This window comes from Magallana gigas, chromosome 2, assembly GCF_963853765.1.
Source record: "Magallana gigas chromosome 2, xbMagGiga1.1, whole genome shotgun sequence".
NCBI classification, from domain to species: Eukaryota; Metazoa; Mollusca; class Bivalvia; order Ostreida; family Ostreidae; genus Magallana; species Magallana gigas.
In genome coordinates this window covers 16,656,909-16,713,584 of record NC_088854.1, presented here as the reverse complement: position 1 = coordinate 16,713,584, position 56,676 = coordinate 16,656,909, and the positions used below count along the sequence as shown (strand labels likewise).

Below are 56,676 nucleotides of genomic sequence, written 5' to 3'. Positions count from 1 at the left end.
GTATAGGAGGAGCTACTATCCTTGATGTCCAAATCCATATATTAAAATTACCTTGTGGACTTATTGGTGAAATAATCCCAAAGGTTGAACAAAACACACCAGATTCCATAAATAAAAATAAAATCATTGAAACAATGGTGTACATTTTCTCCATCTGTTGTTAATCTCTGAATGCCTGTCTTTGGTATTGGATTTACCAATCAAAGGTAAAATCACGTGATGAATATATTTTTAGATTGACAACAAAACATTCTAAAATAGATATGAATCATTACCTATCTATTGATTAGTAACGACAACTGCATGGTTAATTTGATGGCGTTGATTGATTGATTGAAGTGTAACATAGATCTTCTGACCCTTGGGGCATATTTCCATGTACTGTTTATCACAACAGCAAGTTCTGCTGCATATCTAGTAAAACTGAAACAGAACTCAGAACATTTCAAAATAATAAATGCATATACATTTTATGTAAAAATAGAGCCCTTCCCTAATAACAGTTTCCTGATCCTGGTGCTATAAATTTTACAACTCTATTACTTTCTTCATTTGTTGGATAGAGAAAATATCTTTAAGGAGAGGCATTACATGTTAATCCTTGACAGGGCTGAGGCAGGTCACAGATTTTCATGATCTTGGGAAGTTTTATTTTTCTTTTTCTTATTTTATTTTGCTTGTCAATATTTTTTCGATGAGCCCCCACCCCTCCCCACCTTTCAAAAACGATGCTGCGTGATTACTAAAATCCTAGGCGATTGGAACCAAGAATTAACTTTACCAATCTTCAATTTAATCGCTGGACGAGGGACGGTGACCAAAGTCAAAAAGTGTTACGAATGACTCATTATACCAAATAACCCTCACAACTTTTTAAATGTGCATTCCAATAACAAATTACAAAACAAGGCAAAAAAAAACAATAATAATAAAATTACCGGGGATTTTGCCTTCAAAACGACATAGTTCCCGAATAATAATGGTACAAAAATGTGCGAGGGTTTTTGTGAACTAGCAGCGACTTAGATCCGTCAAAGTGTATTTTTCATTCGGAAAATGGAAAAACACATTTTGACGGATCTAAGTCGCTGGTAGTTTGTATAAAAATGAAAAGTGGCAATGAGGAATCTAAATTCAGATTTTTAAGACAATAGTATAAATATAAAATTTAATAGTACGGTGCCCGAATTTTTCCATAGTTTTTTTTAGAATCACAATTAACCGGGTCTTCCATAGGAAATTACAATGTAGTACATGCTAATGTGCGACCCTCTTTTGATTGCTCACTTATTTGTTCTTCTTTGACTCTGTTGTTGTTACAGACAACATCTTTAGATATGCATGCCTGTTTTCTAAACCGATCTTCCATGTCTCTTGGCTTTGATACGCTAACCTCTAATTTATTTTGTTTATATATTACATGTTCTCCTCATACGCATCCTGATTTAGTCCAAGATTTGACAATGCATAAACATTCCATACAAAAAACCTACTTTTTAAAAACATCATATCCTGGAATGTAAGATGCATCAACTGACCAATCTTTTTATCATAAATCTAAAGATAGGAAAATAAAAACGTAGCAAAGCATTTATTAAACAGATTTTTCTTCTTCATTTTTTTTCATTTATTTCATATAAATTGACAACAGGTGATTATAAGAGCCCAAAGGAACCTTCGGTTTATGCGACCTAAAAAGTCAAAGTTCAATGGCGCTTTTCGGTCCACTTAAGACTAACGTAGTGAAGGGAAAATAAAAAAAACATGTACGTAAAAAACGTACTAGATTACGTTTTTAAACTACCCGACTCTCTCAGGTGACCGATTGCAATTGGTTTTCGTCCGTCGTCGTTAGTCAACAATTTTACATTGTCACCTCTATCTTGAAAACTTTCAGGTCAATTTAAACCATTTCGTCCGTGGTCGTCAGTCAACACCTCTATCTTAAAAATTTCTGGTCAATTTTAACCATTTTGGCTTAAAGCATCTCTATGATCAGAGAATACTTCTCCATTCATGGGGCCTCATGGGCTGGGCCAATTATGTTAAAAAAAGCCAGTTGAGCAGATCAATTTTAAAGGTAAAAACATTTTGATTCCGATTCTCAAAGTATACTGCGAGCCCGTAAAACTAAAAGAAAAAATGTTAGAAAGTTGACATCGCCACTCCGACGATTGGATTCAAAAGTCTTTTTGTATGTCCAGAAACATCTTGACTTGACATTCATGAAATATCTCTATGAATACTACTACTAGACAAGTTAAAACTTTGACCACATTTAACAACAGAAAAAACAGTATAAAATTTAAACAAAAACCAACAGAGCAAAGAAACACAAACACTTATAACAGGAGCATTAGGGACAACATTTGATTTTAATTGTGTTATCCCCCTTTCCCAATTAAAACAAATACACAAACTCTCATATTTAGTGATGTACTTTAAGAAGTGATAGCTTGTATTTAAACTACAATTAGTTAAAATGTAATTTGTAAGTTCAACACTGTTGAAACAATGTTTACGCTGAATGAAGCCTTGAAAATGAAAAATTGTCAAAACTGAACGAAAGTTTGTTACTTAATGTGTATATTATTGTAAAATTTAAGTACACAAGAGACAGTGGAAAGGAAATGCCATGCATGTTTAATGCGTTAGGCAAATTAACGAGAATCGAAGTTTGTAAAGAGGCCTTGAATAACAAATTTATCGAGTGATAAAGAATGATAAGAAACATAAAAAAACTCGAAAAAATGAGGAACTCGGTATATTATTTTAGAAATTTGCAATGTCAATGATAGTACAGTGGCAACGAAAAATTAAAAAAACTGAAATGTGTTGCGATAAAGCTGTTGATAAAAAAGAGAAACGGTTTCTTCTTGTTGAAAAAAGGAGAAGAATAACCTTTCTGAGAAAAATAAACAACTAAAGCGCATGTTGGATAGAGCAATGACTACTAAAGAAAAAGTTAAGCGATAATAGGTTGACCTTCGAAAATCCCCAAAACAAGCTAAAAATATTACAAACGTGAGTAAAACAGACAAAGGCTTGAAAAATTAAAAGGATAAAATCAAATGAACATTTCTTACAAGTATCGAGAAAGTTTGAAAATCCAGCAGGAAAAAGTAAAGGCTCTAGACATGAATAAAGATTTTATACAGACAGTACGGAATATTTTTCTGATCGGGGGTTAATATTTTTGTACTACTCCTGAATGTATAAACTTTCAGAAAATAACAAATTTCTGCATGAAATAAATCTTATAATTTCATTCAAATTAATAATTATGTATAACCCATGAATTTATACATCGCAACATGTTACGGGGTTTCGCCTTCAATATTATTACGCAAGCGTATTTGCTATAAACAAAACTCATACTCTTGCGTATTTGCTATAAACAAAACTCATACTGGGATCGCAAAGATTCTCCCAGACGGGTTTGTTGATAGAAATATGTCTTTTCTACTTCTCCTAGATAAATATATATTGTTTCAAGTTTTTAAAATAACCAGAATTATTATTTTGTAAGCATGTATTTTATGTTTTTATCACAGGGGTTGATACAACCTAAATTCATTTTGTGAGTGGGCGTCTTGCTTATTTGGCATAATTATGTCTGTTCATTTTAAAATGAACTGAAATTGGAAACCCATTCATAAATGATCGAGAAAGTGATGGTTGAAATTTATTGTGCAATACCTAGAAGATTTATAAGCTGATAGTAATGATAAGACGCTTCTTTATGATGAAAGAAAGAAGGAACATACAAAAGATCGAAGCAGTAAAATGCATCATGAATTTGACTTACTTGAAGGTAGCAAGGAATAAGGTTATTCATGAAGTAGCAACATTGTGTGGAAAAGAGCTAAATCAACTATCAACTCGTACTACCGTAGACGAAACAGTAGACAATAAATCATCACTTGCCAAAAAAACCCCAACAATCTACATGTGTAGATGTACATACAATATACAAATGTAAAAGAAAAATCGAACGCTACGCTTAATGCTGATGAAACACGTAAATATGGAAAAACAATGCAATCTTTCATCAATACATAATTACAGATGAGTATTGAATTCCTTGCGACAATTTAAATCATATGTTAGCCATATTTGTTTTGTCAGTCAGAAAAACTGATAGTCAGGAGTATGAACTCTTTGAGCTCCATAATCAGAAGCTTGGACAGAAAATTAGGTAAACAAAATGACATACACGCACTAAAGCCCAGCTCGTTGCAAGCAACGAGGAGGTCTTCTGTTACTTCAAGTCAAGAAAGGATAGTCAGTCAGTCTTAATAAAACCATCCCCCTTCTTCTTACACTTGTCAGGGTCTGACAGATATTGATAGGAGGTCATTTTCACACTACCTTAACTTCTGACCAATCAGGGCTTTAGAAAGTAAATTTGAACTCTTGAAAATTAGTTCATGCCTATTTTCTATGTATTAATGTAACCCCAGACTGCAGAGTATTGAAAGTTAGACCTCTCGTAAAACAAATCAAGGCACGTCTGGGAGCTATTCCCTATAAGCAAAATGAAAGCGGGTATGCATGTCTTCATGTGAAGTTTATCCAAACAATACTATATTACATATGTACAATTAGATTGATAAGATAACAACTTTTCCAACAATATCATTATCGTTGCATCTACGGTTTTTTGGTTATACAGCTAAGACTTTCCAGGCGCCTAGATCCTTTATTTAAGCCCCATTTTCTGGTCTCAAATGAAAGCCCTTTAATTTATGCACAGCTTTTGTTCAATATGCATTTAGAAAATATTTCAAACTAAAAAGTTACGAAGCAAAAACATAATAAATTTTTAAAACATAGATTTCGATAATATAATTCAAGTGGTACAATTGGAAAAATAACTAAAATACAGAAATCAGAGGACAACATTCAAAGTGTCAACTTTAAAGATTTTTAACTTTAAATTATTTGCTACCGACCATTTTGGAGCCTTTGTCCGGAAACGAAAGCCCCTAAAATATTACAAAAAGGGGAATAACTTGAACTCGGATGTTACAATTCTTTTTTTTAATGACTTAAAAACTAAATCTAATTTACAATACACCCTGAAAATTTAAATGAAATCGGACAACAAACAAAAAAGTTGTAAAGGTTTAAAAAACGTCTAGAAGAAGAATAACAACTAGACACGATCTCGTTGCGAGCAACGAGGAGGTCTTCCGTCTGATTTTAGAATTTGAGATATATGTTCGATCTTGATTTTGCTATTTAACAGCTAAACATGATTTAAAATAGAAAAACAGGGTCTACATTCTAAGGGCCAGATACTATTTTGTTTCAGGGATAAGAGCTTTGTTCAACAAATGTTTTGAAATTCGTCACCGTTCTTGAGATATCTGAGAAAAAAAAGTTTTAGGGGCCAGTCCATTATCTCCTTATTGGAGCCGCTGAACCAAATTTTGAAGGTTGCATTTTGTAAAGTACATCATTTTGAGCATCTTTTCTTCTATACTGCATTTCAAAAAATTTTACTTTTTGAGATTTAGGTGGTCATAGTTTATGGACTCTTGACCCCTAAAATATCATTATTACATAACACATGAATAAATCATTACATTACTTGGATACAGAACTGTAAAATAAACATATTTGCTTTTATAGCCTTTCATTTAATTTCCCTCAGTAAAGAGCTACAGATAAAAGATTTTAGAGCCCTTAAGTTCTCTAATTTGAGGGGCCAGCCCCCTTTTTTGATATCAAATAAAAGGTCATTTAAATCTGAACACATTTTGTTCAACAACTGTTTAGAAATTCGTTACCGTTCTTGAGATATATAGGAAAGAACATTTTAGGGGCTGATCCCTAAACTCCTTATAGGGACAGCTTAACGAAATTTTGGAAATTGTATATAATTTAATACATCATTTTGAGCATATTTTCTTCTATACTGCATTTCAAAATATTTTTCCTTTCTGAGATATATGTGATCAAAATTCTGGACTTTTGGCCCCTAAAAACCCCTAATTACGTAACACATGATAAAATCATTACATTGCTTGGATACATAACTGTGAGATAAACATATTTGCTTCTATAACCGTTCTCAAAATACCCCTCAGTAAAAGGCTACAAATAAAAGACTTTAGATCCCTTTGGACCCCTAATTTTAGGGGCCAGCCCCTTTTTCTTGATATTTAATAAAAGGTCATTTAAATCTGAACACATTTTGTTCAACAACTGTTTAGAAATTCGTTACCGTTCTTGAGATATATGGGAAAGAACATTTTAGGGGCCGATCCCTTAACTCCTTATAGGGGCCGTTTAACGAAATTTTGAAAATTACATATGATTTAATACATCATTTTGAGCATCTTTTCTTCTATACTGCATTTCAAAATAGTTTTCCTTTCTGAGATAAATGTAATCAAAATTCTGGACTTTTGGCCCCTAAAAACCCCTAATTACGTAACACATGATAAAATCATTACATTGCTTGGATACATAACTGTAAAATAAACATATTTGCTTCTATAACCGTTCACAAAATACCCCTCAGTAAAAGGCTACAAATAAAAGACTTTAGAGCCCTTTGGACCCCTAATTTTAGGGGCCAGCCCCTTTTTCTTGATATCTAATAAAAGGTCATTTAAATCTGAACACATTTTGTTCAACAACTGTTTAGAAATTCGTTACCGTTCTTGAGATATATGGGAAAGAACATTTTAGGGGCCGATCCCTTAACTCCTTATAGGGGCCGTTTAACGAAATTTTGAAAATTACATATGATTTAATACATCATTTTGAGCATCTTTTCTTCTATACTGCATTTCAAAATAGTTTTCCTTTCTGAGATAAATGTAATCAAAATTCTGGACTTTTGGCCCCTAAAAACCCCTAATTACGTAACACATGATAAAATCATTACATTGCTTGGATACATAACTGTAAAATAAACATATTTGCTTCTATAACTGCTCACAAAATATCCCTCAGTAAAGGGCTACAGATGAAAGACTTTAGAGCCCATTGGTCCCCTAATTTTAGGGGCCAGCCCCTTTTTCTCGATATCAAATGAAAGGTCTTGTAAATATAAACTTTTTTTGCATTACATGTGTTAACAAAATATTTTTCAGAAAAGAGATAAACCAAGAAAACCATGAAAAATTACGACGTTTTTTTAGTCTCAATTTTCGGGACCAGACGAGCTTTAACGCCTTTTGAGCATGACAAATTTGAATGCCAAATTGCACATCTACAATCTCTTGTCTACAATCCCTGAAAGTTTGAACTCAATATCTTTTACCGTTTAGGAGGAGATCCCTGGACAAGCCGACCCTCTGAAAATTACTAAAACGTCATTTTCTCAAGAACGGAAATGACGTCATCAAAATAAAAAAATGTATATTAAGTTCGGACTAATATCTATTAGATCTGAAAGTTTCACGAAAATCGGTTAAGCCATTTCCGAGAAATCGCCTGCACAAATTTTGTAAGAAAAAAAAAATAATAATAGGGAAAAAGAAACCGAACGAAAACAATAAGGTCTTCCGTTGGAAAACGGAAGACCTTAATAATGAAGAATTACCATCAGAATAATTAATGGACAATCGAGATGATGTTTTCCGTTTTACTTGTGATGCCCTAAAGCTGCATAAACAGGAGTGACTTAGCAGTCAGGAATTATGCAACAATGCACCTGCAACGCACCTAAATAATGTTACTAGTAGCTAACTTTACCTATCTCTTATAACAAGGAGTATTACATTTTGAACTGACAAGTGCTTATTCACACCTCACAGCCTACTCAATATTCAGGGTCATGAACCCTGGGGAGCATTCATTATTGTCCCCTAGAGAGACAACTCTTGAAAACGTGCATTAACTATAGTCCGTTTCTTAATCTTATTAAAATAAATAAATTGAGAAAAGTTTTTAAAGTATTTTAATTATAAATAATACATATAACCATGAGTAAAAGGCATGAAAAAGGCATGAAAGAAGTACATTTATTTATCAAATATAGTAGGCTGGTACATGTACCCGGTGAATATTAAATGTATATTGCTTGTAGGTACATGTATAAATCTACACAACTACATTCAATTAATACACTGTGTTATGTAAACTGAAATAAAAATACACAGGTTGTAAGAGATCTTTTTTTAAATGAATTTCTTAAAATGAAAAATAAATTAATGAAATTGCACATATCATTCCCAAAAAAATTATAATACTAATAGACACGAAGTTCAACATAAATAAAGTGATACATTAGATGGATAGGATATAATGGACCGCAATTTAAGATTGAGATGTCATTTTTCATATGAAAGGTAATTAAAACTCCATACCATTTAAACAATGAAAAGGTTGCAGAAGGCCTATTTGTATCTAGTTGAATATAATGAAAATAAATTAATGACCTTGTATTCATCATTTTAAGAAAAAAAAGTAATAAACATGCTGTTCAAGAAACTATATAAACGTAAGTGATATATTATAGGAATCAATAGGATTTACTGTACAGCAATTTTTATTATATATAGGATTTGTTTCCAAACATTGGAATAAAGGGAAAAAAACACTTTTATAACTTATTTAGATTAAATAATATTCTTAAAAAATATTAATATTTGTATTTCATGGCTAAAACTGAATATTTTTCTGTCAATTTCTTCTGTTCAAAAACAAGACCTATACTTTTATCAGACACTTATATATATATTATGTCTATTTCCCATTGTAACTAAGTATTTTTTGTTCTGTTTGTATACAAAAGAGTATATTCAAGGGACTTCGACACGATTTGAGCTTAAAATTCAAAATTTTATATTTCCATTTTCAATTGTGACAATCACTGTTCATATCGAACACACCCGATTTTATTTTTCCCATAATTCTTTGCAACGTGCTTGGCCGACCCTAACAATAGGCGCTAAGTTATACCCGGCCGAGCTGTCCAGCAATAAAGACGTGCTTAGTGTGTGAAGGGGGTATCGTGTTAGAAGCCTGTGTGGCATGTTTTAGTTTCACAAGTTCAGCATTTGACGCGGATACGGATAGCTGACCGTGGTAAGTATTTATTTAGTTTGGTGTAGTTTATTTGTAAATTTTTGCCTTTTTATTAGTATTACGCAGTCGTCCTATAAAGTCACCTTGACCATTGTTCACTGTAGAGTTACCTGTGTGTTCACTGATGTGTGACTTTAGCGAGAGTGTTTAAATGGAATTCGTCTTTTTCTATAGTACAGTTTTTGCTATTGCTGTATAAAGAAACGGTGATTTAAAGGGCTATTTTCTATGCGTTATTTTATTTTACAATTTATGGTCACTTTTTCCACTTAACTACTTGGGCGGAAGTGCGTCACCGGAAGTCTCAGACGCCATATTGTTTACTGTAAACAAATAACTTAGTTACCATATACTTACAATATTTTGAGATGTTGCCTTTAATATAATACTATTTATACATTATCATAGTTTGATACTATCAGTGAGATACTTATATGATGTATTATACAATATTGTTTTTATTATGGTGTTATGGTGTCACTTGTACACTTATTGTAGTGTCATATTGTAGATGATGGTCATGTCGATGATGATGGTGTAGATGATGTCGTTCATGGTGAAGTCGATGACGATGCGATGTTCATGTTGATGACGACGATGATGTTATGGTGATGACGACGATGATGATGGTCATGTCGGTGATGATTATGAAGTAGATGATTATGGTGATGACGATGATGTCTATTATGATTATGGTGTTGTAGGCGATGGTGTTGACGATAGTGTCGATGATTATGATGCGATGGTGATGATGATGATTGTGGTGACGAAACTACTCTAGTTGTGGTTGTCCGTAGTTGGTCCAGGACTACAGCCCCGGAGATTCGGACACTCTTCTAATTTATTTTTGGTCATTTGTATAAACATCATATTTTTTCTTGTTGAGTGAAAGTTGTGTGAGTGTTTGTGTGGTTTAGTGTTTATATTTCTATTTTTTCTTTCTTTCTCTTATTTTTTTTGTTATTAAATTTTGTTAAATTTAAGATGTCTTGTTGTTGTTTGGAGTAGCCTCCGCTCATCCCGTTACAATTGGTGGCAGCGGTGGGATGAGTTGACTCCTCCAGATACTACAAGATATCTTTATAAGTGAACAGTTGCCAAGGTTTATTTTATTTTTCATTTTTTGATCTTTTTTGTAGTACATGTAAGAGCAAGTGTAGGTCGTTGTTTCCTTTTCCCTTGGTGAGTACATTACGTTAGGCAGATTGTTTTGTTAAAAGTTGAGAAGTTAGTCCCTTTATGAGATAATTTTGAGGTAAGTTGGTCTGTCAGTCAATGCACCATGTCTACTGTCAAGGAGATGCTGGAGCTACTTGAAGTGGGGACCAAGATGGGGATGAAGGATGAAGACCTTCAACAATTCGTGAAGGACGAACAGGCCAGAATGCGGGACGAACGTGAGAAACATAGAGTCGAGAGACAGGAGGAGAGAGACCGCGACTTCAAACTACAGATGGAGAAAGAGCGCGCCGCAAGAGAACATGATGAGCGAGAGCACGCCCGATTGAGAGAACATGATGAGCGAGAGCACGCCCGATTGATAGAAGAAAAGAGACATCAGCAAAAACTAGAAGAACTGGAACTTGATCACAAACTGCAACTCGAGAGATCTCACATGAATCCGAGTGTTGTGACTAAAGAGGAGAAAGAAACTTCTCAAGTGATAAAAGGACCAAAACTTCCTCCGTTTGAGGATTCGAAAGACAACATTGACGCGTACATTCAAAGATTTGAGATATACGCAACAACGCAGAAATGGAATAAAGACACGTGGGGGACTCATCTTAGCGCATTACTCAAAGGAAAGGCACTGGATGTGTTCGCAAGACTCTCACCCGAAACAGCACTTGATTTCAACGAGTTGAAGAACGCCCTGTTGAAACGATTTGACATGACGGAGGACGGTTTCCGCAAGAAGTTCCGATTTTCAAAACCAGACGGAAGTGAAACTTTTATGCAATTTTCTACCAGACTGGACAGTTACCTTGAGCGGTGGATTCAGCTGTCTAAGACTAACAAGACATTCGATGATCTGAAGGACTTGTTCTTACGTGAACAGTTTTTATTGTGTTGCTCGAAAGAACTTGCCTTATTCCTAAAGGAGAGGATTCCTACTTCGATCCAAGACATGGCGCGATACGCGGACCAGTTTGCTGAGGCCAGAACAGTGACATCCTCTTCACTTACGCAAAAACCGCTCTTTGACAGACGACAGCAGTCCGATAGACAACCGCCGTACAAAGATTCCGTGCAACAAAACCAATCTGGAAATGCAGTGAAGTGTTATGAGTGCGGACGACAAGGACATAAAGCCTTTAACTGCAACTTCCGCAAAAGTCCGAATAACAGGCCGTTTAATTCGAGCGAGAAACAAGAAACAACACCGAAACATACTTACCCTAGCGATTTTCAACGTGGGTCGTACAATAATGGGAACCATGGATATCCAGGACGCGGTAGAGGTCGCCAAGGAGCCGCGAGTGTCGTCGAGAAACATGGAAACTTACCGTGTGTTGGTGATTCGGTTGCTTTCTGTGAAACGGAAATGCCAGTTGTGAAAGGATGTGTTGGCAATAAACTAGTGACTGTGCTAAGAGACACAGGTTGTAGTGGTGCCGTTATTCGTAGAGAACTGGTAAACGATGATCAACTAACAGGGACATCTCAACGATGCAAGTTAGCAGACGGTCGTATTATTGATTCAGATGTGGCTAGAATTGATGTCGATACTCCTTACTTTACCGGAAGTGTTGATGCTTGGTGCTTTGATTCGCCTTCGTACGATCTTATTCTTGGTAATATTCGTGGAGTAAGGAAACCACATGAACCAAATCCAGCCTGGATTCATTCCGTTGAAAACATAGCAGCTGTTGAAACGCGTGCGCAACTGAAAAAGAAACAGTCTCCATACAAACCATTGAAAGTACCGGAAGCAATACGGGATGTATCGCCGGAGGATATCTTACAAGAACAACGAAACGACGAGACACTGAAAAAGTTATGGAGCTTAGCTGAGAGTGGACAGCTTAAACATTTCAGTGACGGCGGATTTTCAAAAATGTGTGAACGGAAGCAAATGTTGTTCAGAGAATTTTGCAGTCCCAAAGTGTCCAGTGGAAAACTTTTCCGACAGTTAATCGTTCCTCGGAAATACAGAACTATCGTCATGAAGATAGCACATGAAACGCTGATGGGTGGTCATCTGGGATCAAAGAAAACAACCGACAGAGTAGTGTCCGAATTTTACTGGCCAGGAATTCAGTCAGACATTAGACGGTTTTGCAGATCATGTGACGTGTGTCAGCGGACTATTCCAAAAGGAAAAGTACCTGCAGTACCGTTAGGACAGATGGATTACAAGATCGATATGGGAGACAAGCTGAAAACTTTCCACGCAAATCTTCTTAAGAAGTATGTTGAACGAGATACATTGAACTGTGGTGTTTTGTCAACATGTGCAATTTCACTCATAGACTTTAGTGACCTAGATGATGATGAACAACAGGACTCTATTCTTATGCCACCTGTTACTCAAACCGAAACAGCAAAGGACATAAAGTTTGCAGACAGACTAACACCAGATCAGTTGGAAACTGCTAAATCACTGTGTGATTCGTTCTCAGATGTATTTACGGATATACCTGGAATGACGAACTAAGTGGAGCATAAGATTGTTGTGACGTCGTCTGAACCTGTGCGTGTGAAACCATATCCAATTCCGTTCAGTACAGAGAAAACAATTACAGAAGAAGTTCAGAAAATGCTACAGTTGAATGTGATTGAGCCATCATCTTCCCCTTATTCAGCTCCAGTTGTCATAGCTCGGAAGAAAGATGGAACGAATCGATTTTGCATTGATTATAGACGACTGAACTGTGCTACGGTATTTGATGCAGAACCAATGCCCAGTCCAGAAAGCATATTTTCCAAAATGACCGGAAAGAAGTTTGTGTCAAAGATAGACTTAAGCAAAGGATACTGGCAAGTACCGATGGCTGACGAGAGTAAGCCGCTTACAGCCTTTTCCACACCATCCGGATTGTACCAATTCAGGACAATGCCGTTTGGTCTTGTAAACGCGCCGGCAACATTTAGTCGTATGATGAGAAAACTACTTCAAGGTATGAACGGCGTAGAAAACTTTATCGATGATGTCATTGTTTTTACAGATACCTTTGAAGAACATCTACACATACTGAAGACTGTGTTCGAACGACTCAGAGATGCGGGACTTGCGGCCAGACCGACAAAATGTTTCATCGGATTTGACAAGATTGACTGTTTGGGACATATGGTGGGCAACAAGTGTCTAGAACCAGAACAGGACAATATTGATGCAGTCAGAAATGCGCCAATACCACAAACCAAGAAACAGGTTCGTGCCTTCCTAGGCTTAGCAGGATTCTACAGAAAGTTTATTCCGAATTTCTCTGCGATAGCCATTCCACTTTCTGATCTTACGAAGAAGGGCCAACCAAATAAAGTTATTTGGACTGAAAGTCAGCAACGAGCTTTTGATACATTGAAACACATGTTATCAGAAAGGCCAATATTGAAGTTGCCAGAATTTAATGAAACCTTCATTTTACGCACGGACGCTGCAGATGATGGGATAGGTGCTGTGCTGTTACAGATGGAGGATGACGAGAAACTACCCGTAGCGTACGCCAGTAGGAAACTTCAACCAAGAGAAAAGGCATACGCTGTTATCGAGAAGGAGTGTTTGGCGGTAGTGTGGGGAATACAGAAGTTCCACCAGTACCTTTATGGACGCGAGTTTCTACTTGAAACTGATCACCAACCCCTGACCTACCTTAACAAAGCAAAGACAGAGAACTCCAGACTGATGCGTTGGGCTTTGCAGCTTCAGCCATACCGCTTTAGGATCATTGCAATCAAAGGAAGCGACAATGTGGGTGCGGATTACCTGAGTCGTCAGTGAGATGTATAGTAGACAGTACAGGTATGTATATAGGTTTTATTGTAAATACGTGAGAATTTTCAAAATTCAGTGATTGTTTATTTGAAATTGCAGGACAATTTTTTAAGGGGGGAGGTGTGTGCCAATCACTGTTCATATCGAACACACCCGATTTTATTTTTCCCATAATTCTTTGCAACGTGCTTGGCCGACCCTAACAATAGGCGCTAAGTTATACCCGGCCGAGCTGTCCAGCAATAAAGACGTGCTTAGTGTGTGAAGGGGGTATCGTGTTAGAAGCCTGTGTGGCATGTTTTAGTTTCACAAGTTCAGCATTTGACGCGGACACGGATAGCTGACCGTGGTAAGTATTTATTTAGTTTGGTGTAGTTTATTTGTAAATTTTTGCCTTTTTATTAGTATTACGCAGTCGTCCTATAAAGTCACCTTGACCATTGTTCACTGTAGAGTTACCTGTGTGTTCACTGATGTGTGACTTTAGCGAGAGTGTTTAAATGGAATTCGTCTTTTTCTATAGTACAGTTTTTGCTATTGCTGTATAAAGAAACGGTGATTTAAAGGGCTATTTTCTATGCGTTATTTTATTTTACAATTTATGGTCACTTTTTCCACTTAACTACTTGGGCGGAAGTGCGTCACCGGAAGTCTCAGACGCCATATTGTTTACTGTAAACAAATAACTTAGTTACCATATACTTACAATATTTTGAGATGTTGCCTTTAATATAATACTATTTATACATTATCATAGTTTGATACTATCAGTGAGATACTTATATGATGTATTATACAATATTGTTTTTATTATGGTGTTATGGTGTCACTTGTACACTTATTGTAGTGTCATATTGTAGATGATGGTCATGTCGATGATGATGGTGTAGATGATGTCGTTCATGGTGAAGTCGATGACGATGCGATGTTCATGTTGATGACGACGATGATGTTATGGTGATGACGACGATGATGATGGTCATGTCGGTGATGATTATGAAGTAGATGATTATGGTGATGACGATGATGTCTATTATGATTATGGTGTTGTAGGCGATGGTGTTGACGATAGTGTCGATGATTATGATGCGATGGTGATGATGATGATTGTGGTGACGAAACTACTCTAGTTGTGGTTGTCCGTAGTTGGTCCAGGACTACAGCCCCGGAGATTCGGACACTCTTCTAATTTATTTTTGGTCATTTGTATAAACATCATATTTTTTCTTGTTGAGTGAAAGTTGTGTGAGTGTTTGTGTGGTTTAGTGTTTATATTTCTATTTTTTCTTTCTTTCTCTTATTTTTTTTGTTATTAAATTTTGTTAAATTTAAGATGTCTTGTTGTTGTTTGGAGTAGCCTCCGCTCATCCCGTTACATCAATATTGTTAGAATGGTTGATATGGGTATTTTTAATGCTTTGTCAAAATTTGAAAGTCAAATACTGAGTTAAAAGAAAGATAAAAAATTAAATATTCTTTGTTTTGTAAACAAAGCGTGAGTCTTGTTATTATTTACATATGTGTTTTATTGGTGTATGTTTAATTCAAATGTTGCTTTTTTCTATTAATAATATCATTTATGATCACATCGAATCAGTTTACCTTCATTTCTATGAATCATTTTCTCAAAGAATTGGTAATTTCATACTTTATATTATTTGTAAACAAACATAAGACCCGAGATTTGTTTACATAACAATAAATTCTTACCCCTGTATCTCTCTTATAACTTGACTTCTAACATTCAAATTATGGTCAATTATTCAAAATATGCAAGTAAATCATTTTATGCATAAAGAAATTAAAAACAAAATTTAGATCTAAAATCGTGTCCAAGTCCCTTTAAAAAAAACTTGTATAAAATAGTACCGGTAAGACTAAATTCCAAATTTAAAAAAAATAGCTGTTTTCAAAAATGTTACATGTATATGAATATGTTATATAAAAACATATGTTAGATGGATGGGTAGGAAAAATACAAATTAAGTGCACTCGATAAAAAGTTTGCTGGTATTCATTATGTGAACACAATTCATCCAGTAACATTTAAAGTTATGCAACATAAATAAGAATGTTATGAATGATGTGTATAGAACAAATTCTTCTGTGGTTGGCTCCATAAATCTTGAAAAGATGGTGTGAGTTGGTAAAAAGGCAGAATAAGGTTCCATTCTAATCCTCATGCATTCCCATTAATGTCATGGTCTGGAAACTAAAATAGAATAAACATAAAGTGTTAAGAGAATTACATGTAATTTTTGCAAACATTGTGCACTCATCAAATACTTACATGTATATATTCAATGAAGTTATTTACGGAATGTGCAATTACTTAACAATATAATCTTTTCTAATATTGTACATACATGTATTACCACTAATTTTAAACCCAGCTGACAGTTTCTTTTTGTTATAAATACAGCGTCAAAAGATAGTTGCATCATGTGCATGTACTTTGAGTAATTTTAAAAGCCATAAAAACATTTCAGTACTACAAAACACTTTAAATTTGTCAAATGATTTTACAAATGAAATATGTACTAATATACCAGTAAGTCACAAGTGATATATACTTTTTAAAGCAGTACAATGTATCACTTATATGACAACATCAGGAAACCTGGCTCAATCAATTCTGCACACACATGATAAACGTAATGAATGTGTAACTTCAAGGGTGTAACTTCAAAGATATTTAGATATCCAGTGGACAGAAAGATATTAAATATATTGAACAAAGATCAAAGTCATAAACACTTATGTAACACTTATGTAACATATGATTGTCTGTATGAGTTTCAACTATCAACATTCTATGTACACCAAAATATGATTGCGTCAATAACAAAAACTAATCTGAAAAACACATTTCAAGCATAAGAAATTCATGGGATTTCTGCAAATCCCATTTTCTCAGAGAGTGTAAAACACATCTCTTAAAGTTTATAATATTTTCAAACTCCTGGTATTCCTTTCAGAGGTTCCCACCCCTTAAAATACAGATAATTAAGCAGATTTGCAACAAGATGCCCATATAAACCTATCCCTTTTACACAAGACATTGTAGCTATTTAGATGACCTTGTTTGGCTTTCAATCAGCTTAAACCAAATATATCTACATATGGAAGACAAGTTGTAAGTTTATTACATGACAAAGAAGTACCTTCTGGGCTTCAGCAGACATGACTGGGACATTAGCGATATCAAATTGACAATATTTTCTATAATCCCGATCTTCAGATCATCTGGAAACCGCAGGTAAATCTGTAGATTAGAAGAAAAAAGATACACTAGCTATCATTACAAAGCTAAATGCTGTCATTATCAAAACAAAAGGGTGTGTCCTAGATTACACTTTTTTATGGGCACATGCAGTATCTGAGACATGGTCAAAACATTACCATGATAACAGCTATTAAACAACTCATTAAGCGGGAAATGACATATGTATTAACTATAAAATTTGTTATGGCTTTTCATACTCTCTCTCTCTCTCTCTCCATGATCTCTCTCAACATCTTTGTCAGCAATATTTCTAGTGCAATGTGGCATTATTGAAATATATATATGGTTCATGGAAGCAAGGCAATCAATAACAATTACAAGTACACTGTAATTACACTCTCTCTCTCTCTCTCTCTCTCTCTCTGAGTCTATCTCTCTCTCATACTCTCAATCGCATAATGTTCTATTTACATAACAAATGCAGGCCCTTGAATCATAAACACTCTCATCGTCAATAGATAAATAAGACATAAAGTTAACAGTTTGAATGAGATACAGATATCAAAACCACATGTACAGTGAACATTGTACGTGTCGAGGAAATTCTGTATGGAAATGACTGAAAGCATGATTGACACAAACTCAATATTCTAGGAAAAACATACAATATTTTTTTAACGTATGCTACGTAACAATATGTGTAAAAACTGACTATAATACACCTGCATACACATTTCATACTAAAACATGTCTTTCAAGTCACATTTCACAACGACCATTAATTATCGACATTTTTGTAACATTTGTACTAGACTTAATGCATTGTACGCTTTTAAAAGAGTTTTTGAGTAGTTTAACAATGTAAGTAAGTAAGTTCCTACCGACGAATGACTACTCCTTAGCACGTTTTAAATTGTTGACAAAATCGAGGATTGCTGGTCAGACTATTTCATGCTGAACAAAATTTAACGAGATAAGGCTAATCACCCCAAACTTCCACTTCACATTAATAAACAATTGTTCTGCAACTTTAAATAATTGATAAGGCGCAAATATGCTTTACAGATGTTGGATTTACCTTGAATTTTGAAATTGGCATCATTTCAAACCTCAACAAACAGCACTTCCCCTAACTGTACATTTTCTTTGAATATGGGCATGTTTCTGGGGTCAGGACTCGTGAAATAAACAAATCATTTCTCTCTCACTATGTTCAATTGTTAGCACAATGCAAGACGACGGACGACAACCAATTGCAAAAGGTCACCATATAATAAATGCATTATTTTCATTTCAGTCTCGAACGTCAAAATACTATAAATAACCAGCAAAAGGCAAAATCCTATCCTAACAAGTACCTCTCACTCATAATAGACGGAATGGATCAAAGTAAGACTCAACTCCCGAACGTTGTGCATGCCATTAAATTCACCTCCGCCATGTGGAAGTTGCGTGTGCACTTGGTAGGGGTGATAGTACATGGGATTGGGGTATACGGCTCTTTTGATTTATTTGATTACAGCCATTCCACCAATCTGACATCCGTATTATTAAGTGTCATATATATGCTAAGGGAGTCTCTTCCGGATGTACTCTCCAAAAAGACAACTGCACGAGGAAAAACACGAACAGGTAATGATTTGCAACATTCTTTGACTATAAAAATTCATCTCAGGTTTCCATATCTTTAAAAGTTTTTTTTTCTTAGTATAAAACATTATTTGCTTTTTTTCTTTAACAGGTACTTGTTAGCGTTCATGGCATATCTCGTGGAAAAGGGTGTATTCAGAAAGATGAAGGTTTCTTTCTTGATGGTGGGGCATACCCACGAGGTCGACATTGATCAGGTGTTCTAAAAGTACGAATAATGGTTTTATCTTTGGTTTTTTCTTCATTTAAAAGACCCCCCCCCCCACCCTTTAATTTTCCCGGGGGGGGGGGGGGGGTATTAGGTTATATACAGTAGAGTAATAAAAGCATGTATATAAAAACACTAATTAAGGAAGAAAAGTGTTCCAAATCACTGATTAAAATTGCAAGATAATGCAATAGCATTATTGTGGCAAAACAAACATACACAAACACACCAATGAAGCTGACATGTCCTAATGTTTCTTCTGTATTTCAGATTCCGCCACTGGTTGTGTAAGCAGGCAGCCATGACAATGGATAAGCTGAAAGAAGGATTTGAAAAATGCTACACTCCAACACCAACCAGCATCTGGACCTCCAAGGTGTTCAACATCAATGAGGGGCTTTTTCCACACCTGAATACCATAAAAACCACTCCAAGCCACACATCTTAAAAATCACAAAAGACGACAATGACAGGGCAAGAATTTATTGGAAAGAGCGGTCAACAGACAAAGTACGTACCGTAAAGTAAGAGATGTCAGCAAATGTTTCAAGGTTTTTTGTCAGTTCACTTTTTATGGCAACCCCCCCTCTCTCTCTCTCGCACGCACACACAGATAACTGAGATAAAACAAAAACTAGGGCATATTTTACTCGTATCCAAAAAATAAAATGTATATGTATCTTATTTTTTAGACTTTGAATGCTACTAGCGAGTGTCTCCTGAAGACTCATGTAGAGAACTCGCCAGACACGTTGTAGAGAGCGACTATTCAGAGATCGCCACTTACATCGAGAAGCCAGAGGGAGATATCAATACCAGTTTTAAATACTTAGTTAAAGAGGACGACAAAGAATGGTGGAGGTGGGTTGAATTTTACAGACAATATTTTTGTTGATACCAATCATTCTAATTATTATTCATGACATCAGTAATTCTTGTTGTTAAGGTACATACTCACAAACTGTTACATGTATTTCTAGGCAATGACACTAAGTGGTTCATTAAAAAAAAACCTCGACTCTAAAGCAGGTACTGTATGCTTCTTTTCTATGGATATCAATTTTATCGGTTGGCTCAGTCGATTTATGAATGTGTGTGTGTGTGTGTAATTTCGTGGAAACGTCAGTTTTCAGTTTCAGTAAGAAAACTAACTCTTTCTAAATATGTTTTCGTGGAGGATGTAAATTCGTGGGAGAGGGCTTTTCACGAATACCGCGAAAATTGAGCCACCATTAATTCTAATGATTCAACAATATGTTTATTGAATGAATTGCACAATCATATGACCACCCCTTGGTGTTTTATCTACCGCATGGGTTACATGTAAAAACAAGAAAACAGACAAAAATCTTGCAGTTGTTTATTAAAATTCTTTAAAATACTTAAGCGAAAAGTTAATTAACGTGAAATTTTGCCGCATGTTTATCAAGTTTAAGTCTCAGCGTATGGGGCTAGACGTTATAAAAAGACTCGTTTATTTTTAAAATTTACAAAAATAATGCATTTCGTTTAACATTGGCACAGTTGATGGACAAGTAAAGCAATACATCGCAGTTCCTGTCGTAGTTCTCGAAACTGTTGACAATACTCGCAGATTCCATGCATGGTTTTAAAACTTTGACACAAAGTTAAAAGAGATACACATATAAACAAAGACGGCGTGATTGAAAATAAATTTTTTTCATCTGAAATACAAAGGATTTGCACAAACTGTTATGAAGGAATATGACATCAAAACTGTACTTTATGTAGTTATAAAGTATCTTTTCAGAAAAGTTATTTCATTTTTCAAAGACGCTTTTACATCGAAGTTTGTGCTTATTTATATGACCTTTATTTTTGTATTTTTATATAATGATTGATAAAATACCATCGAACCATATAACTTATGTTAAAGCTGAAACTTAGCAATCCTTGAAAATTTTATTCACAATCTTTCCTTGTCAAATTCAAGGGGTTCAATTCATGAAAGTAACTTATTCTCGGTGAAGAAAGCAGTGCCCTTAAATATTCAATCTGCCCCGTTCATTTAGGTTTCTACATGCTGATTTGAACTGAACAGCTTTTAAAATAATAACAGATTTGACTAGTAACCGATCTTGAACTATCGACTTCCTGTTGTAGGAGGAACATTGGTGGAGGAAAAGGTGAAAAATTGCTCTGATGATTATAAGTATATCTGAAAGGTAACTAGAACACTCTTATTATCCGCTTTGTCTTCTAAGGTAGGGGTTGTAGTTCTTTTGTTTCAGAACTAATATATTCGATATTCACAGGACTAGTCCTAAAAATCACAATCATGTCAAAATTTCGTGCAACTCGTGAAGGAACATAAAATTTGATTGTCAAAAGGGTCATTAAGATGTGACCTTCATTACGTTTCATTAAATTCCTGTGTAGCGATAGGTGAGGGATCGAAGAATACTAAGATCTTAATCCGATTCCTTAAAAAAAGTGAATATTCTTAAAACATAATAAAAATAATAAAACTTTTTTTCACATTTTTTCTTGTAGCTTGTTTAATATTCAAATGAGATTATTAGATATGGCATTTTGTTAGTAAAATAAATAAAGAATATTTAGTATTTCATAAAGGGAAAAAAACAAAGCCAAATAATATCACAAAACGATACTGCATATAGTTGATTAACTTTTATTGTACACGAATTATTCGAATGTGTATGTATATATTGTCAGGCATTCGAACAGTGCTTCTTTATACAATCACTCCTGATTGGATCTTGATATTTTTGGCAAAAGGCACAGATGCTATCAGCAATGATTATAGATGGTTTTTCTAAAATGAAAAATTAAAAAAATTAAAAGATAAGACAAAAAAATTTCGATGACGATATTTATAAATTGAAAGTAAATGAAAAATAAAAATTCGTATGCAGTCATACTTGTGGTTTGTGCAATCTGCAGCTGTGCACATTCGGGGCAATAAGTACTTGAGTTTATCCGGGAATTCAACGATGACCTTTTTGCCTTAACTTCTGCATTCGTTCCTTTTTTAGCTATTGGTTTGTCTGAAAATGAAACAAAATTATTGAAACGCCGAATGGAACTTGAATTTTAAACAAGTGATACTTTCTTAAATATGTCACCCATCCATATAAGTCATTTTATTAATGTATTGAATGCAAACATTCAGGAAGGAGTCTTCTTGTAATTAGACACACCTTTTTATAGTAAGAAATTCATGAAATTTTGAAACAGTTAAACAGATCGTATAACCTTATGATTCTATCAGTTGAATCAAATTTTACCTCCTTGTTTTTGCATAAAGGTCAGGTCAATGTCACTACCATTTCCGTCAACTTAAAGGATGATAAAAATAAATGTAACTATCTGAAGTTATGAAGACGCCTGTTTAAGATACGAATTTTCTTTTTCTATTCTTCAAAGAAATAATAGAATATTGAAATGTCTATATTAGCTTAAAATACTAAGCTGCAATTAATATCTGAACTTTAATTGAAATTGCTTATCCCGCATTTCTTCTAATTTTCTTAAGTTTTGAAGATATGTTGATGATATTTTTTATGCTTCCAATATCAAAATATTTCTGATTTTTACATATTATGAAGACTTAATATAAAGATATAATTTGACAAAAAAGCTCATATATTGACCATTTGAAAAGAGAGAAAATCCAATTTTAGTGATTTTTTCACATAAATCTTTTTATAGAATGAGCGCTTAAAAAGTTAATAAAAATGTAATATGATAGGCAAATCATACTTTAAAAACATATTCTGAAACAAAAGTATCTTATCATTAGTTCACAGAAGTTGAAAAAATCCAACAGTAAAGTCAATGTTTTAAAAATGAAATAGACTCATGAGTCTACAGCAATTCTGAATTGCAAAAACGTGATATTTTTCTACGTCAACGTTCAGCCAAAATATAGTCCTTGTTAGATTCTAAACTTTCATTACTATATCTATGCCAAGTTGTATGATAGTATAAAAAAGAAAAGAAAGAAAATATAGTATTTTAATTTCCTTTCATCTTGGTTTAATTAACATTTAATCAAATTTACTTTTGACAAGTCGTAAACCAGAAAACACCCCTTCCTTAACATAAAACAGATGTTATTTCTTTTCAGTATATACTCTCGCACGTTGATGCCGGATGTCAAAACTCTATTGCACACGATCATTTTGATGCTTTTACTTGCACACCTTGAACCATTTTACAATTGGCTGCAATATATTTATTTTTTGTCGCACTTTTAGAATGTAAACGGTTGATATTAGACAAAAGTATTTGCATTCAATTTTCTATCGAACGATGCATAAATATACTGTTGTTTTTTATGGCAATGTTAAAATATTGGACAAATGAAATGAAAATCTGACCTTTTATTTTCAGCGAAATTGGTTTTCCTTTCATAATGTATTTATTTGTTTCTTTGTGTCATATAAATTTTGTTTCGTTAATCAAGGTACATGTAGTTTAAAAAATAAACTAAATAAGGTATTCTGCATTAGTACTTTAAGCATAACATCATATTTTATTTTCTGCATATATTTCGCAAAAAATAATTACTATATTTTAAACTGAGTCAGTTATTGTAATAACAGAATAAAAACACCATCATTTAAATTCCAAACAATTCACAAAAAAATCATCAAAACCTTTAAAAAAATATCGATTTTTGTGCATACTGCATAAATCTATCTAATGTATATCAATTTCATAAAAGTGTTACCTGCGGAAACTCTAGCAATCTTTCGTTCTGGTTTTCCTGTTGCTTTTTCAAACACAGTCAGAAACACGAAAAATAACAAGAGGAATGTTAGGCAAAGCTTCATTTTTCTTCTTGATTTGCTTTTGCTTTAAAATAAAGTCCTGCAACACACTATCTATTGTCGGCTTTTTCTCTTTTTATATACCTTTATGTGCACCGGTAGAACACAACGCGGTGTAATATATAACGATTAATTAGCAACTTAAATCCCCCTTTAATATATTTTCGTGCATGTCCATTAAGATGTTCATGACAAAAAGTTGTTAGATAATCAAATAAACCCTGTTTCGAAATAAGGTTTCGATAGAAGAGCAACACGTATTCGAGTCACACGCATTGATTTCTTATTACATGCAATATACAAATAACTAATTCAACAACTAAACTTTCTCGAATGTAGATTTAAATGAAATTCTTTTTGTTCGAGTTTAAACAACATTTTTGAAGCGACACATTTATGAACGTAAAAGAAAAACCTGTTTAAATTCTATACTTCATTTGTAAAATTACTGTATTGAATATTGTGCAGAGTACAACAGTTAATGACGAAACACATAACATTCTGTTACCTAAATGAAAATATCTGACGTTTTTCTGGCTATTTTAACGATTTCGATATATACTTGCCAAGAAAACCTCCAAGCCCATTACGAAAAATGGAGGCGGCGGCTTTCTCCGCTCAATCTTAAAAAAAAATGTGAGTCGAATAAAATGTTTAAATCGAAACTAATTAATAGTACGAAGTAACTTACAATAACGCTTTTTTAGGGTTCTACATGTAACATACCATAAACACACATGTTGATAGTTGAACACAATTTAAGAACTTTCTGATTTGTTTTTATTTCAATCACTTTTAAATATCGCGAGAGTATACGGTATACTGCAATTACTTATCGGTGTGCTTATCAATATATGAGAAGAATTTTATTTTAAGCGACACTTTGGTGAGTTTTAATATATATTGGTTAAAATTGAGACTTGAACGCCGCTTTTAGACAGAAACGCCGACTTTCCAGTTTTTGTTATGGCGTCGGTTCTGACGGTTTACCTGGCAAATAAAATGTCAACATCGTTATATCAGCCAGGAAATCATCAAATATGCCGGTCTACATAACAGGAACAAATAAAGCACAATCTAAAAATAATGAGAAAAAATATATTTCTCAATGCCGTTAGACATGTTTGTAATTTGTCATGCCTGATTATACAACGCAAGTTTCACGTGAATTTTTGTTCGTGAACTCATCGGGAGAGAATCACATGACATGTCTCATCTGTAGATGCACAAAACCCTTTTCAAGCAATTAATCAAAAGTCATGACAAATGCATGTATTCCTGATATGGTCTCTTAAGAAAAAATTTGATATTACTGAGTTGTAGACAGTGTCCAGAAAAAATATTAAATTAGAATGAAAATAGGATGAAATGTTTGCGAAGGGAATTTGAATGAAGGGGCCTACTGCATATTGCAGTGTGTAATTTCCATGTGGATATGATGCGTGGTATACACATATTTTATACATGTCTTTGATACGTCTCTTCATGGAATAAATTTCCTCCGAGACTAACCATTTGAAATTAAATAATACTTGTCACTGCGCTTGTTATACGCGAACATGCCAATGAAATTAAACAGATACTTTAATTACAGATGGTTTAAGACAATTCCAGTGATATTTTGAGATTTAATTTATTATTTCTTTAAACATTGTTGTTATTTTATTGCCAAACGGAATGTACTGAGAAGGGTATGAAATATAAATTAATGAAATTACAGATTCTCATCAATGTATTTGAAGTTTAAGCAGAGAAATCGTTATTTTAATGCGGTGTGCTCTTTTTGAAAACGACATTAATAATGACGCCATGTTGCTGGACGAAGCAGCGAAAATTCATTAGATTTTGTGTTGCGCTCAAAACATCGCCAGCTAACACTAGTACAATGTGAAATGCTTGTCAAAACGGGTATAAAACTAACTAAAAGACTCTTGTCTACAAATGGCAATTTTTTTTCAGGACAGGACAGGAGCTCTGTGAAAGGCGATTCTGGGAGAGAAAGAAAAAGATTGGTTGATGAAAATCTTATCAAAACCGTTCAATACGTTAATGACAGACCAACGCAAAAGATACCAAAATTAGCTGCAATTGTTAGGGTTAGCACTGGGCATGTACATACAATTTTGAATGGACATGGTCAGAGTTAGGGCTCGGAGGATTCCTAGATTCTTGTCTGAAAATTATAAAGTCAAGCACATTCAACTTTCAAGGAGTGTTCTTAGACGTCACGAACATAGTGAAGATGCTTTCATCAGCAGGGTCAGCATGGCCGATAAACGTGGCTTTTCTACTTCGATCCCGAGACTAAACAGCCTTTGACATTAAGACTTCAAACTTGAAACATTGATAGATGTTATTGAATAGGAGTGCTCGCCACTAAAACTGTCGACCTATATTAGTGGCCTTATTCTATCTTGTATCTCAAGATCAATCATTTTCTAAAAAATATTGTCCGGACCATATTAGCATGAGATTCTTTAAACATACAGACTTTTAATTTCTATCATAAACGGATAGTATATTATATCAACCTAGCAAAACCTTACCAAAGTATTAGACATTTATTTAATATTTTTTTCAAGGTCGGATTTGAAATAAACATTGTCATTCTTTGAATATACTTTGACTGAAGGACTTCAAACTTGAATCAAATAATAATGATATACACGTAGAATTACTGTTGTTAAACTCGAGTCAAATTAAGAAACAAGAGGCCCATGGGCCACATCGCTCACCTGAGGAACAATAGGTATAATAAAATCAGCTTAATGGAGTCATAATACAAACTATCTGGACAATGTACAATAATACATGTTGATCCTGTATAAATAAAATCCATTTTCCCCTGGATATTCTTATGTTTATAATCATTAGTCCCTTTTCTAACAGGACGATTTTATAGTCATATCATATGTTGAGTATTGCAGTTCTCAAAAAGATCCTTAACAATTGTTTATATATGGGATATAAACGTACATAAACTCTGAACCTTCTTGTGAGGCCAAAGAATTGTCCTGGGGCCAAAGTCTTAACAATTATAAAGAATCATCTGGCTGATTAGTTTCTGAGAAGAAGATTTTTAAAGATTTACCATATATATTCCTTTGTTAAACTTTGACCCCCCATTGTGGCCCCATCCTACCCCTGGGGATCATGATTTTCACAACTATGAATTTATACTAACTGAGGATGCTTCCACACAAGTTTCAGCTTTCCTAGCTGATTAGTTTCTGAAAGGAAGATTTTTAAAGATTAACTTTATATATTCCTATGTTAAAATTCGACACCCCATTGTGGCCCCACCCTACCCCCTGGGGTCATGATTTTCACAACTTTGAATCTACACTACCTGAGGATGCTTCCACATAAGTTTCAGCTTTACTGGCTGATTAGTTTCTGAGAGGAAGATTTTTAAAGATTTACTCTATATATTCCTATGTAAAACTTCGATCCCCCATTGTGGCCCCACCCTGCCCCCGGGGGTCATGATTTTCACAACTTTGAATCTACACTACCTGAGGATGCTTTCACACAGGTTTCAGCTTTCCTGGCTGATTAGTTTCTGAGAGGAAGATTTTAAAAGATTTACTCTATATATTCCTATGTAAAACTTCGACCACCCATTGTGGCCCCACCCTACCCCCGGGGATCATGATTTTCACAACTTTGAATCTACACTACCTGAGGATGCTTCCACACAAGTTTCAGCTTTCCTGGTCTTATGGTTCATGAGAAGAAGATTTTCAAAGATTTACTCTGTATATTCCTATGTAAAACTTCGACACCCCATTGTGGCCCCATCCTACCCCCGGGGGTCATGATTTTCACAACTTTGAATCTACACTACCTAAGGATGCTTACATACAAGTTTCAGCTTTACTGGTCTTATGGTTCATGAGAAGAAGATTTTTAAAGATTTACTCTATATATTCCTATGTTAAATTTCGACCCTCCATTGTGGCCCCACCCTACCCTCGGGGGTCATGATTTTCACAAATTAGAATCTACACTACCTGAGGATGCTTCCACACAAGTTTCAGCTTTCCTGGTCTTATGGTTCATGAGAAGAAGATTTTCAAAGATTTACTCTGTATATTCCTATGTTAAATTTCGACCCCCCATGGTGGCCCCACCCTACCCCCGGGGGTCATGATTTTCACAAATTAGAATCTACACTACCTGATGATGCTTCCACACAAGTTTCAGCTTTCCTGGTCTTATGGTTCATGAGAAGAAGATTTTTAAAGATTTACTCTATATATTCCTATGTTAAATTTCGACCCCCCATTGTGGCCCCACCCTACCCCCGGGGGTCATGATTTTCACAAATTAGAATCTACACTACCTGATGATGCTTCCACACAAGTTTCAGCTTTCCTGGTCTTATGGTTCATGAGAAGAAGATTTTTAAAGATTTACTCTATATATTCCTATGTTAAATTTCGACCCCCCATTGTGGCCCCACCCTACCTCCGGGGGTCATGATTTTCACAAATTAGAATCTACACTACCTGATGATGCTTCCACACAAGTTTCAGCTTTCCTGGTCTTATGGTTCATGAGAAGAAGATTTTTGAAAATTTCTCGAAAATTTTCATAAATTCCTTATTATCTCCCTTTGCAAAAGGGCGTGATCCTTAATTTTCATAAATTTAAATCCCCTTAGGCTAAGGATGCTTTGTGCCAAGTTTGGTTGAAATTGGCCCAGTGGTTCTTGAGAAGATGTTGAAAATGTGAAAAGTTTACAGACAGACGGACAGACGGACGGACAGACAGACAGACGGACGACAGACAAAATGTGATCAGAATAGCTCACTTGAGCTTTCATCTCGGTGAGCTAAAAATGGTCCAGACTCTAACTTCGATATATATGACTTAAAGACTAAACACTTGAAACACACACCAACTATATAATTTCCTAAAGAATGTTGTCGGGGCCATAACATGAGATTCCTTACCTTTACGGACTTAAAATCTGTACCCTAAATAGATGGTATAATACTTAAATGAACCTTTTCAATAAAATTTGACCTTCACCTAATTTGATTTTAAGGTTAAATATGAAAAAAAACATTCCTAGTCATTTCCTATATATGCTTTATTAGAATTTCGCTCTTAAAACGAAGAACAATATTATTACTGAGACGAACTATTGTTGAATTTTTTTTACCACGACCCTTTGTTTTAATTGTCCAGAAGATGATTTCAAAATACGTTGACTTCAAACCTTAAACATCAACAGATGAAACATAGAAAAGTGAAGTTTAGCAAAGTTTTCATCTTGCTTGACCTTTTTAATCTAAAAATTATTTTTTGTTTGCAAAATATTATAAAAGTCACAAAAATCCTTTAAGATAAGAACATGTGCCATATATATATATATATATATATATATATATATATATATATATATATATATATTAGTGATGGGACGTTTATCGGCGACAATCGAAAATCGGTCGCTAGATGTCTCCCGATGTCGATTTTCATAATCGATTATGTAAAAAAAAAAAAACCCCAAAAACTAGAGGTACTGTGAGCAAGCTCACAATTGATACCCCCGCCAAGAAAAAAATCATAACTCATGTATTTTTTCTGTAATTATAGAAAATATTGGATGAATCTATTTCACCTTCCAATATTCTATAAAAAAACAAGTGCTCAATTTTTTAAAACTGTTAATGCTTATAAAAGTACTCAAACCAATTTCTATTCTTTAAATTCCATTTTATTTCAAGTAAACTGTTAATGCATGAGGACATGTGCATCCTTATGTTAACAAACATGACTCAAATCAATCGAAATCATCATGTCAAGCAGCCATTTAAAATAAACAATACTGAGCCCAATTTTTTTCCGAATTTTTTTCCCCACATTTTTTTGCCCTCCCCCCACAAAAACAATACATCGGGGCAGGCCATTTTCAGAGAGACGGGGATGAGAATCTTATCAATAATTTTATGTGGCCTGAGACAAGCACGCTTTGTTTAAAATTTTAGCTTCTAATTATTTCCATTCTTACAATACATGACACAGACAGAAATTAGGCATTTTTTAAACAATGACCTTAAACTTCCTCAACTGACCTTGGGTCAAGGTCATGACACCCTCAGGTTAAAAGCAATCTTAATGTAAATTAATAACGTCTATATAAGAAAGATACATGTATGGACCGGACACGAATTTTTCCCTTTTCCTGTCAGTGACCTTGACATTGCCTAAATGACCTTGGGTCAAGGTCATGACCCTTACGTCATAAGCAATCTTTGTCTGAAGTAAGAACCTTCAATGCTTTTCCATAAGAAAGAAATGGACCAGACACAAATTTTGCACTTTTTCTGCCAGTGACCTTGACCAAATGACCTTGGGCCAAGGTCATGACACACCTTTACGTCATAAGCAATCTTTGTGTAAAGTAAGAACCTCCAATGGTTCTCCATAAGAAAGATATGGACCAGACACGAATTTTGCACGGACAGACGGACGGACGGACAAGGTGATTCGTATATACCCCCCCCCCCCCCAACTTCGTTTGCGGGGGTATAAAAACGTATTTTATGAAAATTCTTCGTACGGCTTGACTTTTTTTCAAACATCAAAACGAAAATAGGTTTAAACAAAATGGCGGCGCCATGTGCAAGCCTCACGGACGAGGCAAATGCCGCAAATCAAGATCCCAACAATAACATGACTCAGGAAATATTTCCATATCCAATTTCTGAAATAGGATTTGAACTCTGAATTTCAAATTAAATTGTTACATTTTAAATTGTTAATGTTTATTGTTTAAAGTTTGAACTTGTTCCTAACTTCCTAGTCACTATAAATGGTACAACATATTTTCATTTTCTAGTCTTCTTTTATTCTAACCAGGTGCAATAAATAAGATCGTATGTTTAATTTGTAATAAAATTTAAATTTTATTAACTTATTTGATTTATTTGGTTAATATTTAATAATTTCAAACAACTGAAACAAGTATATTACAACGCAAGACGCAAGTTTTGTTCAGAGAATTGTATTATTCAATTAAACATAATTTGAAAATTGTTCAAATTTTTTTTGTAGTACCACCACCCCCCCCCCCTTCACAAAAAAACCCCAAAACCAAAAACCAATACCTACTAGTTTTCATTATGGTCAAGCAGAGTATGATGTTTATTTATGGTATCCCCCTATCTAAAAGTCAACGAAAATACTATTTGAAGGTATGATTTATGAAAGTGATAACAAGCAGAATAAATGTTTTTGTGCAATATAAAATATAAAGATCTGGTATAAACAAGAGGCCAGTAGGCCTTAATGGTCACATGAGTAAAATCACCCATACAAACCCTTGTCGAGGAGTCTCATATATGCATTTAATTAAGTTTCATTCTGGATGAAAAAAAACCAAAATATTGTAATGACGACCACGTTCTTGCCAAAAATCTTTCAAAAAGTACTATGAAACCTATAATTTTAGCAATTTTTTTTAAAGATTATAATAGAGTGCATGACCTGATATTGAAGAAAATATAAGGTTCTGATAGAAATATTTTGTTAACTTTCAAGATAACTTTTATGTGTCTGTGTTCATAAATAAACTAAATCAATGTGACTAGTATACATGTTATATAGAAAACAACCTCCCATTTTGTTAACTTTCAAGATAACTTTTATGTGTCTGTGTTCATAAATAAACTAAATCAATGTGACTAGTATACATGTTATATAGAAAACAACCTCCCATCCCCCATCTCCAGGGACAGACAGAAACTCTTCCTATGGGCATTTAAACAAAAAAAAGTTTTTAAAAAATTTATCTATAATTAGTTATTCACTACTGATCCAGCTTTTAAATATGTAAACTACATATACCCTTCATCACTATTTGGTATCTATACCAAACTACTTTTACATGTAGTGTTTATCAGTGATTTTAGTTAGTCAGTTATTACTTTAATATTAAGAGTTTATTATAAAAATTCAAAAAACTGTTCTCGTTTTAAAATACTTGTATAGCTCTTTTCAGCATACAACATCTTAATTACATTATATTCTCTATCATGAAAAGCAAGGGAAAGTTACTCCATTATGAAGAAGCAATGGAAAATAACGTTCACAATATCTAAACTTTGATAGCTTCTTCCTTTCTTTCTCTAAATGTGTGAATTAACTCATTTCTTTCATTAAAATGGCTCTAGGGTAGGACCAATATGCCAATATAGTTAAAATGTATTAAACCTTAGGATATTTGTTAAAAACTGAATGCATGACTATCATGTCCATGAAGCCCTCTACCAAAATTGTGAAATTCATGGCCCCTTGGTCAGGGGTTCAGGCTCTAGGGTGGGGCCAATATGGCCATATTGTTAGAATGTATTAAATCTTACAGAATCTTTTCTACACCAATATATATATATGTGAAGAATTAAATGTCTGGTTATGAAGTCCATGAAGCCCTTTATCAAAATTGTGAAATTCATGACCCCTGTGTCAGTTCAGGCTCAAGGGTGGGGCCAATATGGCCAATAGTAAAAATGTATTTAATTAATCTTCAAAAATCTTCTTCTCTACTCCCATGTGTATACTCATTGAAGTATCATCGCACTTCGGCTTGTGCTCGGTGTGACAACAAGTGCATGAATATACAGGGGATGTGAGGTTAAAACTGGATAAAAGATGGTGGTACTCTAACGTAGACTGGACCTCATGGAGTGCTGCAAGTTGCGTTGTATGATTGTATGGAAGCTCTGGTGGAATTTGCTTTCTTCGTGATGTTGTCGTTATGTTCATTCCATATGTGGTTCTTGTGGATGGTAACCCCGAGGTATTTGGCAGAGACCACAACATCTAACTGGTGTCCACGGATGTTGTAAGAGTTGGTCACAGGTTTGCGTTTGTTGGTAACTCTCAGCAGTTGGCTGGGATGGAACTCCATCTGCAAGTCTGTTTCACACTGTAATAAGCTATTGAGGTCTTCTTGTAGTTTAACAGTTTCTGTGTTGGTACATACATTGTATGTTACGATAAAGTACGCAAACGTCAGCGAAAAGTCGCACATTGGAGTGATGGACATATTCCGAATGGTCATTAATGAAGAGGCCGAACATCAGCGGACCAAGAACGGTCCCTTGAGAGACTCTTGACTGGACGGGGGCATTGTTGGAGCTCTTCCCATCATACAATACACGCTGGTTCCTTCCACTGAGGAAGTCCCTGATCCATTGAAATTTGGACCTTTTGGCCTTGTAGAGTAATCTCTCGTGGGGGACTTTATCGAAGGCTTTGGAGAAGTCCAAAAGGATAAGGTCTGTCTGTTTTTTTGAGATCCATAAATGCATTGTTTATTTAATAAAAAACCTTTTTAATATAAGTTTTAGTATGTCAAATAAAAGAAATAATAAGTGTGAAAGTTAATAGCAACGCCTCTGATTTACACCGCAGGTGCATGTGGATAAATCTTTCATCCGCCTCAAGTTGGAAACAAAATGGCGTCTTACAGGCAAGCAGACGCTCGTTTTCTTTCTTAAATTTTGTGTAGAAGAAATGATATCTTGCTTATTTTTGTTAAATATCATAACACGGAGGTAAATATTCTTCGAATTTGGACATAAACAAAATATGCCTGTCATCAAAGTGGATTAAAAGTCAAACATTCTGTGGCATGTGTCATCGCACGGATATAAATGTGATACTTTTACAAAGGTGAGTTCCGAGATGTTTGAAGTAAATTTTCTTTATTATGAACTCTTACAGTGTTGTAATGTGTTTTGTGGGTTCTAACCACGAGTGATATTAATTTTTCTTAACGTTACTTTACGTTTAGTTTGATTATTATAATTCAATGAAAATCACTTCACTTTGATCACAACTATGATTGAATGATATAATAAATTTTCCTTTTAACCCTCTGTGCTTGAAACCTTTATTTGTCTGAAACTCTACGTTCCAGCAAGTGTGCTGAACCAAAGCCTCCCAGACCGCAGTCTGAAACCTAGTGCCTAAAATCACCCTCCCGGCTTTGTATTAACTACTAGTACAGTACCGAAGAATATATAAATCTCAAATGGTCCGTCTGCATTAATTTGAGACACCGCAAATGAGACCTACAATTCTTACCCGTGGAGTTCCTTACGCTTCTGCAGCTATCCGCCAACTGAACTCCGTTCAATAGCGCGCCGGCCTTTTATAGCCTCTAAAAAATCGCTTTCCGTCACGTGACTCGGGATCATCGTAACGTTTTATCTAATGGAAATGATGCTTTAATTAGAATATTTACTACAGTGTCTTAATTTTTTTTTTATTATTTATTCAATTTGGTTTGTAGGTAAAAACAACGAATAGATAGCGGAAATCTTTCTGTTTCTTTAGGCTAACTGTATTCGTCGGGTCCGCGCGCTCACGCAACAGATTTTGTTTGTAAATTAGATTATCGATTATACGATATTATTTTCATCGGGCACGATGTTTCACTCTGCCAGAATGAGTAGTGAACAACGATGGTAATTGATGCACAAAGTAATAAATAATCCTGATATCAATGAGTTTGATTTAAATGAGGCACTTGGTGTTTTTCAATAGAAATCAATTGGAAACATTTAGTATATGAGAATGTAGAGGTGATACATGAATGAGAGAAAAATCCAAAAATGTTTTAATACTGCCGTGAATTCTGTTTGTTTGATGTGTTCGTTATAATACACTTTTACGTTTTTTGACATCAACCTTCATGTTATTTTCATATAATGCTAAATACCACTAGAAATCAGCTTTATTTTTTCTCGAGAGCATTGAGGAGAGGGAAGCACACGCAGCTGGATGATGTTAAACATATTTCTTGCGATAATGAGATAATTCTCTGAACTATAATAATTATTATTGTAGTACAGAAGATTATCATATTTCTAAAATAAATATTTCAATGTCAGACATCTATGCTCTGGACCACCATCCACGCGGTAAAATCGTACCCTGGATAAGTATTCATTGATCATGTAATAGGTACGGGTTCAAAGCTGAGAGGGAAACATATTATTTGGTTATCCTGTGCGCATATGTATAGTACGTAGTACCTTGTATTATTATTTGAATTGGCAAGAAGTTCTCGCTTTATAAAATAATAACAATATATCGGGAAATGGGTGCGGGAGAAAATTTAAAGTTATAGAAAATGTCTGTACAAGCCATGGGCCTTCTTGTCATTAACCGTACGATATCATTGCTCAGACGACGATTAGCCGTATGTTAACATATATTTGATATCATTCACAATAAATACAGTATGGAGAAATCTTGCGATTATATCACTTAGTATTGTAATACATGTAAATCTACATACTGGACGACCCCATTTATAATGTTTAGGCCAGTTGGGCTATTGACTCAACGAGTCCAATTTCTAGACGATTATATATTCTAAGTTGGTATTAATAAATACGGACAGCATGTGTTTGTAAAACACCGAAACCCTGTTTAGCATCAGAAACATAAAAACATTTGTGTTAATGTTGTTTATGTCTCTGTTGGCATGTAATGCTTTAGACTGGACTTCAGGATCAATGTTATATTAAAGATTTAAAAAACTGTTAGCTGATGTCCAAAGAAATTAGAAGCAAAAGCTCTAACCGCTCAAAGTTATAGCAAAATAGACAATATCCATTGTAAAATCTGGAATTAAAAATGGAATGCAAAGAATTTTGGTTTGTGTCACTAAAGAGCAAATCTGCGATTTATAAAATCTCTACCGTCTACCGTTGTAAAAATTAATCAAAACTATGTGTCAAGGTAATTACTATCGGGGTCGAAATTTCTTTACATGAATGTAAGCGATAATGTTTCAAAATAAAGAAAAATCGACGTCATTTAAGTGTTTTACTATGGGAAGGTTTTACTTGGAATCCTAGAGATGAGATGGGCGCGCCGACGCGCTGAATACATTTAGCCTTTATTTAACAATCGCCAATAATGGGTACTCGGCAATAATGGGTATATATGATTGTTTGTGCCCCGCCCTAAATTAAAATCCCTACATTGGGGACATGAAATTTTGATAGACGTCTTTATTTTCTTTCTATGTATGCAGTCAGGTTTTATATAGTATCAGCAGAAGTATAGAGGATAATTTTTATAAAAATTAATTGCATGAACACTATATGACAATTTTGGCCCCGCCCTAAAGTCAAACCCCTAACGTTACCTTGGGGACATTAAATTTCTTATTTTGGTAGAAGGCTTCCTGGTCTAAAAAATTATGAATTCAGTTTTTCTAACGTGTGTGTGAATAGAGAAGTTGATTTTTAAACATTGTATGCGTTAACACTGTGCATCAATTTTGGCCCCGTCCTAGAGTCAAAACACGTACGCCAAGAGACATGAAATTTTCAATTTTAGTAGAGAACTTCCTGGTGAGCATTATTATGAAGTCAATTTTTCTTACAGATGTGCGAGAGTAGTGAAAAAGATTTTTAAACATTATGTGCATTAACACTATATGACTCTATTGCCCCCCCCCCCCTCCCTACAGTCTGAACCCCTGATCCAAGGACCATGGATTTCACAATTTAGGCAGAGGAGTTTATGGTTATCATAACCAGGCATTGTATATTTCCCCACATGTTGTGGAGTGAAAAACAGATTAAAAGACTTTTGAACATTTAGTACATGGCTATATTGGCCCCGCCTTAGGGCATAATTTAAACCCCTGTCCCAAGGGTCATGCATTTCACAATTTAGGTAGAAGAGTTCATAACAATCACAACCATCGATTTAGTTTTTATCAAATGTATATTACAATAGAGAAGAAGATTTTCTAAGATTATAACACATTTTTAGGTCACTTGTGTCACTAATGACCTAATGCAATTGGTCGTCGTGATATAGGCCATTAGGGTAATATACAGGGTAATATAACAATGTTATAATCTTCAACTCCATAATGAAACTCAATTAAATGCATTTATAAGACTCCTCGACAATTCTGTGTATGGGCTATGGTACTCAGGTGACCGTTAAGGCCTTTTGGCATCTTGTTAATACATGGTCTTATTGGCCCCACTAGCCTGAACCCCTAACTCAGGGGGCACAATACAGGGCTTCATGGACATTATAATCCTGAATTAGAGTGGAAGAATATTGTGAATTTGGATTTTTTTGGGGGGGGGGGGGCATATTTGGCCCTGCCTGTGGCGCCGCGGCGATCATATGGAGAAATAAGTCCGATTTGTCTAATTTGCATACGGCCGCCATCTTGAAATTGAGGTTGTAACTATTTCAAAGTAATGTATAATGAACATTTAAAATTTCTCAAATAACTCGGAAACGCTTACGCCGGAACATTTTGCCATGGTATGAATTTCACCTACACACCGGTAGAAAAAAAATGACGCTATTCGATTAAAAATTGGTTTATTTTTTATTGTGCCGTTTGAATATGAAAATTTGAAGCGAGAAATGAACCATTTTCATAGTAAAATAGTGAATTAAGTCGATTATTGCCAATTTTGACACAGAATTTCGATTTTTTTAATTGATATAAACGAGTTGCCATGGTGCTCTCTAGTATTTGATATTCCATTCTTTAAATAAATGTACGTTTTAATTTCTTTCTAACTAAAATGAATGTGCCAATTAGTTTTAAAAATTGTCTTTTTTGGGGGTGCTGCTTGTAGGAAAAGGGGCGCCAAAGGGGCACAAACCAGAAAACCTCTTTTAATGTATATTTGATTTAAGCGACATTTCAGGGGCACACAAAGGGTGTTTTAACTAGCCTATGGAGAGAGAGAGAGAGAGAGAGAGAGAGAGAGGTATTAAGATTATTCTTACGTTATTTAAGTGAATCAGCCTCAGTTTTAAAATGATCTGTTCCAAACCACGGGATGTCAACTTGGATATATTCAGTTATATATAAATATACTTCGTACCCCAACCGCCCGTAACGCACATTCCATGATAAGTATGTTGCTTTTTGTCGTGCTAGTAAATTATCAGACAACAAATAGATTTTTTTCAGGTTTACAATTCTTTTTATTTCAGTTCTTAACAAATATAAACATATGAACATAAAACTCATTATTATCTTGTAACTTGATTCATATAATATATATGCGTTTTACGATAACAATTTAAAAACTATAAATAATACATATTATAAATTTATATTAATTTAAGAATAAATAAATGATAAAATGAACTCATCATGTCAATGATGTCATGTTGTTCTATTTCAATCCAAAGTCAAAGTCAGAACTGTGCAATTCAGTATAATTGTCAATATTTATATAAACTGCATCAATATGTACATGTTCGTATGTACACGTACTGTACATATATACATGTATGTACCTTTACGTAGAGACACCATGTATACTAGTATAGTATACAATGCATACACTTCAGTCGCAACAGACGAGGCCGGTTAAATTTTTAAACGTTTAATGTTTTAATTTTGCTTTATATCTCAGAAAAACGTGTCGTTTTCCTCCTCCAACCCAATACACTTGATTTTTTTTGTTGTATTTCCGCTTTATACGAGAACATTTTCGATTTAAGTATTTTCGATACCTTACACGCAGAGCCTCGGATGTAGCCGCATGTTTACTTGTTTTTCGATGATAAATCAGCTTAATATCATCATTGGTTTTTTCGACACCTTGTCCTGTGAATTGTTTTATCCCACCATACATTTTCATTAATTGTGGGACATGATACACTAGTATATGCATGTAAGGAGTTATGCATTTTGAGTCGTACCCTTCTAAACTTCGACCAAGGTCCAAAAATTCGTTTATCCATTTCTTACTTTCCTCGAAAAAAAAATCGATTTTGTCTAGAGGAGGGTTCCACTCACTTAGAGTTGAGTACAATTTGCCGAAAGCTACCCATAACTCAATAACTTTGGTCTTGTTGCTAGTGTCTAAAATTGTACTGTTTGCCAGCTGTTCTGGGAGAAACTTCAACAATTTTTTGAAGTCTGAACCTGTTAAACTTGTCCATTCTAAATTTTTCAAGAAGTCTCCCCTCCCATCCTTAACCTTTGTTTCCCATATACAAAAATTAACGCCACAATTTTGTATACAGTTTACTAACTCCGTTCGTTTTAAACTTGCCTTTGACTTTGTCGAAATACTGCTTTTTTGATCTTGATTCACCGAATTTTCAATCAAATTTCTTATGAGAACATCGCCGATGCGCATCAAAAGATGTAACTCGTCTACTATGACATGGTCTATTGGTATATCAAGAAGAGGGAGTCTAACACAGCCATAGTTAAACTTTCTAGTGGACAGTTTTTTCATGTCAACGATACTTCTAACCATCGATTGTCCCCAATAATACATCTCATCTTTCGTCATATCATAACGATCCTCTTTTGCAATTTTGCAATAGAGACACGCATATTTGGAATTAGCAGCATTTAAGCCGAGAGCCAACAACAAAAATTTCATATCACCCCCTAAAAACAGTTCCAAGTCAAATTGTCTACCACTACTTGTTGTGTAAATTATTTTGTCATTCCGTTTTGTTTTAATGATATCGTTTATATCATCAAATATGTTGTTGAAAGAGTCTTTGATTGAAATGTAAGACTCGTCAGCGCTTACAATAGCGAGAGTGTGTTGTCCACTAGCAGACATGACCTCTTCACCGGCGTTCAAAACCGCAACGGATAAGACTAAAAATGTTGATAACCGTGATACTTTTGCCCCATCCGCAGCAAATTTTACTTGGGCTTTCGGAGGATTTGATTCATCCGATTCAGAAACTGGGATAGTTTCGCATAACAATTTATCTAGGCTTTCTTTGAGACAAACCTGTGCTCCAGGAGAGTCACCTGGAGTCTGAGAAATTGTACACATTTCATTTAAACTGTCCCTGCATTCTTTTATTAGATACGATCTAACCATGGAATCGTTTGCAACTGATAACTCATGGTAAGCATCATCAGAGATGCCAAAAGGATCTAAAATGTAAAGGATGGATTTTATTTTATCCTTATCAGACTCTTCCATATCTTCATAATGAACAGGCTTGTTAAGCCCCTTTCCTAATTCGTAGGATTTACCGGCCATGTCACTAAACCTTACAGATTCTATTTTAACACCAAAAGATTTGGCAAACCAAAGTGCTTTTTCGACTCTTGATTTAAGAATTGAGACCTTATTCATCTTTTGTGACCGTTTACACTGATCGAGTGGTTTCCCTTTATTTACAAAAGGTAGAATATGTTCTTTGATATACGCGTTGAGTTTTGCATTTGTTTCTTTAAAATATTGAAGATCATCATTCAATTGCACTTCTGTTAGAACCTGCTTGTTTAATCTTTCCTGAACTGTTTTCAATTCATTATAAAGGGATGCAATTGTTCTGTGGTAAATTTCATTTTCCCTTTCATTTAATTCTTCACCAGTGTACACTTCGCTTTCATAGAGGTGCATGTGTACCGTTTTTTCAAAAAATAGTTTGCGTTTTGTACCTGACCGTGTTCTTTTAAATTGAGTAAATGTGTCTGAAACATGCTTTCTTAGTCTGTCCGACACGCGGTTTGCATTCTCTTTAATAGGCAAAATGCCTCTTGGTAAGTTTGCATTGACTATTTCAATGTGCTCGACACTTTTGATTTTTTCAACTGTATCGTTCATGAAAAGAAGAAATTTGCGGGTTAGGTCGAGTGAGTAACAATATCGATTCTTGTCCAATTTAAGATTGTTTGAACATCGCGACTTATCAGAACAGACTGACGAAGTAGCAATGGTAGTCCCATACTTGAGGTTTTCCATTTCTAAAATTAATGATTTGAATGACTTAAGCTAACAACGTAAAAAGTAAAAAGAAAATGTACACTAATGGTGGTACAACATTTAAAATTCTAATATGATATGAACACAATCATACATGCGTGCAAGAACAATAGGCCTAATTCAATATTGCCAAGAAAACGTCATTATTAAACATGGTATCTGGCAGTACTAATTTCAACTTTCCATGACTCCAGTGGCCTTCGTGGGGCTTCAACCAAGGACCCAGACACTACTCTATAGCATTTTTTACTCCACCTTAGAGTCGGCGTTACTTTGATTGGAAACGAAACAGCTCGTCCCTCTCCCAGTTTCGTGTATACAAAAATGTCCCAGTCCTCTGGAAGCAATAATCCACTAAAATCGTCTCTCTGTAGAAGTTTTCTCCCCTTTTGGACCTCCGTTCCTCTGTTATGGAACAAACGGCGGAAGGAATCAAACGTTGAGGAAATGTAGAAGTGGGACCCAACCCTTTGTGAAAGTCTGGCCTGCACTGCGGTGCGGAACTCGTCGGATATTTCCTGCAAAGTGTCTGGATCTATCTGCCAAAAAACATTACATTAAAAATATTTTATTAATACGGTTTTGAAATTACATCTGTATTTAACTCAAGTTTGTAAATGCGGATCTCGATTAAATTTTGCCAAAACATCTGGTACATACCGGTTCATTTTTACTTTTCTTTTGATTTTAAAAATATCATTCTAACTGATCAGTAAATGGCTCGATAGTTATATGCTTACCTCAATTTTTGGCGTACTGAAATCGTCTAAAATTATTTTGGGCAAATGGAACCAAGGCTCCCAGGTACATTCGTACTCCGAATACGACTCCCACTTTACTAGGTATTTCTGAATCTAGAAAAAATATGGAAAAATGAATTTATATTCATGATTAATAGATAAACAAATAGATAAATAAATAAATAAAAAAATAAATAATTTGGATACTTTTACTTACTTTGACACTAAACAAAATTTTGTTTTATGATATTTTTTTCATTCCAATAATAACACTATTAATTGAGCACCCTGTCGTGGGCCTCTCATATTTGTATACAAGATAAACACAACGTAATAATCACTGCTCTGACTTTCTATTAAGTCATTTCACAAAAAATGTTGCTAATCTTAAATAAATTATACTAAAAATTAGTTATTCTGTTACATCACACCAATATATCATAATATTTGAGCGAACTGCAGCACGTCGCCATTACTGTACCCATTGGTGCTTAAACATATTCCCCATATTGAATTCAATAAATATGATAATAAATTCTTACTTACCAATCCATCTTTTCGTTTACATATGAGCCTCTCTACATTAAATTTGTTTTCATACACATAACACTTGGATGCTTTCCTAAGTTTCCTTTTATTCTCCTCTTCTGTTTGACCCTCCGACAACTTTTTAAAGTCAATATTACGTCCTCGCGTTTGCATTTTGGCGCCCTTTGAACTATATGCATTGTGACGTCAGGATTTACGTAGTGTGGTTAATGAATATTAATGAGAAAAAATCGGACTTATTTCTCCATATGGGAAGAGCAATTAATTTTACAATTTAGATTTTCTCACGTGCACTTTAGAGATGCTTCACACCAAATAAGTAACAATTGGTCTTGTAGTCTTCAAGAGGAAGGTTAAAATGTAAAATCGTTATCGCACACCGCACGACGACGGACGATGACCAATGCAATAGATCACCTGAGTGACTCAGTGGATCTAAAAAGATCTACGTGTGATTATTTTTTATTTATTGTATGTGCATTCGACGTGTAATGCTAGCAACAAAAACGACAAATCTTGAACATCGACAAACTTTTACCCAAGACACCTTATCTTTAATGAATATACTGAGTATATCGGACCATTATGTAAGTAATTTGGCATTTGAACTAGCTGCAGTTCTGTAGCTCACGGTCCAAAAAAAAATCGGATGGACGACCTGGGAGTTACAGTGCCTCCCATAGTAAAAAACCGCAATTTACGGCACTCAAAAAATTTGCGCTATCTAATGAATCTTGCGATATATGTTGCGTCTGTATGCGACTGTTGTACAATGAAAACAACTGTTGAAAGACAATACGATATGAACGCGCGAGAGACTAGGTGATCGGACGATTGAACGTGCGCCAATGTGATTGGACGTGCGATTATGCGTTCCATGGTACAAATGATCGTGCAGATCAGAGGGGGTATATACAGCGCCCATATTTAGTAGACATAGCTGAAAGCGAGAAAAGATGCCGCCAAAGAAGATACAAATATGTAGCAGCATTTATTATTATACCTCATTATGGTTATTCCATTATATCTGATTGGTCTAGAAAGTCAGGTGACAGGGCGATTTCATAGGAATGAAAAAGCACATTGAGGTATAATAATATATGCTGCTGCATCTCTGTTTCTTACCGGGCGGCATGTTCTCTCGCTTTCAACTGTGTCTACTAAAGCGTCGGAAATGGGCGGTATACACATGTATACCCCCTCTGACTCGCACGAGCATTCGTACCATGGATCGCATGATCGCAAGTCCAATCGCATTGGCGCACGTTCAACAGTCGCTTTTGTACAACAGTCGTATATAGACGCAAGATATATCGCAAGATTTAATGCGTTTACATCGCACAACGCTCGCTTAGATCGTGCGAATTTCGTACGAATACTTTTTTCAAATGCGATTATTTCGGCAATAGTTTACGATTCACATCTAATTTTAACGGTCGCACGAATATTCAGTCGCTTCTGCTCGTGCGCCAATTGTGAAAGGGGCTTTATATTAGTGCTTTCAGAGGAGACTTGATGCAAATAGTAATTCGTATGCAACGAATGCGAGAGCTCGTGCAACGTAAGCGAGGGCTCGTGCGAGATCTCGCGCGAAGCTCAAATATTTCGATTGCAAAGTGGTGTAAAGTGGTCGTGCGCCAATTGTGAAAGGGGCTTTAGAAAGGATTTACGTTGTAATAGTGTCCAACAGTTTCAGCGCCAGTGTCTAAAAATATGTTTGACGAACAACAAGAACAGTTAATAAACATATACATTGAGACCTGTGCAATTAAAATCCCAACTAAAGTTTTAGATCTTCAAAATATATAACATGATCATTGTGGCATTGAAGGTCCATAATTAAGTAAATTAAGTTTATTTTCAAAATCTTCACATGATTACGTGTGTGCAGTTTTACTTATATACGTGGTCTTCTTGAGGATTGTTTTGTAAAGTTCATTAAATTCTTTTGATTTTCATTGCATCAATGAATAGATAAAAGAACAAAATACAAAAGTGAATCCGCTCTAATTAGCAAAAGAAACACCAAGGACATTACAATGTTTGACTACATAACGGCTTTAATCCTGGATTTTTTTATTTTTGATATTGAAAAATTAATTAACAGTAATAGAGAAACAAATTAATACTATTCAGTGAGGTACAATGTTTATACAGGTCAGGGTACACTACTTTATTAGTATATTAAGACAATATAAACGGCACACAGGTTCTCAAATCGCAAAGCACGACGGTTTACAACGTGTTTACTTTTCAACACTTGCACGTAGTTTATGTCTGTTTTATACATAATATTTAATTGCTTGCCGGAAAATTCGTACAGCTTGGTTTTTACTTTAAAGGTAAAAAAGGAAAGATTGCGTACCGTATACTTAATTTGTTCCATGCTTGCATTGAAAAATACTGTTGTTTTAATTTATTAATTGTTGCCTCAAAAATCGATCAGTATCAATAGACTGGCTTACATACGCATACAGTTGCAAGCAAAGTGTGGTAAGGAAAAAACTGCATAATTGTTTATTGGTGAATTAATTAGTGTACCCCATTAATAAATGCAGGTAATTGTACATTTTTAACATGCGTAAATAGCAACGATAGTAGAAATGCACAAATATACAAATACAGAAGTACACGTTATGGATCATTAAGTATTTTGTACACTAAGCATTCTGATGAGTGTCCCTGAAGAAAATTTCCAAATTCTAATAATGCTGTCCTAAACCTTGAGTATCACGTGAAAAACGTACTCACTGCTTCTAATATAATAGGACGTACCTCTCTTTCGAACTTTGACAATGGGGTAATTAAAAAGGTTGTTATAAGGCCTCGTAGTCAATATTTTTCAAATGTGAGCATAGAAATGTATCAGACATGATTTTCCATGTTTTCATAATTCTGAAAAAAATTGAAAATGAGTTTCCAAAGAACAATTCAAATTGGTATGTAATTTAAATGCGCTTTGTATGCACTGAAACTTGTAGTAGCCAACAGTGCGTTGCAACTCATTCACCGGATTGGTTTGTCAATAAATGTTAACAGATAGCTAATATTGTATGCAAAATGCCGCCGTCACAAAATCTAGTGGTCTCGACCTGTTAAACTATTTAGAACAAAACACACGTCTGTCTCAATTTTCCGGCACAAAAATTCAAGTCTATAATGATATATATATATATATATATATATATATATATATATATATATATATATATATATATATATGTATGAGAGAATTTAGAATTTTGCCTAAATTAAACTTTCAGTATTTGGAATGTTCGAAGTTTAGTCAATGTCTGCGTGTTGTTCTTGGAAATTGTTGTAAAGAATTCACTACTAATCTAAATAATGTATCAACAATTTAAAAGTTTCGTTGTTATCTCCAGCATTTGACGAATATAAGGGACCAGTAAAACAAATACTATTAATAAAATATCAACAGAATACTGGCAAATACTTTAATTTAAACTTGAATCAATTTAAAATGGTCCTTTTCTTTTGTCCAAGATTTGAAATACCAGCACATAACGTTGATTGACAGGATGTTGCACCAAGTGTTAGAAGTATATAATTATCACAGAATGCACATAAATTATCAGCTACAACCAATGGTGGTGTATCGGGACCTCTAGGTGGCGGGGGTGCTGTAAAGGAACAAATATTACAATTACAAAATAAATTCAGAAAATCTTATGTAGAAATTGTAGACATTACTTGTACGATAAAGGACAAACATGATAGTAATACATGAAAACTATATATATTTAATGAGGACAGGCTATACAAAACTTCATTGAAAATGAAATGAACATTTACTAGGTTTGGACACATTTATACTCAATAGTTTACTATATTTTTAAACGGCAATGAAAATACCTTTTGAAAATTGTACATACCTTGAAAAGTTAATTGTCCGTTATCTGAAAATGAATTTGGAAACCCAAACCCTAAACAAATCATTGAAAATAAACTGAAACAAAGAATAAACTCCATTAGTGAGATTTTAGTTCAATAAACTGATACTAGATCTAATATTGCAATAGCAGCAGTTATAATGGTATATTTATATATGAAAGAGAATGTTAATAAGCATGTTTGTTATATATGAATTACCCTTGCGGTCATATAGAGGAATTTATTTGAATCGAGAAAAATTACACGATATGTACGCGTCATGCACAATTAACATAAAAGCGTGACATCTGAGCATAATATCTAACAACAGGTGCAGCAATGGACGTTAAAATATGAGTATTGATACGAGACATTTCGTTGTTTTGTGAGCATGAAGTTTCTGAAATCCAATAACGCACGTAATTAAACTAATTATTTAGCCATAACTTTTGGAATAAAGAACTATTTGATTGTATTAGTTCTTAAAATTAAAATAAATGAATACAAAAATCAATTTCGAAAAACAACCGATTTTTTTTTTGCAAATATCTTAAAGATTTATCACATACATCATTCGAAAACTACCAATAGTATACGTTTTGAAATTTAATTACTATGTTGTCGAATTGAAAAAAGAAACCCCTCGAAACAGTGTTGATAATGAGAAGTAAAACTGTAATTTATTACAATACACTTGTATCCATAAAGCACTAGTCACACTTTTATAAGCAACACATTACCAGCACCCCGATTTCAAAACGTCTGTCGTCTTTATGAAAGATATTAAAGGGCTTCCTAGTTTATAATTAGAAATAAAATTATTTAAACGAAGCTAATGTCAAGAATATAAAATAGTCTAAGCCTCATTATCATCAAATATTTTAAATCATGATGCCCATGAGCCTTATTGGTCTTCTGAGTAACAGCAGTGTGACTTTTAAAAAATTAAAGCATAACATATAGTGGCATAACTGATCAAATCTTAAGTACAAAAAAATAATAATCGGTCGAAATTACACAACCCTATTATATAACAACAATAACAGCAGTGTGAATTCTAAAAAAAAAAAAAAATTGAAGCATATCATATAGTGGCATAACTGATCAAATTTTAAGTACTAAAAAATAATAATCGGTCGAAATTACACCACCCTACGATATATAATCATTAAAGCCATGCCCTAACACCAGAACCCCTGACCTAGGGGCCATGAAATTCATAATTTTGGAAGAGCCACTCTTCCTCTTCATAACTATATATTTAATTCATCGGATTACCACACAGTTGTAGAGAAAAAGATTTCATAGAATTACTGCATTCATTTGCCCCCCCCCCCCAACACCAGAACCCCTGGCCCAGAGGCCATGAACTTTATAATTTGTAAGAGACACTCTTCATTATCATAATTATGTACTTACGATGGTTGTTCAAAAAATTATTCAGATCACAAATATTTTCTTTTCAGAGAGACAAATTTTAATGAAATTTGCATAAAAATTAAAGAAACCTTAACAAAAATTGAGCAATATTATATTACAAAATAATAAATAATTTGTTTACGACGGTACATAAACAAGTCAGTGGTCGGGGTACCCGGCGCAGTCCAACACTCGGATTAAAACAACTTATTAAACATCTACATTTTTAATGTTTTAGACATACAATTTATAATCAAAGAAAACAAATTATATATGTTCATTCTGCTATTTATTGTGACTAACAATTGTGCAAGTTTTCACTATAGTGTTTGATTTGAAATACGAAGGAAGTACTCAAAAACGTCCTAAGCAATTATTATATGAATACTAGGGTTTACTGAGTTTTCACGTGAATGCGGCGCAGCAAAATACAGGAAATTGGGGGTGAATTTCTCAATAAGACATTTTCTGGCAAAGAAATTGCTTTTACAAAAACTATGCAATGTAAAGTGGTCAAAAGCTTTATTTAATGATCTTTTAATTTGAATGAAAACAAAGGAACTAAATATCAAGAATGATTTAACTTTTTTTCTTAAGGGAGTAAGAGAAAATGTCTCAATAATTTCCAAACAACCCTCGTTTGTATCTGTAGTGTTTGTGGATTCGTTCCCCATACGGGTTATCTAATAGTCTGTGACGTCACTACGCGGGAATCTGGACAGCGAGGATTCTACCGGCTGCAGCCAGCGAGAGAGGACGTAGGAGATGTGCTAGACGAGGCGACAGGCAAGTCCAGCGACAACCCACAGATATTATCAGTGATAGTGACTGAGAAACACTATATTGGCGCCCAACTCGAGGCCCTGGACTTGCCAGTTATTTCGAGGAATTTTTTTTCCCGTAGAGTACGTAAGCCTGTATCATTTTGTTTAGGGAGTTTGAGTAAATCGCGTTGAGGCCGCCATTTTGGGGGCCACCGCGTGGTCAGCTTTCCTGTTATTTTTTGTGAACATTGAGCCAGTTTAGCTTTGTTTGTGCTACTTCCTTTGATTTATCATTATGTCATTTGGAGAGGCTCTGTTTGCTTTGGGGTTAAGATGAGAGATCGCCCTGATTTATGTCTATGGCTCATGGTAGGGATGAGTTGACACGGGGTATTAGGCCCGGCTGTGTGTACGGGCCAGATCCCGTAAGTATTGTTAAGCAACCCACATACTTGGACACTACAGGGCATGTTAGGGTAGGCTATGTTGAGAGAGCACCCCACAGTGATAACATAGGACCTCCCTATGTTTGGGTTGAGACTCCAGAAAGATTTGAGAGGGGGAGGGGTGATACTAGAGATCCTGTTCGTTTGTCGGCCAAGGGTTTTAGTTCGCCAGTTGGTGTAAGGGACTTTGTTCCACCTTGTGACTATTTAGGGGTCACAATGTTCCCATGTGGCCCTTAACCCTGGGGAAGCACCTACTGTCAGGGATACTACTTATGCACCCAGCAGGTGACTCGTGTGATGTGGACAAGGACATCCCTTGTCCTAGCATAAGGCGAAGGAGGAAGCGTGGTAGGCGTAGGGTGCAACGCAGGAGACCAAACTTCTGAAGTACTTCTCCACGGAGCCTGATGTCCCTGAAGAGGAAGTTACTCCAGTGGACAGTAATTGTCGGCTGCAAGTGCTGCGCAGCAAGGTGATTCCTACGGAATCCAAGTGCTCTGAGGCCAAGGGCAAGGATGACATAGTGGGAGACTCTTGGCCCCCAACCCATGCGGCCGTCTCGGATGATCTGTTTGTCATGGCAGCTCGAACTGCCAGTACACCCAAGCTGAAAATACCAGGAAGCAGTCTTGAGACAGCGGTGGAGGATGTCCATGTTCCTGCAACTAGGCACTCCCTTGCTAGGGAGTCAGATGGAAGAGGACAGCCTTTAGGAGCAGCACCAGACTTGGAGTGTCTCCATTCAGGTATCCAGACTAGGGTGACGGACGCACGGGAGATGCCGTCGTCGCCATCTGCATTGTGCAGGGCATGCCTCGGGGATCAAACGTAGTAGAGCTGCCCTTCCCGGACTGGACCCGCAACGTGGAAGAATGACTTGGACTGTCCCTGTATTACCCTTTATGTGTGTGAGGCCCTTGTCATTTGGACGGGCCCTGCTCTAGTGATTTAGTATCCCGGCTGTTGCTGGAATTGGTGTTACCGCAGGTGAGATTCAGTGTTGCTGGGATGGCGTTCCCATGCCCCTTGTTATTCGGTGGTTCCGTTGGTACGAGACGTACCTACTCCCCTCAAGGAAAACGGAGGGAAGTGTAGTGTTTGTGGACTCGTTCCCCATACGGGCTATCTAATAGTCTGTGAGGTCACTACGCGGGAATCTGCACAGCGAGGATTCTACCGTCTGCAGCCAGCGAAGAGAGGACGTAGGACATGTGCTAGACGAGGCGACAGGCAAGTCAAGCGGCAACACACGGATATTACATGTATCAGTGATAGTGACTGAGAAACACTATAGTATTCAGGAGCAAATAAGAAGATATTCAAAGAATTAATGCATTTTCACTAAATATACATTTACACGTAACGTTTACACAAGGACCCCTGACCCTTGGGCAATGGAATTCACAATTTTGGAAGAGGCATTCTTCGTCATCATAACTATGTACTTAGTTTACCGATTGAATATCTAGGAGCAGAGAAGATTTTTGAAAAATTATTGCATTTTCTTTATTCATAATTAAATTCCACCCTAACTCCAGAACCCCTGACTTAAGGGTAGTGAAAAAAAAAATGAGAGTCACTCTTCCTCGTCATAACTATGTACCAAGTTTATTGGAGCAGACGAGATAATAGTTAAGGAATAAATGTATTTTCACTATACATTCAATAGAGCCCCGCCCCTAACACCAGAATATCTGACTCAGGAACAATGAAATTCATAATTTTGGAAGAGGCATTATTCATCATCATTACTATGTACTAAGTTCATGTGCTTAATTCCGGATTTTCGTAATGAAAGCTTGTAAGAGTTATCGTTCATGCGTGACGGTATACCTACTTCCGGTGTAATAGTAAACAATGGGGAAAGACTATTGTTGCATCTTTAATTGTCATAATTATAGTGGTAGAGTCGGCAAATTTGACAAGAAAGTGACTTTACATAAACTTCCTAAAGAACAGTATACACGAAGAGCGTGGATAAGAGCAGTCAGCCGAAAAAACTGGAAACCGACCTCCTACACTCGTGTCTGCTCTGATCACTTCAGGGACGGTATAGGACCAAACTCAGTCGATCGAAACAAAATACCCACAGAAAATTTGCCACAAAGAGGAATTATAACCCATCAAAATAAAAGACAGCCACGGACGAGATTAGAAAACGTAGACAGTCACATCGATGCATTGCAACACCATTCGTAAGTGACATGCTACATGTAGATCTAGCTGCAATAATGTAGCCCTCTCCCGATTTTTTTTTTTTGGGGGGGAGAGGGCTACAACTCCATAGGATCTCCGTAATGGTGCAAGTGCGGGAGTGATTCACTCCCGCAACGATTTCGTGTCAAATCGTATATAAATGACAATAACATCTGCAATTCTTACCTGAACTCAAACATTGTAGATGTCTATGGCATAAATTAATCCAAAAATATCAGATATAGTCCATATATCGGTTATTTTCGTGTATGTCAACAACGCAAGTTGAATTTGTCCGCCATGTTTACTGACCTTGACCGGTTTTATTTTGGGACAACCAATGAGAATTTAGGAGCGGATCTTGAACTGAATGTAGGAATTCCCCTAATTTAAACATAATTAACGCGGTAAATATGAATTTTTCATTAAATACCATTTCCTTAAATGATGTTTTAGTGATAGAACGAGGTAAGATCGATTATTTATACTGACATTCACGTTATCAAGCCCATCAAAACTCCAAGCGTAAATCCCATAAAATCACGCGAGAACTGTCATGGCTGCTGAAAAAGACGACTGGTAAACATGCTGATGTGTTTTATCTGGTTTTGATTTATATACGGTTAGTTTGTTCAATCTGAATTAAAAAATCATTTTATCCAAAGAAAGTCAAATATAAAATCGATCTTTTCAGACCGAAGTCAGCCGCATTAAAAAATTAATTTTGCACCATTACGGAGATCCTATGGAATTGTAGCCCTCTCCAGTAAACATCAGATATAAAAAAAATCGGAGAGGGCTACATTATTGCAGCTACATGTAGATCATACTTGATAAATACTGTCAAAACTTACTTGATTTTGTTATTTCATAGTACATGTACGGGGTCAAGAATCATAATAAAATGGCAGCTAATGCATGTTATAAGACTTTCATGAATTATACAATTCCAAACTAATTCTATAACAATTAAGCCAATGTTATGAATTTATTAAATTATCTCGGTGACCTTTTTATTGACCTTTGAATTCTGCATTAGTTAGGTACATTGTAGTTTTAAAACATACACATATTGTACTTATTTAATGTATTTAGTATAAGTGTGCAATGATAAGAATGAATGTAAATGGAATTAATTGATAAAGGGGTTAAGCATGTTGGTCATGTGGCCTGTTCGCAGCTGGTTAGTGATTAACTGGTCTAAAGATCAATGTATTGATATGAATATGATGCTATTATTATCAATGTTTTTGTTTTATTTATGGTATACTGTGTGATATTTGTTGTACTTGTATTTATACCATTGGATGTTTTCTTTATTTTTGTTATGTTTTGTTTTCAATATAAAGAAACTGAAAATAATCACATGTACAGCTGACAAATAAGTAAGCTTAATATTAATTTCTATATAATTACAGGTATGTTCTAAACAAAGAGAACATCATGCCAGAGTCCTCAGCAAACATTGCTAGATTTTCACAAACCATGCAGACCTGTGATCAGCCTGATGTCTTGGATTCAAGTTTATACCATGTATCAACATCAACTTCTGCATCCAGCTGCAACAAGTCTACATAAATATACAACCAGTCTGTTTCTGTTGGTGTAGGGGTTGTAATGCCAGAAATAACTATAGAAAACATTAAATGTTCAAATGAAATGATCATGTTCTACACCGGTCTTCCTACACCGGTCTTCCTGATTTTAAAACATTCCAAGCTTTGTTTGACACTTTGATTGAACATGGTGCTGATAAGTTGTGCACAGAATCTGTTGGTGAAATGAACATTGTCACTTTAGGGAGAAAACGCAAGTTACGGCGTGTTGATGAGTTTTTGTTAGTTATGATGAGATTAAGGCTGGGATTATTGGTCAAAGACTTAGAATTTCGCTTTAGAATTTCCTCAAGTACAGTATCAAAGATTTTTAATTCATGGATTTTGTTTATGTGCGAGTGTATGCAATCAATCATTACTCTACCAGAATTAAATGTTTTGCAGTTACGAGTTCCAAAGTGTTTCGAGAAGTTTTCAGACACCAGGATTGTGCTCGACTGTACTGAGGTTTTCATTTAGTCTCCATCGTCAACTATAAATCTCATGATACATTAAAAGCTCTTGTAGGGGTCAGTATGACTGGTGCAGTAGTTTTTGTTTCAAGACTGTGGCCGGGCTCCACTTCATATGTGGAAATAACTAGAAAAAGTGGTTTGTTTAAGCAGCTGAACAATGGAGATGCAGTGATGGTGGATAAAGGTTTCATTCATATCCAATCAGACTTGAAAGCCATAAGGGTAAAGCTCTACTGTCCTCCATTCAAGTCCAAAATTCAGTTTAGCAAGGGAGAAGTGGAAACCACAAGAAGGATTGCCACAGCAAGAATTCATGTTGAGAGAAAAATGGAGCAGATAAAAAATTTCCGAATTTTGCAAGGTATCATGCCTTTAGCTGTCAGTGATTTTGCTGATCACATTTTTTTTGTTTGTACAGCAATGACAAATTTACTTCCTCCACTTGTAACAGAGTAAAAGCAAACTTTTTAAGATATACTAGTAGCCATAATTCTATTTTAAAATCTGCATGTTCTAGTATCACCATAAGGCTAAACTGATTTTTTTGAGAAAAATGATGAATTTTTGGAACACTTTAAATTTAATTGAAACACACATTTGTTTCATATCCATGGTTGTATTGTGCAGCAGGATATAAAAGTGAACAAAATATTTCCTGACAACAGTGAATGTGTTTGAATTCTTAAATTGCAATAATAAAAAAACCAACTGCTTAAGGTGGCTGATCACTACACCTTGAAAAAGGTTTATAAATTAGGATAAAATTACTTTAATATGATGGATATTATGATGTTTAAGAATCATATATACATGTATATCAATTTGCCAAAAAAATATGCAATTTTTTGAGAAAATAAAAAAATTTGATTCCAAACAAATATGATTCAGTCAATACAAACAAAAGTCCATGGCAGATTTGAACTCACGATCTGCGGTTCAAAGGCCAATACTTTAACCCGTAAGCTATGATCACATTCAACAAATTTAATAGATATAAACAATTTTATAAAATTATTGAATCGAAATCACCATATGCATGAATATCTTATGCTTGAATCTGAGAATTTGAAAATACATGTAAATAAATTTAGTCTAGCTACATATTTTGGGAACAATTTCACTGACATAGAACTCTGAAAGCTTTTGCAACAGACTTTCCCAAAACACACTGTCAAATTGTACTGTTATAATAACAAAGTCTACAACTGTATACAGTACAAAGTCACCCTTCTGCATTTTACAGACCCCCATTTGGCCCTGAATTTGGGTACAATACCTGTGGTTCTTCTTCAGCTGAATTTCATTATTATCATCTAAAAAGCAACAGAGTTCTTTATCTTTACAAGCGTCATGCAATGATTTTTTTCTCCATTTGTAGGGGCACTTAATTTCTATTAAATAAAGGTCAGAATTGAAACGAACTAGGCCATCTGGGCTTGCACCTATGCTATGATTTTCAGTACAGAGCATAAGGCCCATTTCAGACACATGTACTATTTTACCTTCTTTCAGTTTTTTATAAGCCTTATATCTTTTCTTAGCTATTGGTTCTTGTTTTCTGCCCTATGCTACAGCACTATTGTCAAATGATTTGCTTTCACCCTAAACTTTATGAACAATATTATCTGGTTTTGTTGTGTCTTTTTTTTTTGTTTTAATATCGTGGAACATGGAAGCAGTAACCCAGCCAGTCCGTGCTGCCACCCATAGGGGATTATCATGCTGACCTTTGGTCCTAACTTCATTTTCACCTATGATGCTTTTGTTGCATGATGATAAAAAACTGTTGAAATCTGACAGATATATTTTCTGTTTTCACTGTGTTTACAATATCAATTGACCTATCAGAATCATAGGTAATATGTTTACTTGTTTCTACCTCTTCAAAGTTTGAAATATTTAAATCACTTGCAACATCAACACAATGACATACATCTTGCACTGGAGGAATTATGTCAAATAATGCGGCTCTTGAATCATTTCCCAGTTTTGAACACAAAGAGTTTCTGAAAGATACAGTTTCTACATGATAGTTTACAGTTTTCTTTTCTTTCACAGTTAAAGTATTTTCATATCTTATTCGTTTGAAACTTATATCTGTGATGGGCCTGGAGTCTTTTTTTCTTTTACTTGGCTGATTCCACTGGCATGGCTTAGAGGTACATGGCATATCTTCTAACTCGTCTATGGATGGCTCCCCTCGAGTGCAAAAAGAAGGCCGGCGATGTGTGTACATCCCTCTCCACAACTGAAATATAAACACATTTATATAAACAAAACGAAAAGTAACAGGAACATTTCCAGTACAACACACTATACAGTGACTATTATCCTTAAAATTAATAGTAGAATGGATATACATTCGATGATACTTGTTGGATTTGATTTTGTTGCTCAATGCTTACCCTGCAGGACAGGTACAGTTGGCTTTCACAACTTGAAAAGGTTCCTCCTTCGATACCAACAGCCATTGCTCATACACCCCTTTATGCATAGATGGATAACATTTTGAACGTATGTAGCACATCTGGCAAGTGTCACTTATTTCGTTGATCATAATTTTGTGGATATAGCCTTCCTTATAAAAGTTGAGTCCTCGGATATACTGCCTGTAACACTGCATCTTACCAGAATCCTCCGTCCTGTGGCTACTGTAAAGGAGGTATTTCTCTATGTCACTGATGGTCACCTTGGGATAACTGCATACTCTCCTGACCAACCAGATTTCAAGTCCGATATGTTAGGAACGTTTTCTGCACATTAGGACGGGGGTACACCTACATGTTCTTCAGCAGCAAGTTGCTCAGTAGAGTTATTCTGGTCGCATCGCGATTGTATACTGTCAACAACACGCTGGGCAAGTGTCAGTTTGCTTCCACTAATTTTTAAGTGATTTAACCTTAGATAATTCTGTATTTCTGTTTTTGTAAAATTAAGAACATCCACAGTTGTTTTAGGTGATAAGGGCAACGATCCCGTAGACGAAATAATCGAATTCATCACGGGTAGGATAATTTAAAAATTCAGCGGCTTGTTACTTGTAAACCGGATGTAAATAATACCTTCCCGCAAGAACGACAACTCTTGCGGAACTAGAATTACGAAAAGACGGAATATCATGGAGCAGAAGAAAAGACTTTTAACGAATTAGATAAACGCATTTTCTCTATTTTACTGTGTAATAATCATTAGAGCATAGCCTTAACACCAGAACCCATGACCTAGGGGCCATGAAATTTACAATTTTGAAAGAGGCATTTTTTCCTACCAGAACTATGTGCTTAGTTTATTGGCTAAATATAATAAGAAGCACAGAAGAAGCTTTTTAAAGAACTATTGCATTTTCACTATAAAATCATTAAAACCTCGCCCTAGCATCAGAGCCCCTAACCCTTGGGCCATGAATTTAACAATTTTGGTAGAGGGCTCAATGTTTATTACAATCATGCAAACAGTTTGACTGTTTGATGTCCAGGAGTAAAGAAGATCTTTTTAAGTGTGCATTTATTTCGATGATTTTAGCCCAACCCCTCAGGCCCCAAGGGGACAGAGACCATGCATTTCACATTTTTTTTCCCTTTACCCATTAAATTAGCTCAGTTGTTCTAGAGAAGAAGCTGCAAATGTTGAAATTTTTACGACCGACCAACGACGACGGGGGAAAACATAGCAATAGGTCACCTTATTGATTCGGGTGACCTAAAATATCATAAACGAGGTTAAATTATCTAAATTTAAAGAAATTCCTTTTGACGTTTCTATTGATATTATCTTTTTCAAACGCAATTTTAACTTTGCATGCCAAAAATTTAAATAAAATAGTTTATATGAAACATTTATGTACATATATATTGCATGTGAGTACTGTATATAATTTTTTAAAACATGAAGATTTAATTTATCTTAAGTTGGTCTTATTACTATAATACAA

At 35.0% G+C, this 56,676-nt stretch overlaps 1 protein-coding gene and 3 long non-coding RNA genes across 4 annotated transcripts in view; all 4 read right to left on the bottom strand.

Annotated features, from left to right (window-relative positions):
- Positions 1-192, bottom strand: part of LOC105348267 (uncharacterized) — a 1,527-nt gene extending 1,335 nt beyond the window's left edge. The window contains exon 1 of the long non-coding RNA XR_010710110.1: positions 52-192. This is a non-coding gene — a long non-coding RNA (uncharacterized lncRNA). The remainder of the gene's footprint in view (positions 1-51) is intronic.
- Positions 193-21,575: 21,383 nt separating this feature from the next.
- Positions 21,576-24,103, bottom strand: LOC105348268 (uncharacterized). Its single transcript, XR_004596132.2, has 3 exons — positions 23,786-24,103; positions 21,972-22,097; positions 21,576-21,865 (listed from the first exon to the last, which is right to left on the bottom strand). It is a non-coding gene; the product is annotated as an uncharacterized lncRNA (long non-coding RNA).
- Positions 24,104-37,653: 13,550 nt separating this feature from the next.
- LOC105348370 (uncharacterized) lies at positions 37,654-42,202 on the bottom strand. The gene is made up of 3 exons (XM_011457750.4): positions 41,953-42,202; positions 41,407-41,520; positions 37,654-41,205 (listed from the first exon to the last, which is right to left on the bottom strand). The coding sequence occupies exons 1-3, from the start codon at positions 42,106-42,108 to the stop codon at positions 40,813-40,815; spliced, it is 663 nt and encodes a 220-aa protein (XP_011456052.1). The 5' UTR covers positions 42,109-42,202; the 3' UTR covers positions 37,654-40,812.
- An 11,401-nt stretch (positions 42,203-53,603) lies between these two features.
- Positions 53,604-55,947, bottom strand: LOC109617226 (uncharacterized). The gene is made up of 2 exons (XR_004596469.2): positions 55,151-55,947; positions 53,604-54,993 (listed from the first exon to the last, which is right to left on the bottom strand). It is a non-coding gene; the product is annotated as an uncharacterized lncRNA (long non-coding RNA).
- Between the last annotated feature and the right edge of the window lie 729 nt (positions 55,948-56,676).

Excerpts from the sequence above, each read along its gene's own strand:
- LOC105348370 (XM_011457750.4), bottom strand. The coding sequence starts at position 42,108 with ATGCAAACGCGAGGACGTAATATTGACTTTAAAAAGTTGTCGGAGGGT. Across the intron at positions 41,521-41,952 it reads GTAAACGAAAAGATGGATTG|ATTCAGAAATACCTAGTAAA; the intron begins GTAAGTAAGAAT and ends TATTTTTTCTAG. Across the intron at positions 41,206-41,406 it reads TCAGTACGCCAAAAATTGAG|ATAGATCCAGACACTTTGCA; the intron begins GTAAGCATATAA and ends GTTTTTTGGCAG.